The following is a 72,089-nucleotide window of genomic DNA, read 5'->3' on the forward strand; positions in this document are numbered from 1 at the left end:
AATCTCTGTCACCTGTCATGTGTCTAGAGCAACCACTATCTAGGTACCACTTTGATTGACTCGAAGCCTTGAAGGCGGTGTGGGCAACCAGACATGTAACCTTAGGGACCCATTTCATTATCATTTTGGGTTTTGGAGTGTTGTTGGTTTTCCTTTGCTTGAAATTATTATTAACTCTCACATTCGAGTTAGATTTCAGAAGCTCCTTAAGGAAATCCACAATCTTTTTTAGCTAAATTGATATGGTTGACATTAGGTTTGGTAGCTTGAAAAGTTTTAAGATTTTTAAAACTATTTTGATTTAAGCTTTTCCCTTTTGAGTTGGAGGACTCTCCTTTAACAAACTTAGGAGTAATAATCTTATTTTTCAAAGGCATGTTTTTATCATAGCCTAGACCCAATCTATCTCCACACTTTCTTGATCCAGTTAGTAATTTTTCTTGTTTAGGGTCTCCCTGGGCATACCTCCAAGTATCCTTTGAACTCAAGATGGAAGAGACTTCCATTTTTAGTTTCCCATTTTCTGATTTTAGGTTTTCAAGTTGAAATGTTTTGAAATCTAAATCACATTTAGTTTTTTCAAAACAATCAGAAATATGCGACTTTTCTAAAACTAAGTTTTCAAAATCCTCTTTTAATTTTAAAAACTTTTCTTTTCGAAGTTTAAGTTTGACAGCAATCTTACAACTTTCCCTGTATAAGGCATTATAGGCATCCCGAAGATCATCTTCATTTTCAGGGTCACACATATTTTCATATTCTGATGTATCACAACTATCTATGGAAGTGACTCTGGTTAGAGTCATTAAGGCCTTGACCTCACTAGTAGATTCGAGTTCTAAATCATCCGATTTAAAAGAGGCTTCAGAGCAGGACGATTCATCCCATGTGGCCAACATGCATTTCTTCTTTGGTTTGTCCCTCTTTGGACACTTATTCGCCAGATGCTCGTATTCATGGCAGTTGAAGCATTGGCTGTCTTTTAGTGATTTTCAATTTTTTGATTTACCCTTTTTCTTCTTAGAGGGTTTTTAAAAATCAACTCACTTTTTACTTTTGAAAATCTTATAAAACTTATTGGCTAATAAGGTCTTATCATCCTCTGAGTTTTCACAATCAGAATTATTACTATTATCTTAAGAAATACATTTAGATGATTTAAGGGCTATAGACTTACCTTTTAGAGCCTTGAAATTCAACTCGTAGGTTTATAGAGAACCAACAAGCTCTTGGACCTTCATATTATCCATGTCTCTCAGTTCCTGAATGGCTATCACCTTAGAATTGAATCTCTCAGGAAGTGATTGCAGTATCTTTGCACAAACTTTGCTTTTTGGGATGCTATCTCCAAGACCTCACATTGAGTTGACTATGTCATTCAATTTTGTATAGAAGTCCATGAACGATTCACTTTCTTCCATACTTATTTCCTCAAACCTAGTGGTGAGGATCTGAAGTTTTGACTTTTTGACAATAGTCGTACCCTCGTGTGTCATTTCTAAAATATCCCGGGCATGTTTTACAGTATCATAAGATATAATTCTTTTGAACTCATCTGGTGATAGTGCACAAGTGATTACATTTAAAGCTTTGACATTGGCATTGCTCTCATTTTTTCTAAAGAGTAGTCCACATATAATACGATGCTTCTTTAACGGACTTAATTCCATCAGTGCCTAGAACTTCAGACGTAGGTGGGTTCCATCTAGTCACTGTGGCTTCCCACATGCTCTCATCGATGGACCTTAAAAAGAACCTCATCCTAGCTTTCCAATAAGCATAATTGGAGTCATCAAAAGGTGCTGGCCTAGTGATAGAGAAGCTATTAAAATTTGACATATTAGGAGCTCGAGATCGCTTAGTTCAGGAAATTAATCCAATGGAATGATCTATTAGGCTCTGATACCACTTAAAAAGGGTGAGCCCCAAGTCCTAGAGGGGAAGGGGGGTGAATAGGACTATGTCAAATAAAAATAAATGTGGAAAGATAACTCAGATAGTAGAAATCTAAAACAACCTCAGATGCACAAGTATTGAGAGGTTGATACAAACGTTGTTCTAAGGACAAACTTACACTAAAAACCAATGGCTTATGGTAGGACAACCTGAATTCTAGAACATTGATAAGTATCAAAAACTTAAACTGATACAGAGGCAATGGAAATAAATCTAGCTATTACAACAATCACCACAATTACATAAAATAGATACAAGCATTCACACACATAACCAGATACAATCATCCACCACAACACCACGAATTATAGTGGTTTGGGTGTACAACAACTGTTCTAAAACAGCTACCCTACTCCACTCCCAATATCCACAACCCATGAGATATCGACTTTCACTAAGAAAGAAGGTTTTCCAAGGTTCACCTTATAACATTTATAGATGTGTTTTTCAATGGGCTTACACAATAAAAAAAAAAACCCTCACATTGAGTTTTCCTGGCTGATCTCAGTCAAAACCACAAAAAGCACAATACAAAAAATAAAATCAATGCTTATCTAAAGAATGATCTTCGATGTAGCCCGTAGAACTAGCTCTTTGTAGATGAAGATGTTCAATGTTCAATCTCACAGAAGAAGGGGTTCTAGGTCTAGATGAATTTTAAATTAAATCCAACCTTAGGCTACTTGGATTCAATTTCTTGGATCTCACAACGGGTAAAATCAAAATCCCCTTTAATTGAGTAGAATGGAATCAAGAGATCAAGAAATTAAGAAACCAAAAAGCTATTAAAATGATTTATAAATACCTCATAATAATTTCACAATAGTGGGGACTAATCTCTAAGAGTGGTGGCATGAATTGGCTTGGAATGAATGAAAAATTCTAAGAAATGTCCTCAATTTATAAGTTGTAATTTGGTTCCCTCGATTGGTCTAGGGTTCAGCTCGACTGGTCCTAGCAGAACCAATTTTTAAATTTTCTAGTACGATCGGATAAAACAAACCCTCGACTGGTCGAGTGGCTCACTCAACTAGTCAAGTGAATTAAATTAGCGTTGCTGGAGTTCGAGTCGAGCCCTACTCGATTGGTCGAGTAGGTCTCCATGACCGGTCGAGTAAGGTGCTCGACTGGTCGAAGACCAAACAACTTTATCCAATTTTTTAAGTAAAATCCTAGACTGGTCGAGAAAAACTCTGGACTAGTCGAGTCAGTGCCTGGATTAGTCGAACACTGACCATGACTAGTCAAACAAAGCCTAAAATAAGTACTATGACCCGAATTAAACATGCAATGTTAATGACCTAATCCTAAGGTCTTTCCAGGGTCATGTATACCTTAAATGTGAGTAGTGAAATTGAAACATCGGTCACTTCGGTAGATAGTTCACTTTGAAGAACATGAAGCTTGACCTTGTATACTTAAGCTTGTGTCTCGAACTTGTGTCCTCAGCATGTGACTTGAGACTTAAGCTTGATCAAATGTATTTGAGCTTGAACTTGAGCTTTAAGCTTGAACTTGAGCTTGAACTTAAGCTTGAGCATGTGATGCACTCGAACTTGAGCTTGAGATAGTGCACTTGGACTTAAGTACTTGGACTTGGTGAACTTCAACTTGTTCTCATAGTTGAACATGCATAATTGTAACAATCTAAATTTCGATGTAGATAACATGAAGCTCATCTTCGAATGAAGGTGAGCTTTCCATCTATTTGAACTTGAAGGTGAACATTCCATCTATCAAAGCAAGTCAAACATTCTGAAGTGTTTTGGCACAACAAAATTTGACAATACAGAATGCTAGATTTACAACATAGCACTTACAAACATAAACTGGGCCAAACCAGGCCTAGTTCAGGCCTTGGTATAGGGCAATTCTAGGCCTAATTTTATCCGCTTGTTGGACCAAAAATCTGGTGGGCCTGATCACCTAGGTGCAGGCCCAATTCCCATATCAATGGATCCCTGCAAATCTGACACATTTGTAATGATTTGGATAAGGGCTTGAGTGATACCTATCTGATGAATCGGGAATGACCATAGGAAGTCGTTTGCGGAATATCGCACCACAAGACAACCACAGTAACTTGAACTGGAGAAAATATTATGACCCTTCAAGTGATGACTTCTCCCCTTGAGCTTTCCATCCCCAAACTAGACTAAGGACAGTTTTTCTTATAACTACAAATGATGACCCACAAATGGTTAATTATTTGGTAATTCACTTAAATACATACCATATAAGTGATTTGACCATTAGTTAACTCACTTGATTTCATTTCTTAGAAGTGATCTAATCATCTAATTAGCTCTCTTAAACATATGTCTTGGGATTGATTATAATGCTTGGTTAGACAAATGTCTTAGAATTAGTTAGAATACTTGCTTAGTTTACTTAACAAATGTTTAAGAATTTGAGTACTTGACTAGCCACTTAGACAAATGCCTTAGAATTGATTCGAAAACTTGAAAGGTTTGACTTAAATACATGCCCTAGATTAGAATGTTTGATTTATCCGTTTAAGTACATTTTTAAAATTTATTGCTTGACTAGTTACTCAAACTCATTAATTACTTGTTTAGTCGCTGTATTTAATGTCTTCAACACTTCATTCCTATTCAGCATACGATGGTAGTTCCCATACATTGAGAGTTGATTGGCCACATGTTGATAGGTTCTATACACACCCTAAGGCGGTAGACTCATGGGCCGGGGATGGTGATCATGGGACACTATGCTCGAGCCGTCGGCCTACATTGGGTGACGAGCACCCCGTAGTGACCATGAGCTTTATTAAACTGGCTGATTGTAAGTGGACTAATAATGGCTTGGTTAATCATGCATACATGGCATATTTATGATGACAGGTGGATATTTCTGGATGCTGTAGCACGTGCCTCCAAGTTATTAGGGTATCGTTTCGCTAGTTGTCAGACCACCAACTATCAATTTACTTATGTGATGTATGATAGGTAGTTATTATGCAGTACATGGTGTACACACGTGATGTGCTTTGCTAATGGCTAGCCTTTGCATGGGTGATGAGCCCAACTGCCGAACGGATGAGCATCCCCGGGTCGATGATGCATTCACGCATTCATGCATATAATAAAACTGCATTTGCTATGCTTTGTTTGTCTGGATGTTTTTATGTTATTTCTTGTCGAGGATGGCTGTGTGTAATCTTGAGGGAAAATCACACTGAGCTGGCCACTCATTCATCAATGTTTAACCGTACAGAGAATGCTAGTGTAGGTATAGATGAATACGTGGCAGATATCGGGACTGTTACAACCACAACAGAGGAAGAGCTATACGAGGAGGAGCTGCACCAAGAAGCAGCTAAATATTTTGGACTGAACCAGTAAATTTAGTAGTTAATGTTTATTTAGTATATTTGAGACTTGAAGTTTTGTATTTAGGTCCCTTGGTGAGCGGACTAGAATATTGTTCTCATTTTGTATACGCCTTATACTATGTTTGATTTCTACTATTGCACTTTGATTTTATATTGATTGCCACTTAAAGATCTATTAACTCCTGGGTTCTCAGGAAATGAGTTGTATACTCGAGTTTTGAAAACTGGGGCATTACAATAACCGTACAGGTAGCGTAGGTGGTTTAAATAATATCCATGTCAAGAGCAGGGTACAATTATTAGGGATACATGGCTGCATTTTCCAAGAGAAGCTGCGCGATCTGCGACTAAAGTTTATATGCATTTTATTACTTCCCAGGTGTTAAATTGTGTATTTCTTGTAATTGTTAACATAGAATCATTTGTTTTTATAAGTCATTTTGGGCAGCCGCTTGTATATTTTGAATGCATATGAAAATTTCCTTTATGCTTGATTTGTTTCTCTTCCACTAAACTGGTAACTCTGAAAAGGAAAAGAAAGGAAAAGGAAAAACTATATATATGTGGAATTTGGATATCTTTAAAGGTTAACACTTGGGTTTTTAGAAAATGAGTCATACACTCGGGTTTTAAAAACACGAGGCATTACATATTTACACTCTTTTTTTGTGATTAATTTTCTCTTGCTAAGTTTGATATTTTAATTTCAAAGACGTTGTGAAATAAGGTTGTCCTGCCTAAATCTTTTACGTGAAGGTTGTCCTACGAACTATTTGATATCAAGAATTCAATACTCTAAGAAATTGAGTATTATTATTTTATTATTCTGCATTATATCGAAATATTTAGCATAGTCCTATTCCCCCCCCCCCCCCCCCCAGGACATCTATAGCTCGTCCTTTCATGGTTCAATGTCCAAATTCCCATGATTAATGCACCAAAGTCCGAGCTTCCATTTGGTAATGCAAACCTAAACATGATGAAGATAGTCTTGATACCTGAGTGGCAAGGTGATCAGGAAGAGGTTCCTGATGATGATGTTAACATTGATGACATATTTATGGATTTGGAAGGATCTGCTGACATAGATGATTCGGACTTCCAGCCTTCGCAATTCTCTGAGAGGTTGGAGAATTTAGAGAAGGAGGTGGACGCTTTGCATTTATCTCAAGAATCAATATGTCAGACTTAAAAACAACAAATGAAGTACTTGAAAAAGTACTTTCATCGATTCAGTCGGAGTCTGAAGATTAATGATCCTGATATGCCTGCATTGTCCTCCTATGGTTCTGATTGATAAACTTTTCTTATGGTCTGTAATAACTATTATTCTCTCTTTAGATTACATACTCTATTTTAATGGCTTTTCCCTTAGAACATTTGGATAACTGTCTTTATTTGTTTTATATGATGGTATCTCTAAAATTAAATGACTCTCTATCCATATGTTTTATGTTCTATATCCTTGATATTCATGTTACATACTTCATTTAATTTTTTGTTTCTTCCTTTGTCAACTTCTTACAAAAAGGGGGAGAAAATATGGCTAATGGATGGACAATATATGGATAATAATATTGGGCATGAGCACAAGCACAACTCACTTTGATTTTGAATACATATATGAGCGCCTGCACTCAGATGCATGAATCATATGGTTATATTTTTTTTTTGGCATGTGATTGGATTGTATGGATATATATTCTATGTGATAAGTGCTCAGGGGAAGTTATGAATACTTGTTATGAGGTGGAGTATTAAGACACAAGATACGATATCACTGGTGGTGTACAAATGTTCCTTCGAACCATAGATCATTTGAGTATGATGAGTCAGTGAGATGGTGTAATATGTTATGATGAGTTGTATGTTTGTATGATTGTGTTTTGTCACAAAATTGACAAAGGGGGAGATTGTAAGTGCTTATACTCAAGTATAATTAGGATTGTTAAATTTCATAGTCATGAAAGGAACACAAGCACTCATGAAGATACTCTTCAACAACTCATGAAGAACTTTAATAACTCAATTAAGCATCTCAGGGAAGATTCAACATCTCAACGCATAAAAGTACATGGTTCAAATATCAGAACACTATGTATGAGTCAACCATCAGGTGGAATAACCTTAGATTGACCCTAGGTTAGGTGTATGTTACATAGGATTATAATGAACATAATTTCAAGTAAAATACACTCTAGTTAGGCCAACCCGACATCTGGTTCAACTAACCTAACTACCTTCGGCTAACCCAACATAGTTCAGGCAAGTTTACAAATTGAGATAGATTTTCTGCGGAAAGTTTGGATAGCCCAACCTTGGGTTGGGCTAGCCGAACATGTCCGCTTAGCCAACTCAACTATATTTGATCAAGTTTCTAGCGTACAATCATTTCGGATCTCAAAGAGATTTGGCAAGCCAAACCCTGTATTTGGCTTGGGCTAGCTAAATTTTTGAAAGTCTTATCTCGTGAAATCCAAGTGACATTGGAACGCAATCGTTGGAATTCGGCCAGCCGAATTACCAAATCCTTTGGTTATAAATAGAGGCCTTCTCTCATTCATTTCTATAATGAAAATATGTGAGAAACCTCCTCAAAGTAAGAGAGAAAGCCAGGACCTCCTTAAGCTATTTGTGCGGTAATTCTAATCTTCTATTAGCTTATTTTATTCTCTTTCTCAAGTTAGCTTTAATTATTTTTAAGAAAGTTATCTAAACTCTACTTGAGATTGAGATAATAGAATTTGTATCAACAAGGATTTTGTTTATATATATTGAAAATACATTATATATATATTGAAAATACATTAGATCTCTATATTCTTTTTGGGTTGAACTCATACACGACTTCATCAATATCCCAAGCAAGAAGATCGCTGCAATCAAGCTACAGTAACATCTTTGACTCTCTATTTGAAGATAAGTATTGTATTTAAATTCATTACATTTTGGGTTTTTCTGAGATAGCCCAAAAATCTTAGCGGGTTGTTTTGTGGTGATCCCGTAAAAATCACAAAGTGGGTTTTGTTGTGATAGCACATGAAAATCATGAGAACTATATAAAGTTGTTAAGGTGACCCTGTGAAAACCTTGAAATAGTGTAACACCCCGTACTTTTAGTACTCGGGTGTTACCGTATAACCTAATATAGTATGAACGTAAACCTAGCTTACTTGAACACTCACCCTAAATCCATCCATCTTAACCATCTAATCTTAGACTATGATCAACACAATCGTAAGATTGAGATCGATTCGTCCGCTTAACCACCTCAACATGATTAAACTAACCTTGTGCTTAAATGAATAAATAGATAAATAATCCTACACATAGATATAATAATAATAATAAATAAATAAATAAAGATAAATAAATAAATAACAATGTATATGTAATAATGATCTAATATTTAAATAACATAAAAGCATGAGATGGATAGTCCTAATAATCTTCAGGCTAGGACCCACAACATGATAGAATGCACATACGTGTGAAAGTGATGATGAAGTGAAGTAAACTATAATAGAAGTAATAATGAAATTAATATTAATATTAATAAGTGATTAGTAATACGCTATAAGAGTCTTAAAAATGATCCATTAGGACCTTTGGACTGTCGGCGCTCGAATTGGAATTGATCTGACCGTTGAATCGACGTAGTCGGCACTTAAAGGATGAAAATCAAGTTATGGGCCCTGCTTGGACCTTGGATCTTCCCTGTCTCCAGTAAAGGACTATGACAAGGCCTTCCAAGATGAATGGACGGTGTGGATTTCTCCCAAACAGCATGGGGTGCGAGTGCACCTAGTGCACCCGTACTCGCCATGCATCGAGCGTTCCAGCTCGGTCAGCAACCGCTGACCTGATATTTCCAAAGAAGGAAAATCTCCTTCCTTTCACTCCAGCGCCCAGCATGTTTGAACAAGCCAACTACCATCCATCAGTTGAGTTGTGGGCCACCTCCATTGTCCTTCTAGGTGATCCAAATCGTCCATCATGCGAGCAGTATGGGCCCGACCAAAACCAAGGGAGTTTCATGTGTGGTATCGCATGTACAGATGCACATTCAAGGGCGCAAGCGGGCTGTGTAAGACCATGTTTCCAAAAGGAGAAACTGTCTCTGCTGCTGCCCAGTTGGAGGTCTGTATGCGCACGCTTCCTTCGATCTTAGCCGTTTGGCTGTGGAAAAATCTCAACCGTTCACCCCTAGCTACGTGGTTTAGGTTTCCCTCTATACCAGAGAATAGAAAATGGCCGGTCTCACCATACCCACCGTTTTGAGTGGCGGTTTTAACTGGATCAGATCCTAGCCGCTCATCTTCCATCTGAGGGTCGTGAGGGAGTCTGAGTGCTATAAAAATGGAGAGGAAACGCCCTACTCCTTCCATCTCACACAGCAGGAGGAAAAACAGAGAGAGAGAGTAGTCGTTTCCTTCTATCTCTGAACCCACCACCCAAACGCCCATGGAGCTTCGAAATCTCTCCTCTACAAGCTCCATGGCATCCATACGAACCCTCCCACACTCTCAGATTGGAGGAAGGAGCTACGGGAGAGAATCCGCCATGAAAGGATGGGTCATCTTCCTCGTCTGAAGCCGAGTTGAGTTCGGTCAGCTCCAAACCGTATGAAATGTTAGAAGGAAAGAAGAAAGAAAGAGAGAACTAGAGAGAGAGAGGAGAAGGAAAATGGTGGTGGTGGTGACACTGCTGCGATTGCTGCTGCCGTTACCACATCATATAAATAGGTGGGCTGCACCCTGCAGCGAGTGGGCCGCGGTTCGAGTCATGGACACAGTGACTCATGTGCGAGTTGTTAGCCAGGTAACACTCTATCCCCTCCCTTAGTTTCTTTTCCATCTAACAGCACACAGCTGTTGAAGCTATTAACAGCAAGAATCGGAACCGAATTCAAGCCAGATTCCACTAGTAATGTTGGGCCGAGACCCGTCCAGACCTCCCTGAACATCTCCTAACTCAGTGGGCCACACCATCACTTGCGCCAAATGCTGTGGGCCTAAACCTTGTGAAACCCCGCAGCTGGGTCAAGATCAGGCCATGCTATTGGACTGAGATATGAACTCAATCAGGCCTTCAGCTGGCCTGCGAACTGAGCTGAAAATGGGCTTTCAGTTGGGCCACATTGGGTGGGCTGAAATCAAGTCCGATCTAGCCCCAGTTCGGGCCCTGTTGAGGAGAAAACTCGGGCCCAGCCTTTGGGCCACCATTGGATAGTAGCAACTGGGCCGAACTGGGCCTAGTCTAGCAGTTTCTGGGCCTTGATAACACAACACAGGATAGGCCAAACCAGGCCCTGTTAGGGCCTTGTCTATGGGTGGATTGCTGACTTAAATCGGGCCACCTGTTGGACCAAAAATTTGGTTGGCCTGGTCACTCTAATGTGGGCCCAAATAATCTTGCTCATGGGATCCTTCACTAGACCCATTTTAATGTATTATTGTCATTGTTACTATTAGATTATTAAAATTAATAATATTAGCCAATTAGTAGGATATTCATGTTAGAACTAGTTAGTATAAACAAGATTTCAACTATCGTATAATAGTGTTCTAATTATCGCTATTAAAATATTATCATTAATGGTAGGTTAAAATATTTACTATCATCATAACGGTTATTATTATCATACTTAACATTGATAGTGGTTTTTCAATTCTCAATATTACTAACATCGCAGTTAACCACACAACAATTAGTGCTCAATCGTATGATCCAAGTCTAGGACTGAACACTAGGGTGAAAACCTAGATCTACATAAAATGCATTGTGCACTAACATTAGTTATTATAAACAAATTACTGTTAACGATATTAGTGTAGTATCCATCACCTAAAGATATTATCATAAAGACAAAATAGATTACACTATTACATTGTAATGCTTAAGATTACCATGGTCACAAATATTGGTTACATAACTAAAAATTATAACTAACCATATCATGACATAGTGTTTGAGCTACACACATGTCCTAGTCCAACTCCTATAACTAAACTCTAGGATAAAACCCTAATTCCACATTAAAACCCTAATAGATGACCCTGGGCTATGATCTTCAACCCTAGGTAGTAATTAGAACTAAGGCCTCATTGTACAAGTTCATGATTTGTGGTAGGATACAATTCTAAAGGCGCAAGCTCTTAGCGACACTAGAAGACGATTCAACGCATAAGGTGATGATTCTTCCCCTTGAGCTTTCCATCTCCTCATTAGCTTAAGTTATAGTTTTTATTTAAATTCATAATTGATAGCTCCCTTTATAATCACATGTGTTAGCTGGTGGAAATTGAATTGTTGTATTACATGCTTTATGATTATCCTGTATAATTGTTCATGCTTGTGGATTTCTTTTTGTGGATTGCTTATGGACCTTAAACTGGTACATTAGTAGGAAATTCCCACATATGAATGTACACCCATACTTAGGAAGTAATTTGGCTAATTGTGATCGTAATGGACCTTCGACTTAGTGGTTATTGAGTGGTGGTCTAGATGGATCATTGATGTGGGCCTATCATCCAGGGTTGTTTTACCCAATGGTTTTTAAGGATGGTCTTTATCGTATGGTTTTGATATTTGCCCTATGTGGCATATTTTGATACTCGCCCTCCGTGGTTTTGTTTTGATATTTTCCCTCCATGGGTTTGATGTTTTATACAATGCAACCATGCGATGGTAAGCCCTATATATTGTAATATGATTAGCCACTAGTCGACGGGGTACCATTAAACATCCTAAGGTGGTAGTCTCATGAGCCGGGGATGGTGGTCTGGGACCTATGCCCGAGCTGCCGGCCTACGCTGGGCTATAGCTCCCCGTAGTGACCTTTGAGCTTATCTAAATTGGCTGGTTGTAAATGGACTAATAATGACTTGGCTAATCATGTATACATGACATATTACAATGGCTTAGATCATGTTGCCCTGCGATTACACTGCGCGTTGCGCTCATGACTAGTTATTCAATTTATGATGATGACTTGGATCTTCATGCCCCGCGATTACGCCGAGTGTTGCGCTGATGACCAGTCACATTCATGCCTGTCTGGATGTTTTACCCAGGTCGATGATTGCATAGGTGACCCGACTGGATGATGTTTCTCAGGTTCGATGATTGCATTCATGCATCCATGCATCTAATAAGACTGCATTTACTCTGTTTTGGTTGTCTGGATGTTTTATACTATTTCTTACCTAATGCAGCGGTGTATAATCTTGAGGGGAGTTCACACTGAGTTGGCCACTCATCCATCAAATATATAACCGTATAGGTAGCACAGGTGGCCTAGGTGAAGTTTATGTTTATATTGACAAGGAGCAAGCTACATTTGACAGGGATGCATGATTGTGATTACTAAGGGTTGCTACAGAATTTCATATCTCAATTTTTTTGTAATTTATTTTATTTCACGTGTAATGTTATTTTATTTTGCAATTGTAAGAATGAGGACATTGGTTTGTATAAGTCATTATGGGTAGCACTTGTATATCCTAAATGAAATTTAAAATTTCCCTTTATGCTTATTTGTCCACTCTATGCTCATCTGCTTACTCTGATAAAAGAAAATTATTATATCTGACCATCCTTTAAGGTTAATACTCAGGTTTTTGGGACACGGGTCATATACTTAGGTCTTGAAAAGTCGGGGCGTTACAAATAGTGAAAGCCAAAATTACGAGGATAGTAATTTTAGGAGTGGAGTAGGTGTGGGTTTAAGCGCCGAACCACTATAACTCCTTTATGCATTATGGTGATTATTTTAATTCTTTATATGCTTTCCTTGTGATTGATTAACTCTTGTTAAGTTTGATATTTTAATTTCAAAGACATCATGAAATAAGGTTGTCCTGCCTAAATCTTTTAGGTGAAGGTGTTCTACGGACTATTTGATATCAGGAATTCAATACTCTAAGAAATTAAGTATAATTGTTTTATTCCGCATTGTATCGAAATTTTTGTATAGTCCTATTCACCCCCTTCTAAGACTTCTATAGCTTGTACTTTCATCATATATTTTAGATCTGCTCAGTATATTATGTTTTAAGCCTTCAACATATAAAATATTGTTGAAGAGAGGTAAGTTGGGAAGTTGTACTTTACCTTTATCAATAATCTTGCAGTTGTTTCCATCTTCGAATATAACTGAGCCGCCATCGATTTGGTTGATGTTTGATAGTTTAACTTTATCACATGTCATATGTCTAGAACATCCACTATCTAGGTACTATCTTGAATGGCTATTTGCTTTGAAAGTTGTGTAGACAACAAGACACTTAAACTTTGGGACTCATTTCATTACGGTTATAGGTTTAGGAGACTTTATTACCTTTCGTTGTGTTTGGGAGCTAGGATTTCTCCTGTTTCTATTTACTACATTCTTACCTAAGTTGAATTTTAATAGCTCTTTGAGCAAGTCCATAATTTTATTAGATAAAGGAGGATTTCTATTATCTCTCCTTTGATATTTGTGGTAGTTGGCACAATTTTTTACATTAGAGGCTTGAAAGGGTTTTGCATTTTCAAAGCTATTCTTTTTATAGTTTAACTCTTTTAGAGTTTTAGCTTTAGAGTTCGAGGACAATCCTTTTACAAAAGTAGGAGAAGAATCCTTATATTTCGAAGTGTTATTTTTAATATAACTCAGTCCAGATCTGTCACCACAACACCGAGATGAGGTTAATAACTTTTCAAGTTTTTGGTCACATAGGCTATATTTCCAAGTATACTTTGAACTTTGGAGGGAGGAAACTTCAAGTTCTAATATCTCATTTTCATATTTAAGTTTTTGCAATTCAGAAATTTTCAAACTTAAGTCCAACTTAGCTTTTTCAAAACAATCAGAAAAATGATATTTTTCTAAAACAACATTTTCAAGTTCTAATTGTAATTTCAAACAATTTTCTTATTAAATTTTTGGTTTGGCCGCAATCTTACAACTTTCTCTGTATAGGGTATCATATGCAACTTGAATACCATCTTCATTTTCAAAGTTACTTCTAGAAGTTTCATAATTAGATGTTTCACAATCATCTGAAGAAGTGATTCTGACTATAGTCATGAAGGCTTTCAAATCATTTGCATTTTCCTGGTATGATTCTTTAATTTCTGAATTAGTTTCAGATTCTGATGATTCATCCCAAGTAGTTATTATGTCTTTTCTTCTTGATTTATCATTTTAGGACATTTAGAGGCAAGATGCCCATATTCTGAACAGTTGAATCATTGTGTGTTTTTTGTTTTCGATTTCAAATAATTTGAATTTCCTTTTCTTTTGTCAAGTGGTTTTTAAAAATCCATTCTTTTCCTATTTTTGAAAATTCTATAAAATTTCTTTGCCAATTCGCTTAGCTAATGCCTTATGGCCTTACCATACATCTTTTAAGACTCCTATTGGAATGTCTCCCTTTAGACTCGTTTATGGGAAAGCTTGCCACTTACATGAGGAGCTAGAGCATAGAGCCTACTGGGCTATCAAAAATCTGAACTTTAATTTGGACAACGATGGCTCATTGCACAAACTTCAATTGAATGAACTTGAAGAAATCTGGAATGACGCTTATGAGAACTTGAGAATTTATAAGGACAGGATGAAGGTATTCCATGACAGGGAACATCCTTTGGAAAGCATTCATAACCAGTCAAAAGTTCCTTCTGTACAATTCTCGATTACATCTTTTTCTCGGTAAACTTTGACTTATTGGACTGATCCCTTCATTGTTACAATTCTATCCTCATGAGGTCATCGAGATAAAGAATTCGACGAATGGAAATGTTTTCAAAGTGAATCGACATCGTCTAAACCCATTTGTTGAGAAGTTTGATTCAGAGGACATGTCCATGCCTCTAACTGATCATGTGTACTAGGATTGACATCCTAGTCTGATGGAGGTGCAGTTAGCTTTATTGCATTCATAGGATTTAGGATTAGGATAGTTTGATTTCAGTTTGTTTAGTCTTCATGGTAACCCATTTACATGTTAAGAACTTTGGAAAAGTTTCAATTCTCCTTCTTCAAGTATTATCTTCCCATCACTTCCCATTTCTTTTCGTTATCTCATGTGCATTGCATGCTCATATCTTTTTCATTGAGGACACTGTAGGTTTTAGGTTTGGGGTGTGGATTAGGTAAACTAATCAGTGTTTTCTTAGTTTTGAGGAAAAATTATGAAAATTCTTAATTTTTTAAGCTAAAAACATGTTTGGGAAATGATAATTTATGTAATTAAGAATGCTTTGAGTATAATGATAAGATGGAGATTAAGTTTAAAATTGTTGGAGTTTGATCAACCGAGTAAACTATCGTGTTAATCTAAGTCGCAAGCCACATTTAAATTGTTTTCTATGCATAGTACTAGAATTTCTAATTGTTAGTATATATATCATTGAAAGATACTGAGAATTAAGTCTAAGGAATTTTATTCACCTTAAAAAGATGAAAAGAATCAGTTAAAAAAACAGAGAGATCGACAAAAAGATCATGTATGATGAAATGACTGTAAATGAATGAAAAGTCTAAAAAGAATGAATAAATAAAAGGGACTGTCGATATAAAAATAAAAACTATAAAAAGAAAGAAAACGTGATAAGTTCGGAATCAATACTTGATTATTCAATAAAACTTGAGGTGATGAGTGTTGAGACTCAAATAATGCATAATTTCCCCCATTTATATCTTGGATTTATGAACATGAATCACCTTAATGTTCTATTTTACTTATATTTGTGTTACAAGGTGAATTTAAGAGCTTGGACTGAAAAGGGTGCTAAAAGCATAGATTTAATGCTCAAGAATCACCAAGGTAAGGGATGGATCTTAAGAGACCAAGATTGAAGAATTCATATGCCAAATATGCAAGAAAACCAGGTGAGGAATGAAGAGAATCAGAGATTTGAAGTGAAGAATCCTGAAATTGTCCTGAAAAAGCATATTCTAAAACTCTAAAGTCTATTTTGAGAAACTGTGCAGAGTGAAGTTTATTTTAGAAACTTGGGTAAAATTGAGACAGTTTCTATAGTTTTTCAATTTGATACGAAAGTTGGAGTTCCCCACTTATAAATAAGACTTCCCAGGGCATTCATAAGCATCATTCAAGGCATTCCAAAGCAAGATCTAGGATTTTTAAAGAGTTTTATAGTTTTAATTTATTTTTCTTTACAAGCTTTTAGATATTTATTCTTTCTTGTTACTTTCTTTCTCTATTCTAGTTATGTTTTTCTAAGTTCCTAATAACCCAAGCTAGAAGGGAAGTACATTGGTTTAATGTTTTCATAGTTATGATGATTGATTATTTTAATGATCAGAAGAATGGTGTACGCATGTTATCTCTTGTTTAGGTTTAGTTTTTTATCCTAATGTGAGATCCATATGAAATTCGGCCGTTCGCTTACACACGAAATTGAGGATTTTAGACCGTCAGTTTCTGACCAAACTTCACCTAGGGGAAAAGAAAATTTCCCTGCTTATATCAGTATACTCGTGGCCCCGATTAAGCAAGTTCGACCGTTGATCTAACGCGGGTCTTTCACGGCCAATCGATCTATCCAATCGCGCTGAAATCACATCGTAGCATAGATCCATTGTCAGGGAACTTACCCTATGACGTAAGTGAGTAGTGGACCTCCAGATGAGCCCTGTTTGCCCGAAACAGGAACCCTTTGGTTATAAATTAAGTATACCATGGCCCTGAGGCCATTTACATCAGTTATGGGCCTATATAAAGCCCTTAAATCACCCCATTCCCATTTCATACGAATTTTCTAAAATTCCTAAGGGAGAGAGAGAGAGAGAGAGAGAAGGAGAGAAAAGAGGAAGGAAGGAAGAAGGATTCTTGGAGATCTTTGCTGTGATTTTTTTCCACAACTCTACGCACTGATTCACCTCCCCACTTCGCTACACGACCTGTTTCAACTATGATTTGGGTAAGAAATCCAAACCCTAATGTCAAAGTAAGATCTAAAATAGTCATTTGTCAACCTAGCTAACGGATTTCATGATTTAGGTACCCGTCATCCCATTTTCAGTAACATAGGATTCGAACTGAGTCCGAAACGAGTATTCCGATGAAAGGTGCAGACTATAAATGTTTAGGTTATGATTTTCAATACTTTCAATGTTAGCTAATGATTTATGTCTGACTTGATTACTGTCATACTATTTTAGATACACTGTTTTCAATACATATATGTGTGTGAACTATGTTAAATACAAGATGCATTCCATGTGTTTGTTGAAATGTTTAAATGAACACGTAAATGTGATAAGTGCTTGCCGTGATTTCTAATCTATGGTTCATGTTTGTCATATGCTTGATGACCTCTTTTGTATAAGAAATTCCATAGTTCATGTTATAACTAATCTAGTCTATATAATTAGTAATGTGTAGTTTAAGTGTTTGATAAAATGTCTGAACGAAGAATTGTTGATGAATTGTATTTAATAAGGTTATTGAGATAGAATTCTCAATTACCTTATCCATATGTATAGTTTTGTAACATCTCGAAAAAATCCGTACAAAGACCTGAGTATCATCTCAGGCAGAAATCACTAAGGACCGAATCCTTTAGAAAGTAGGCGAAAATTAATTAAGTACTAAACTAAATTGATTAGTAGATTAGCTTGAACTGCTTTCTATATGAACTGTAAGACCCGAAACCATTGGAATCGCTAACCCAACATTACTTAAAAACCTAGGATCAATCTCAAAACACAATTGCTCTCAGGAGCACGTTGAAACTCTGTATTAGACTCGGACCATGCATCGAAAGTCCGATTACTGTGAACATATATGGTTATGACCACCTTGCTGGGCTTGTCAATCATCTCGGGAATCAAGTCCAAATAGTATCCAAAAACGCACAACTTGAGCCTAGAGCGAAGTATGTGAGAAACGCGAATATCTTTAGAAAATAAACTCAAACTTAAGTGAATTGGGTCGTTCGCTCGCGGGCCAATTTTAAGGTTTCAAACCATCAGATTCTAACCTAACTACACCCTTGGATCAAGGAAATTTCCCAACACATGCCAGTGTACTTGTGGCCCTGATCGAGTGACGATGGCTGTTGAACTGAAACTAGTCCTCCACAGTTGATCCATAAATTTGATAGGACTGAAATCTTAACCTGACATAGATCTATTGTCAGGGAACTTTTTTCAGACCATATGGAATGTATGGACCTCCAGATGAGCTCCTTTGGTCCAAAACAGATGACTTTTGGCTATAACCTAAGTATATCATAGCCCTGGAGCCAATGACATCAGTTCTGGGCCTATATAAGGGCCTTAACCCACCCCTCTCTCATTCCATGAGAATTTCCTAACCCTATGAGAGAGAAGAGAGAAAAGAGGAGAGAAGAGTGAGGAGAAGAGAGCGAGAGAGAGTGAGTGAGAGATAGTTGCTGGGATTCGTTCCCACCACTCCATGTGGTGAATCCTCTCTCCCGTGTCACTACGTCGTCGAATCAAAATCTATTTTTGGGTAATAAATCCTAATCCTAATCTGTTCTAGGAATCTGAATAGGGGAACAATGAAATAACTAACTTATTTCATGATTTAAGTAGTCGTTGTGCCGTAGACAAAGGCGTAGTGTACGAACCGAGTTCGTAATCGGCGTATTGACAAAAGGTGCGGACTATAAACATTTAGGTTATGGTTTTCAAGGCTTTCGATGTCAGTTAATGATTTATGACTAACTTGATTACTATCACATGTATTTAGATGCATTGTTTCCCATATATTACACATATATATGAACTATGTTGAATATAATGCATTCCATGTGTTTGTTGAAATGTTTGAGTGAATATGGAATCATGATTTGTGCTTGCCTTGATTATTGGTTGAGAATACATGATTGTTGTATGGGTGGCAACTCCTTATGAAAGGATTTGCTATAATATATGTTATAACAAATTTATTACATGTATGTTGATATGTGTAGTCTAAGTGTTTGATAAAATGCCCGAAAGAGAAAATGCTTGTTGAAATGTATTTAATGAGGGTGTTGAGATAAGATTCTCAATTACCTTATCTATAGTTACAGTTCCCTTCATGTAACCTATCTAACTATTGCGTGACTTATGGACGAAATGCTTATGTATGACAACATGTGTACTATGTGTTTGTTAAAATGCTCAAATGAGATTTATATTTGAATTGGTTGTCACATACTGTTTGACTATCACATATGAATTCCAAATGTGTTTGAGTATGATTGGGGCTAATACATAGTCCAGGCAATCGGTAACGGTTTATAATCAATGGTCGAACTAGTTCACCACAATGGATACGTTTAATGAATCTGAGTCATACGGTGATTATCGACAGTGGTTAGGCCACGAGGAGTGCGTATGCGCTCCATGTCGATTAATTCATCATGCGCTTATACCAGTCAAACTTGTCAAGTAACCCAATTGGCCTAATGTACGTTCACCATATATGGATGCTACTGCTTGAATCTAAGGTACCACTTACCAGTGAAAAGCCCGTTTAACCTTGGTACCCCGATCCACTAAGACTCATAAGTTGGGCATGGTGGTATGGTACACCACGGTCGAGCTGTCGGCCTACGCTGGGGTGACAAGCCTCCCATAATGACCAATGAGTAACCTAAAACTCGTGAGCTGAATAGGTGGTATGAGATACTGTATTCGAGTTGTCGGCCTACGCTAAGGTGACGAGCCTTTCCCGTAGTGAACTTGACTAGAAACTAGGCCTATATCGAGGTGACGAGCCTCCTGTAGCGACCTGAACTTGTCTGTCCACTGCTTTTAAATCAGGGGTGACGTTGCCCTATAACTTGCCTATTGTATGTGATTAACTAGGATTGACGACCCTATAAGGATCATCATTTGGGTACATGATATAAATAGAGGTACCTTAGCTTCCTGAACCTGCTGTATGAATAAAGCTAATTAAGTATTGGCTAACACGATCATGCACCGCATTGCATGTGCTTTGGTGAGAAAGTGCATGTTTTTGGAGTGGTGTATGTTGTGATAGTAAGATGATGTTGCTGAGGGAGTGCAGGCGAGGGCATGCATCATTACAACATATCATTCCTGCATTAATAAGAGTACTTAGGATGGTGTTTTAAAACACCAATTAAACTCTGTTATAGCTACAGGTGATGACAGGGCTTACGAGATGGAGCCCGACTTCTATGGCAACGAGGAGTTCTCCTACATGCAACTCTTTAACGGGTCTATGTAGACCTAGAGTTGCGTCACCGAGTTTACAGGGATACGAATTAGTTGGACGTCACACTTGTTATTTTGAATATTTTGGAACAAACATGTATATATTCAGCTTGGTGGCATGGTCATACTCCGGGGGTTTATAACCACTCATATACTTTATATATCTACCACAGTCTTCCGCTTGCTTAATTCAATCATCTCTGGAGTATGATGTGCTGATTTAGTGTAAACCGATTCATGTTTAATGTACTAATATGGACAACATTTAATCATCATTATCTATGTTGCATAAGTGATGCGTCGAAACTCGGGAGTTGAGCATTCGCTCGACCTTCGATTTTTAGAGCCTTACAAGTTCATATCAGAGCATGATTTGGATTAAACTGGACCTAAGTTATGGACACACGACACATTCTGATGTACTTTGACTTAAGAGGGGGCAATAAAATGTAGAAACGAGCATAAGATTCCAAGTTTCGCCGACGGGTGAAACTGACCATAGAAACGGGACCCGTATACATCTGTGATCATGTGAGGTGATGCTAATTCATTTTTAGACTGTCAATCAATGGGTTTAGATGATAATTTAGCATATTCCACACTTAAATGATCGAAAAGCGTGAATATGTGTGAGAAGGACGCCAAAAACATCTCAAACGGACTTGGGGACCCAACCGGCACAAATCGGTGGTACCTAAGGTGGGTCCTACACATTTCTAGCACCCCAGGAGTGGGATGCCATCTCTCCTAGGGTGAGCCATCTCCCAGAGGTCCAGTGGACCGCTATGGCATCGCCCCTACCACAAGACCTTGCGGGCCACGTTCAGCGGGCCAGGTGGGCTGATCATTGTACACACACGTGGGGCCCACAAAATCATGTGGGACCCCTCATATCTCCCCTTTTCACTTCATTTCACCCCCACCTATCCTCTAAACCCTTTCAACGCCTCTAAAACTTTGATTTTTCATCTCAAATTCCCCCTCCAATCTCATATTCTTCCTTTTCTTATACCCACCTCTACCATTCTCTCAAACCCATCTTCTACAACCACCTATCTCCCTTAATCACTCTCATTTGAGCACACCAAGCCATCTTTGTGTCTTATACACCTCCTAATCCACCAACCCATTCCATCTTTCAAGCTCCCTTGACTTCATGGCTCTTTTTGAGCTCGTGGCTGCGATTTTCTCCCTCTCCACACTTCTTTCCCTCATGGGAAAGAAGAGGGCTTCCACAGATGAAGCTGGGCCTAGCCACCTAACCCATCCGAGGAAGAAATTAGGTGTCGAAGCCAGTATAAGCGTCGACTGAGAGCTAAGGACGAAGCGGGATCTCGATCCCCAAATTCCTCTCGAAAGAGCTCTACTGGCGGACATGAGACATGGTAGGTTTCAAGGCCATAGAGTTATCTTAAAGCACACATGGACGAGAAACTGTTTGGGCTTTATTTAATGATGGATCTCTTGTTGGACGCTGGGTGGGGTCTCATATTTAAGGGTAAGTCAAACGTAAATGAGAGCACTGTCCGAGCCTTTTACGCCCACATACGAGATCCGCTGCTAAAGCCTTTGCAGTTCTCTATCCTCATGGGAAGGCAGGAAGCCATTGTCAATATAGACTTGATAGCCTGAATCATTGGGATTTCACGAGGAGCAGTTCATGCTAGCGAGAAGAATCTCAAGAGTATGTGTGAAAGAGATTGTCACACGTGATTTCTTTGTGGCCGACTGATCCACTGAAATCGAGGCAACTGCCTTCTACTGACCAAGATGACTCATAACACCCGCCTACTCCACCACATATTCACACACAATGTGTATCTTAGGTGGAGCAATAGCTCTGAATGCACACATTTGATGGTGGACTTCCTATATAGAGCTGGGCAGAGAGACAAGCTATGCCTGCCTACATTTGTCCCTACTATAGATAGTTCAGACCGCACGCTCCCCTAAGACAGACATTTCACTCCCATTCGGTCGACTCATATGTAAGCTTGCTCATGAATTCAGCTACAGACTTGGCATAGATAACCTAGCGCCGATCCATTTTATCAATGACACTATGCTTAACAACATGGGTATTGGGCCACAACAATGTCAAGCCCGACTTGATGGGCATGATGATAAGACGGGAAGTGAAGAGGAAGAAAGATGAAGAAGAGGACGGAAATGAAATAGAGGAAGGGAGCGAGGAAGAGGGAGAGCGGGATGAAGAAGAAGAGGAGGCCCAAGACTCTGATGAGAGCTCTCCACCTGCTACACATGAGCACCACCATGACCAGGCTACTTTAGAAGCCCGCTTGGCTCAGATCGAGGAGGGCCAAGTCGCCATGCAACAGGAGGTCAGAGAGACCCGGGCCGAACTTGAAGAGAATAGGGCCTTCATGAAAAAAAAATTTAAGAAGGTGTCTCACACCTTGAAGGCTCTCTTGTGCTGTCTGCATAACAAGGGTGCTCCTCCACCATCACCAGATTCAGACAACTAGTCCTATGTTGTAGTCGTCTTTAGGTCTTCTTTGCTTTCTTGTTTTTTATGTTATACCCTTAATAGGCTTGGTAGTATGGTAGAGTGGTTGGTATGTTTTAGTGCTTAAAAACTTTGTTTAGATTAACTCACATGCATCTTCTGTCATGATCCATGTAAAACTACATCTCATGTATTATGACAATTTTGGTTAAATGAAATGCATGTAGTTCCTTTTGTTATGAACTGTGTAGAATGCTTGAGAAATTGAGTGTTGTTATGCTGAATCTCACACACGTTGCACCCTATGTTGTATATAGGGAATGCCACCTAAGGCCACTCAGAGTACGGTACGTCTTACACTTGGCAAATCGAGTAATGGGCCACCTCACCTAAGCGATAGCCATATGGACCCCAATTTAGGCCCAAATCACGAGACTATGCTGGATTCTTAGCCTACCACTGGCCCCACTAATGGGCCAACACCTAGGGCACTACCGGTTCCGGAACAAGATCGTGCGTCCTCGTCGACACCCCACATGCATCAGGATCCTCCTCCTAATAGATTGGAGCAGATGATGCTCCTTATGCAGCAACAACAGCAGATTTGGACCACCATCGCTAGGGCCCTTGACCAGAACATGAATGCGGTTCCACCTGCACCACCTGTGTACCCTACTGGGAATCTGAGTGCCAGCGGCTTATTCGAGTGATCCCAGTGCTTCCGACCTCCCACCTTTGCGGGTACTCACAGACCTGAGGAGGTCGAATATTGGCTTGACTGCATCTTTAAGATGTTGAAGCCGCTACACTGCACTAAGGCAGAGCAGGTTGAGTTGGTCACATATATGTTTGAGAAGGAAGCCAGTCTCTCATCTTATGGACAATGGCTTTTGAGTATATATGGACATGGGAAGCCTTTGAGAACTGCTTCCATGAGAAGTACGTTCCCCTCACGTACCGTAATGAGAAGGAGAGTGACTTCCTTCACCTCCATCAGGGAGGAATAACTTTGGCCGAATATGAAAATAGGTTCATGGAGTTGGCTAGATACGCTCCCTTGATATTAGCAGATGAGCCAATGCAAATGCAACAATTTTCTGAGAGTTTGTGGCCTGAGATACATACGAAGATGTGTTGCCCTAGCATTTCCAACTATGTTGAGCTAGTGAACATATCTCTGCGAGCTGAGCAGGACGGGGACAGACTATCCCGTGCATTCGTGCCCGTGGGTCCGATGCTTCGACCAGATTTGTCGAGCAAACCATTCCTTGGCAAGAGACAACGTCCAGATTCACCTCTCAGACTTATGACTCCACCGACTCAGTTGAGGTGAGCAGACTTATAGTGCACTTACTGTAAGAGGTCAGGCCACACCGATACTTACTGCTTCACCAAGATGAGGGACAACGGCTTTGCGCCTCCTCAGAAGATCAACCATCAGTTACCTCAGGCCATCTCAGCTCCACCTCTATGTTCAGCACCACCTGCACCTCGACTTAGGCCACCTCCATGGCCTATGACACCACAACCGAACCATCCACAATAGGCTCGGGTGCACTCACTTGTAGCCGAGGCATCCAAGACAGCAACTGCAACACCTCTGGCTTTCGAAGTCATGACACGTATCCAAGGTACACCAGTCTTCTTATTGGTGGACACTGGGTCCACTATTTTGATCATATCATGCGCAACGGTCAAGCGACTAGTGTTGAAAACTACTCTTATGGTTGGGGTGAGATTCCTTACCGCCACAGGGACCTTCTCAAACTCCACCAAGACTTATAGAGGTTGCTCGATAGACTTAGGGAGCAGAACAGTACTAGTTGACCTGATGGTCACCCTATTATGCCATTATGATGTCATTCTCGGTATGGATTGGCTCACTGAGATGAAGGTAGAGACTGATTGCGATACTAGAGTGGTGACAGCCAATGGACCTAAGGGCACGACCTTTGCTTTTCCAATTTAGGTCAGTTGGTACTACCGTATTAGTTATTATGCTACCTTGCTAGAGAATGTTTATGGTCCGACACTTAGGAACACGCCAGTAGTTCAGGATTTCACAGACATGTTCAAAAAGATACCTGGATTACCTCTTCAGCGTGAGATCAATTTTACCAATGACCTAGCACCAGGTGCGACACCTATATCTTTGCCGACATATCGCATGCCTCTCTATGAGATGGAGGAACTGAGGAGAAAGATCGATAATCTGTTGCATGCAGGCTTCATATGACCGAGTGTGTTTCCTTGGGGAGTGTCTATGTTGTTTGTGAAGAGGAAGGATGGATCACTGCGATTGTGTATTGATTATCGCAGGTTGAACCTAGTGACGGTGAAGAACAAGTATCTTTTGCCTAAAATAAATGATCTGTTCGATCAGTTGAAAGGGGCACAATGTCACGCCCCAAACCCGAGGACGGACAGCTTCCGTGATGCCCCGAATTCGGCACTCTACTTCCATAAACCAAGTCCCGAGTTCGGCGCACCACAAGGAAGATTTTTGACTGAATTTTTTATTTATTTATATACATAGTAATACCTGAGCACGAAGATCCATGATCAAACTACCAAGCAACACTCTCCATCATAAGTCACGATGGTTATAAGTATAATGCTTTACAAAAGATACGTAACGTCAACATTGCCAAATCGAAGAATAGATGCAACGCATCGAGAAAGCTAAGTCTTCCAAGCTACTCCAACCCTGAAAAAAAATAGAAAATAGGAGGCTTAGGCAAAAAGCCTAGTGAGTACACACGTGTGTGCAGTGTGTCCTACATGCAGGCAAGATAAATATGCTACAAGGAAATCATACCACAGCCAAACCATATTACATGCATCCGTAATCACATCATCATCATCATATTGTCATGCCATAATTATACAATATCGAAAATACTGACAAGTCCATGAGTCATACAGTATCAGAGTACGCAATATAAATCAGTATGTAAATGAGGTGTTATAAAGAGCCAAATATCAGATGTCGAGAATGCAATGCAATATGTGGTGCGAATGAAATGACTGTGCTGGAGTGAAGTCGGGATGGTAGTACATAGTATCGCAGACTATGGGGTCTATCACAAGGGACTTCTATCCAAAATAGTCCCATACCTAATTTGGATAGTCAGACTCAATGTGGTAAACTCCTGATCTCAGGTTAGTCGAACGCCCCAACCGAAATCCTGGCCATTGCGAAGGTACACACAACAAATAGTTGCGCACCACCAGCCCGAGTGAATAGTGAATGAATGAATGAATGAGTATGCAACTCCTGCTCAATAAGTCCACATATCAGTACAGTTCATCTCTGGGATCATCACCGGGGTTTAGTACACTCCAAATGGCACTGTCTCTCTCCCAGCAGCACAGTCCAAGTGAGCGTAAGAAACCTCACTATCCGCCTGGCCAATAGTCTGCCAATACCTATCCGGCACGTCGATAGCGGACCCATTTATGAGCTGGTCAAACTCAGCCTAGTAATGCCCCCTACCCTCGGGCGGATAAGGCCACACCCCCTCCCAACCGACCACGACACAGTGGGAGACGCGGCCTCCTGGTATTCGGCACTCGGGCGCTCATGTATCCACTCGGTCTCGACGTTGGGGCGTCTCCTAGCCTCGGAGGTTTAGGGATTTTCACCTAGGGACATCTATGGCGCCCGTATGCTAGAACTAAATATTTCCGGTGTCCCATCTAGCCATCTACGATATGCCTGTGGAGGCTACGGCCCTGATGTCGCTAGGGCACATAATGCAAGATGCATGAGTCATACAATACAGTCATGTATCAATCCTGCGCATACCGTGCACTCATGTGAGATAACCTCTGCCTATCAGGGAGTCTCATAACAATCTGTCCAACGACATATGCAATGGTCAACCACATCTCATAACAAACATGCAGATGATGCGTATGGGCATGTATGATAATGTTGTGCTGTCACATACTCATAATCAGTATCAATAACCGGCCTCAACAATCGGCTTCGACAATGTGGACATTTAACCAACATTGTCTCCAAGGAATGGCCCACATAAATATCAATACATACATCATGGTGAAATCACACCACATCGGTCCTCACATACATTGCTTCGGGTCTCACACAAGGGCCGCACATTCATCGCATTGGGCCTCACTCATGGGCCGCATATACATCACATTGGGTCGTATCATATGTGCACTACACATCGCAATGGGCCTTGGCTCATGGGCCATGAATACACCACATCAGGCTGCACGACCCATGGGCTTCAAATACTCAAGAGGTGAGCCCTACACATGGGCCTCAAATACATCACAATGAGCCATAACCCATGGGCCTAAAATATATCTCAATGAGCCACGCCCATGAGTCTCAAATACATCACATTGGGCTTCGCCCATGGGCCTCGAATACATTGCAAGTGGCCTCAAATCTGTTTCACAGGTAGACCACATACCTGGGCCTAATACACATCACTATGGGCCGCATCACACGGGCCGAAAATACATCACAATGAGCTTCATCATATGGACCGGAAATATATCTCAATGGGCCTTGCCCATAGGCCACGAATACATGGCTACACCAATTATGATAAGTCTTATACTACAACCACTTCACACGTCACATAGATAATGACTCATATTCGGTGTCACCTGGTTAAGGGCCGAGAGCCACATTTCATCATACCATTTATAGTTTAAAGATCACATTGTATAAAAAATCCAGGATCTTGATAGCATTAGCTTGGGTAATATAACCCTAAATCATATTCGGTTTAGTGTACAACTTGGTCATGTGTGATTCAAGTGGTGGTATCTATGTCGATAAGTACAAACCTACGTTGTTGAATAGTCATCAATGCCACTTGATTTCATAAGGTTAGGTGGCCTTGTACGTACTTCATATTCACACAGTTAGATGACTACATATACTACATGTTCTCCACCATTGCCTATGATTAGGTGGCTATACATACATCAAATACCCACATGATCAATGGGCCAAACAGGTAATATCACACCCTCACACCACTAGAGTTTATATATTTGTTATAATTAAACATGTTTTTAAGGGTTTAAACACAAGTATCATGATCCTATTACTTAGGGCCGCACTCTAACCAAAGTGTCAAGTGATCAAGGGATGTCCACAATCAGCCCATTTAAAGGATTAATCATCATTACTTCGAAAATTATAATACCAGTTCGTCATACATTCCACACATGGAAATTACAAACTCTTATCGAAGAGGGCCCAATGGTTAGCCCAAACAAGGCTATCACTGATGGGCCCACATGGCGTTCACTCAAAATGGGCCTTAACATTCTTGGGCTCACATATCAATGGAATTCATAATGGGTCCTATGCAGTAGAGTCCATGGGGATTTCTCATGAGGTTGAGTTGTGTGTGACCCACCTACGACTTAAGTCTGCTTTGATTTTAGTCTAAGTCCTAAAATGATATGAGGAAGTGGATGGTCTGCATGGATTAAATAGATACACCATGATGGCCTTAGGTTGGATTCAATAGTTAAGTCCTTATTCTCACAGCCTTGTATTGTGTGGTCCAATTCAGGTTGGATTGACTGATCTTTAGGACAATGCCCTAGAGGGGACCCGATACATGGGCTAGATGGGTTGAATATTTAATGCATCATCAGGATGCCCCATAACAATTTTTTTTTTTTGTGATGAGAGTTCAATTTACATTATTTCATAATGAACGGCTATCTAATCATTGGATGGGCCTGAGTCTTGGTAACATACCGTCAAAGGGGTTGATAAAATAAATAAACGATGAGGATCTTGAATATAAATCATGTCATAACCATGGTGGATTAAGTGGCATAACACCTACATCAAAGTGAGTCATACCACACACAAGTTGAGAGGGTTACCCTATCTTAAATATTCATAATTATTTGTTGGGCCCGCAGAGGTATGGTTCATAAATCCAGCCCATCCATTATGTGTCCCACTTGGTTGAGAGGTCAGACCAAGTTTCAGATACATCCAAATTTCAGGTGGACCTAACACATGATTTTACATGCTCGAGCTTCGAGTTGTACGAATGGTTCAAGGAGATCAAAGTTACATGTGTGCTACAGTGATGTATTTATTATACCTACACCGTTCATTTATTTTATTACAGATCATTTTAGAAAATTATTCAAAAATGAATCATAACAAAAAATTATCTGGACCTCTCCTCAATTAGCAATTAGGATAATGATTTCACCGTTAAACCATTCATCGGGCCCACCATAACATTTATTTCCCACCCAATCTGTTCATAAGGTCACAAAGACCTGAATTAAGGGGAAAAACAAATTTCATACTGCTCCAAAATTTCTGACCAAAAAAGGGTTCCAATGGTTTACGTTCAATCCTGCCACTTTTGTAGTGTGGCCCACTTGATAGTTAGATCTATCTTATTTTATTTTATTATTTTTTTTTTCAAGCCTTAAGACAAACTTGTCAAATGGATGGACGGTTTGGATATAACACATACCTCATGATCAGATTGATCCAAATATTTTCTTTTCTATTTTGTAATTATTATTTATTATTAATATTTTTTTTATGGTGTGGGCCGCCTGAGTTCTGTGTACGGCTGAAATTTGGAAGTGGCCCATTTTTAAACGGGACCCATCAAATGCATGGTACTGATGTTCGACATGCATCAACGTGGGGCCTGTGATGGGGCCCACTTTCCTCCAGCGTCAGCAGCAGACGCTGCTTGACGGCATATATATATATATATTTTTGTTTGTTTTCAAATATGGGGCCCACAACAGGACGATCCAGTCCAACTGTTGTGTGTGTCCCTCGTGGTTGATGGGTCAGTCCAAGTTTCAGATGCATCCAAATTTCAGGTGGGGTCCAAAAAGTGCTTTTATATGTTTTAGCCATGTCTGCACATTATTTTAGATGGTGTGGGCCACCTAAGTTCTTTGTACGGTTAATTTTTGGCATGACCCATTTTTAAGAGGGGACCCATCAAATTCACGGTGCTGATGTTCGACATACATCAAGTTAGGGCTTGTGGTGGGGCCACCTCTTTCCAGCGTCAACAGAGACGCTGCATGCAGCGTCAGATAGTTGTTTTGTTTGGTTTTGTTTTTTTTTTCTTTTATTTTTTTTTGTTCTCATATATGGGGCCCACAACAGGACGATCCAGTCCATCTGTTGTGTGTGTTCCACGTGGTGGAGCGTCCAATCCAAGTTTCAAATGCATAAAAATTTCAATTGGGCCCCAGCAAGTACTTTCATATGTTTTAGTATGTCTTCACATGATTTTTGATGGTGTGGCCTACCAGAGAAATGGATTGGCTTCATTTTTTGGTTCAACGCCTAAAATGATCTGAAAAATTGAATGGACAGCGTGGATTTAATACATACATCATGGGTGGGGCCCATTGTGGACCCACACCTCTTCCCTTCTTTTTCTTTCAAATGGCGAGCGCCTGCCTTCTTTTTTTTTTCTTTGGTGTGTATGCACGTGTGCATGTGTGAGTGTGTGGCTAACCAAATTGCCATACTTGAACAGTTTGGATGACTACAAAATTCTGGTGGGGCCCACTATCAATGGGTCCCACATAAAGCCTATAATAAATTATTATTTATTATTATTATTTTTTTTTCCATGCATCCATACCATTAATCACATCCTTATCATCATATCATCACAAGTATTAATTATTATTATTTATATGTACTCTCTTATGTATCCACACCATTGATCACATCATTATTCTCAAATCATTTCCACTAATAATCATACAAATAATTAAAAAAAAACAAACAAACCAAGAGTGGAGTGGGTGTACTCACCTTGATGAATTAGATGCATGGTTGAGATGTATGGAAGGGATGGAATTGATGGTTGAGATGGATGAAAGGTATGGGATTGATGGAGTTGATGGCCCACCAAGATCACTCATCTCTCTCTCTCTCTCTCTCTCTCTCTCTCTCTTTCTTATGGAAAAATGGTGAAATGCTAAGGGATGGAGGGGTATTTATAAAAAAAAAGGATAAAATTTTGGTTAAGTTAAGCTAATGTGATTAATATTAGCTTAGGCTAGGATTATGGTACTTAATTCATGCTTTGCAATTAATGGTGGATTAAAGGAGCATGGGATGGCATGGTGTGGTGATGTCATGCATAGTGTATGGCATGGAGAAAGGTTGACTTTTATGCACATGAGAGAGAAGAGGTATGGGTATGTGACATCACACACATGGGTAGAGATTCTCTCACCCATGTGTGGCATGTACATGTGTGCTTGACATGTGTTGTGTACATGTGTGGAATAAAATACATGGTGCCATGCGCACATGATACACTTATTATTCTTCACGGCGTATCTCACTAACGGAGTATCATACCGACACATGGGTGGTACTTCCACGATCGCGGCGATGGGGCGATCGATATGAGATAGGTTTCAAGGTCTTGGGGTTCCAGTCAGTTAGGTGTGTACTATGAATGATCAATCCATGTCTAGCTAAGGGCTTCAATCATCATAAGCATGGAAAATAGTACCAAATGGACCAGGTGTTACACACAATATTTTTCAAAGATCGAATTATAGTTGGATATAAATAATTGCGTGTCAGGGATGAAGATGTGCAGAGGACAGCGTTCAGAACCAGTTTTGGGCACTACGAGTTCCTTGTGATGTTGTTTGGACTCACAAATGCACCCGCCGTATTCATGGACTTGATGAACCGGGTGTTTCAGCCATATCTGTACCAATTCATCATCGTATTTATAGATGACATCCTGATATACTCTAAGAGTCGGGAAGATCATGAGGAGCACCTGTGAGTAGTCTTTGATACGCTCAGGAAGAGCCAATTGTTTGCCTAGTACGAGAAGTGTGACTTCTAGAAAGAAGAGGTTAAGTTTTCGGGACATGTGGTGTCTAAGGAAGGAATAACTATGGACCTTGATAAGGTGACCGCAGTTCAGGAGTAGGAGCAGCCTGGTTCAGTTATTGAAGTGAGGAGTTTCCTCGGCCTAGTAGGTTATTATCGTCGAATCATTATGGACTTTTCCAAGATAGCCAGACCGTTGTCTCAGCTCACTCGGAAGGATCTCAAGTTTTCCTGGAATAAGAAGGTAAAAAGCAGCCTTTTAGGAACTAAAGGACAAGTTGACATCCACACCCATGCTAGTATTGCCAGAGCAAGGGGTCAAATATATGATATACACTGACACATCTGGTGTTGGTTTGGGTTGTGTTCTGATGCGGAAGGACATGGTGATCGCCTATTTATCACGACAGTTGAGGAAACACGAAGAAAACTACCCTACACACGACCTAGAATCAGCGGCCGTCATCTTTGCATTAAAGCTCTAAAGACATTACCTCTACAGAGAGGTGTTCATGCTCTTTTGTAACCACAAGAGCCTCAGATACATATTCATGCAGAGAGACCAAATTATGAGGCAGCGACAATGGATGAAAACTTTGAAAGACTTTAAGTTTGAGGTCTCCTACCATCCTGTCAAGGCTAACCTTGTGGCAGACACGTTGAGCTGCAAGAAGATGATAGCATTTGCAGCTCTGCTAATAATAGAGGAATGGGATATAGTAGAGTTCGTGCGAGACTTTGAGCAGAAACTTATGGTGGTGGAGCCATTCGAGAGCATCGCACACATTCGTGTACGACCACTTATCGATGACCAGATCATTGAGGCTTAGAAGCAAGATGAAGGATTGGTGGAAATGAGAAAGCCGACTAGTGATGATGAAGAATCTGAATGGAGAGTTGGTTTGGATGGGGGTTTACGTTATCAAGGCCGCCTATGCATCCCAAATCTTCATTACTTGAGAAGGAAGTTCTTGAAGCTGCTCATAATTTGAAGATGGCGATGCATCCTGGTAATATGAAGATGTATCAAGATATGAAGTGTTCGTACTGGTGGGACAACATGAAGGCCCATATAGTACACTTTGTGTCCCGTTATCTCACATGCTAGTAGGTTAAGGCTGAGCATCACTGACCTCCTGGATTGCTTCAGCTCATGCCTATAGCTGAATGGAAATGGATTTCATCTCTATGGATTTCATTTCAGGGTTGCCAAAGATGAGGAAGGGGCATGACTCTATTTGGGTGATTGTGGATCGATTGACGAAATCGACTCATTTCCTCCTAATTAGAGTATCAAACTCAGCAGATGATTTGACCAGGTTGTACATCAAGGAGATTGTGTCTGCATGGAGTGCCTATGGAGATCGTGTCAGACCGAGACACGTGATTCAAATCTATCTTCTAGACTTATATCCAGGAAATAATGGGTGTGAAACTGAAGTTCAGGACCGTGTTCCACCCACATACTGATGGGCAGATGGAACAGGTGAATCAGGTGTTGAAAGATATGCTGTGAGCTTTTGTGCTTGATTTCAAGGATAGTTGGGATGACTGTCTTCCTTATGTTGAGTTCACTTATAACAATAGCTTTCAGGCAAGTATTAGCATGGTCCCCTACAAAGCACTGTATGGGAGTCTGTGAGAGCACCGCATTGCTGGGCAGAGGTTGGCGAGAAGAGTTTGATTGGCCCAGAGTTAGTGCAGGAGACCTCAAAAAAGATCGACATTATTAGGCGTCGACTTCTAGCAGCACAGAGCAGACAGAAGAGTTACGCCAATACGAGGTGGCGACTACTAGAGTTCGAGGTCGGGGACCATGTATTCCTGAAGGTTTTCCCAATGAAGGGAGTGTTCTAGTTTGGAAAGAAAGGGAAACTCATGCCGAGATTCATTGGCCCATTCCAGATACTAGACCGAGTGGATGTGGTAGCGTACCGCCTTGTTTTGCCCACACCACTCACAGGCATGCACAACGTATTTTACATAACAATGCTGAAGAAATATGTTTCAGACCCTTCCCAAATTATCAAATGGGAGTAGGTACAATTGAGTGAAGATGTATAGTTGAGTGAAGATGCTACTTATGTACTACGACCGACGCGTATCCTAGATAGGAAGGAACAGGTGCTGCATAGTAAGGTTATCCCGCTTGTGAAGGTACTATGGATCCATCACATTAGGAAGAGGCTACTTGGGAAACATAAGTCGAGGTCCACAAGAACTACCCTCAGATCCTCGAGGAATATGAAAAGGTACTAATTTAATGGATGAAAATTTTCTTTAAGGGGGTAGATTGTAACGTCTCGAAAAAATTCGTACAAAGACCCGAGTATCACCTCATGTAGAAATCACTAAGGACCGAATCCTTTAGAAATTAGATGAAATTAATTAAGTAGTAAACTGAATTAATTAGTAGATTAGCTTGAACTACTTTCTATATGAACTGTAAGACCCAAAACCATTAGAATCGCTAACCCAACATTACCTAGAAACCTAGGATCAATCTTAAAACCCAGTTGCTCTCGGGAGCACGTTGAAACTCTGTAGTAGACCTGGATTGCACGTCAAAAGTCCGATTATTGCAAAACTATACGGTTATGACCACCTTACTAGGCTTGACAACCATCTCAGGAATCAAGTCCAACTAGTATCCAGAAACGTACAACTTAAGCCCAGAGCGAAGTATGTGAGAAACGCAAATATCTTTAGAAAATAAACTCAAACTTAAGTGAATTGGGCCGTTTGCTTGTAGGTCAAATTTAAGGTTTCAGACCGTAAGATTCTGACCCAACTACACCCTGGGATAAGGGAAATTTCCTAACACATGTCAGTGTACTTGTGGCCCCGATCGAGTGACGATGGTCGTTGAACTGAAACTGGTCCTCCACAGTCGATCCATAAATTTAATTAGATCAAAATCTTAACCTGACATAGATGCATTGTTAGGAAACTTTCTCTAGACCGTATACAAGGTATGAACCTCTAGATGAGCTCCGTTGGTCCGAAACAGATGACTTTTGGCTATAACCTAAGTATACTATGGCCCTAGGGCCATTGACATCAGTTTTAGGCCTATATAAGGGCCTTAACCCACCCCTCTCTTATTCCATACGAATTTCCTAACCCTAGGAGAGAGAAAAGTGGAGAGAAGAGTGAGGAGAAGAGAGAGAGTGAGTGAGAGATAGTTGCTGGGATTTGTTCCCACCACTCCACATGCCGAATCCTCTCTCCCGTGTCGCTACGCCATCGAATCAAAATCCATTTTTGGATAAAAAATCCTAACCCTAATCTGTTTTAGGAATCTGAATAGGAGAAACAGTGAAATAGTTAACCTATTTCATGATTTAGGTAACCGTTGTGCCGTAGACAAAGGCGTAGTGTACGAACCAAGTTCGTAATTGGCGTATCGATGAAAGGTGAGGACTATAAATGATTAGGTTATGGCTTTTAAGTCTTTCAATGTCAGTTAATGATTTATGACTAACTTGATTGTTGTCACATGTATTTAGATGAGATGTTTCCCGTATATTACACATATATATGAACTATGTTGAATATAATGCATTCCATGTGTTTGTTGAAATGTTTAAGTGAATATGGAATCATGATTTGTGCTTGTCACGATTATTGATTACGAATACATGATTGTTGTATGGGTGACGACTCCTTGTGAAAGGATTTGCTATAATATATGTTGTAACAAATTTATTACATGTATGTTGATATATGTAGTCTAAGTGTTTATTAAAATGCTTGAATGAGAAAATGCTTATTGAAATGTATTTAATGAGGGTGTTGAGATAGGATTCTTAATTACCTTATCTATAGTTATAGATCCCTTCATGTAACCTATCTAGCTACTACGTGACTTATGGATGAAATGTCTATGTATGACAACATGTGTACTATGTGTTTGTTAAAATGCTTAAATGAGATTTATATTTGAATTGGTTGTCACATGCTGTTTGACTATCACATATGAATTCCTAATGTGTTTGAGTATGATTGGGGCTAATACGTAGTCCAGACAATCGGTAATGGTTTACGATTGGTGGCCGAACTAGTTTGCTACAGCGGATATGTTCGATGAATCCGAGTTGTACGGTGATTATTGACAGTGGTTGGGCCACGAGGAGTGCGTCTGCACTCCATGTCGATTAATTCAACGTGCGCTTGTACCAGTCAAACTTGCCAAGTAACCTAATTGGCCTAATGTACGTTCACCATATATGGACCCTACTACTTGAATCTAAGGTACCACTTACCAGTGAAAAGCCCGTTTAACCTTGGTACCCTGATCCGCTAAGATTCATGAGCTGAGCATGATGGTATGAGACATCGTCGTTGAGCTGTCGGCCTATGCTCGGGTAACGAGCCTCCCATAGTGACTAGTGAGCAACCCAAAACTCGTGAGCTGAATACGGTAATATTGGACACTGTATTCGAGCTATCGGCCTACGCTAAGGTGACGAGCCTTCCCCGTAGTGATCTCCAGTATAAACTAGGCCTACGCTGAGGTGACGAGCCTCCCATAGTGACCTAAACTTTCCTGTCCACTGTTTTTAAATTAGGGGTGACGTTGCCCTATAACTTGCTTATCGTATGTGATTAACTAGGATTGACGACCCTATATGGATCATCGTTTGGGCACATGATGTAAAGGGAGGTACCTTAGTTTACCTGATGTATGAATAAACCTAATTAGGTATTGGCTAACACGATCATGCACCGCATTGCATGTGCTTTGGCAAGGAAGTGCACATGTCCGGACTGGTGCATGCCGCGATCGTGAGATGATGTCACTGACGGAGTGTAGGCGAGGGCATGCATCATTATAGCATATCATTCCTGTATTAATAAGAGTACTTAGGATATGAGTGTTGTACTGCCTTATGATTACTGCTTGATTGAACTGATAACATGTTTACCTTTGCCTTATAGTATCACTGAGTTGAGCACTCACTCCCACTCTAGGACGGTGTTTTAAAATGCTAACTAGACTCTGTTGTAGCTATAGGTGATGGCGGGGCTTACAAGATGGAGCCCGACTTCTATGGCGATGAGGAGTTCTCCTACATGCAACTCTGTGGCGGGTCTATGTAGACCTAGAGTTGCGTCACCAGGATTATAAGGATACGAATTAGTTGGACGTCACACTTGTCATTTTGTATATTTTGGAACAAACATGTATTTATTCAGCCTGGTGGCATGGTCATACTCTAGGGGTTTATAACCACTCATATACTTTATATATCTACCACAGTCTTCCGCTTGCTTAATTCAATCACCTCTGGAGTATGATGTGCTGATTTAGTGTAATCCCATTCATGTTTAATGTACTAATACGCACAACATTTAATCATCATTATCTATGTTGTATAAGTGATGATCGGAACTTGGGAGTTGAGCATTCGCTCAACCCCCGATTTTCAAGGCGTTATAAGCTTCCTTCACGAAATCTCAATTTCGTCTACATGATTTATAGATGAAATGCAAATGTTTGGTAACCTGTTCAATGTGTTTGACGAAATGCTTAAATGAGGAATTTATTTATATTGTTTATTAAATGATGATATGATTTATCACATGTGCCTACCTATTACATTTGAGTAAGATTGAGGCCACAATGTAGTCTAGGCAATCGGTAACAGTACCCGTTCAGGTGGCCGAATTAGTCTCGCCACATTGAGTAAACTCAACGAATCCAAGTTGCATGACGACTGTCACAGTGGTTAGGCCACAAGGGGTGCTTATGCACTCCATGTCGATTAAATCAATGTGTGCTCATACCAATCGAACTTGCCAAATAAACTGATTGGCCTTTTGTGCGTTTACCATGTATGGACATCACTGCTTGAATCTAAGGTACCACTTACCAACATAAAAGCTCGTTTCAACCATGGTACCACGATCCGCAAGGACTCATGAGTTGGGCATGGTGGTATGGGACACTATGGTCGAGCTGTCGGCCTATGCTGGGGTGATGAGCCTCCCCATAGTGACAAGTGAGCAACCCAAACTCGTGAGCTGAACCTGGTGGTATGGGACACTGTTTTTGAGCTGTCGGCCTACGTTAAGGTGACGAGCCTCCCGTTGTGACCATGACTATAAACTTTAAATTTTCCTATCCACTGCTTTTCATTAGGGGTGATGCCCTATAACTTGCCTATCGTATGTGGTTAACTAGGATTGACGACCCCTAGAGTGAATCGTTCGTTTGGGTTAATGATATAAAGGGAGGTACCTTAGCTTCCTGAACCTGATGTATGAATAAACTTAATTAAGTACTCAGCTAACACGATCATGCATCGCATTGCATGTGCTTTGGCGAGGAAGGGGCACTTTAGGGAGGTTGTCATGCGCGAATTTAGTTGTCGGAGTAGCTTGTGAGGGAGCTTTGTGCGAGGGTATACATCATTACTGCATATTATTCCTTCATTAACAAGAGTAGTTAGGAAGTGATTCTTGTATTGCTTTATCATTACTGCTTGATTGACTTGATAACATGTTAACCTTTACCTTATAGTACCACTGAGTTGATCATTCACTCCCACCCTGGGACAGTGTTTTAAAACAGCAACCAGACACTGTTGTAGATGTAGGTGATGGCTAAATCTATGCAGCTGAGTTGGACTTCATAGATGAGGAGGAAGAATTCTCCTATGTTCAGCTATCAAGTGGGTCTACGTAGACCTTGTACTGATTCGTCGGGATTACAGGGATATCTGGATTAGTTTGACATTTCACATTTTGATATTTTGTATATTTGGAAACAACACTTGTATATATTCAACCTGGTTACATGTTCATACTTTGGAGTTGATAAACCACTTTCATATTTAAATACATATACTTAAGACTTCCGCTTGCTTAATTGAATTACATCTGGAGTATGATATGCTATTTTGGTATAATCTCACTCATGTTTAACTCATTAATATGAACAAAATCCGAACATCATCATCCATGTTGCATAAGTGATGTGCTGGATCTTGGGAGTAGAGCTTTGCTCGACCCTCGAAATCTAGGGCGTTACAAGTTGGTATCAGAGCATGATTTTCATTAAATTGGACTTGGGTTATAAGTAACACGACGCACTCTAGACGCACTCTAAACGCACTCTAACTTAGGAAGGGGGGGATGAAATATAGAAATGATCATAGGATTCCAAAGTTTCACCGATAGGTGAGATTGACTGTTGTAGTGTAGCCTGTACACGTCCGAGATCATGAGAGATGATCTAAGTTGGTGAATCCCAAACTTAAAACACTCCAAAAGGTATAAATACATGTGTATTAGACTGAGAAAGTGCATCTTACAGGCATAGGAGCCCAAACCGTAAAATCTAGTGGGGCCCGGGGGTCCCTCGCATGTATAGAGCACCCCGGGAGGGGTTGACCACCGCCCCAGGGTAGAGAGCGCTGCCCGGACGGCGGTGCACTGCCCGCCTCCCCAGCGGACCATGGTGGCCCCACGGTAGCAGCGGTGTGCCGCCCACTGGCCATGCATGTGGGGCCCTTCCATGTGTGAGGCCACCCTCTAAACCCTTCTCTTGCTCCCCTTTCCACATTTCACCCAAATTTTACCCCTCCAACACCCCCAAACCTTCTAAAACCCGATTTCTCTTTCAAATCCCATCTCCCATTCACTCCAAACTTTCAAATCTTCTATCTTCTTCATCCTTACATTACTATTCCTCAAAAACTACCATTTTCATCTCTCCATCTTCCCTATTTCCACCTATTTGAGCACAAAAATCCTCTCTTTGTGTCTCATACTTCCCATATCCTCAAATCCAGTTCATTCTCTAAGATTTTCCACTTCCATGACTCTCTTTGAACTTGTCACTGCTATTTTCTCCATCTCGACGCTCCTTTCCCTTATGGGAAAGAAGAGAGCGGCCTTGAATGAGGCCGGGCCTAGTCGCCTAACCCGTTCAAGGAAGAAGATGAGTGCCGAGGCTAATGCAAGTGTCGAGCGAAAGCGAAGATCGAAACAGGATCTCGATCCTCAGATCCCCATTGAAAGATCTCTACCATCGGGCGCCGAACTTGGTAAGTTCCGTGATTGCAAAGTTGTATTTAAGGCTCATGTTGATGAAAAGCTTTTTAGGTTGTATCCAGTAATTGATCTACTCTTGGAAAATGGGTAGGGTCCTATATTCGAGGGAAATACTCATGTAAGTAAAGGCACCGTACAAGCCTTTTATGCCCACATATGGAACCCACTACTGGAGCCTCTTTAGTTTACTATCCCTTTGGGGAGGCAAGAAGCCATAGTCAATGTGGATGTTATGGCTCGTATCATGGGAATTGAACGTGGAGTTGTACATGCTAGTGAGAAAAACCTTGCTACTGAACAAGAGAGAAATAGCCACACACATTTCCTTTGTGGCCACCTTGAGTGGTGGAGGCGAGGAAATAACATTGCATCGACCAAAATGACAAATGATTTCCGCCTGCTCCACCACATATACACATACAATGTGTATCCTAGGTGGAGTAACCACACAGAATGTACTCGATTGATGGTGGATTTCTTGTATAGAGCTGGTCAGGGAGACAAGCTGTGCTTGCCTACTCTCGACTTATCTCAGATTATCGGTACTGCATGATCTGTATAGGGAGATGCCTCACTCCCTTTCGGTCGACTTATTTGTAAGATCACTCAAAATTTTTGCTTTAGACTCCATATGGATAACCACGCCCCGATCCATATCATCAGTGACACGACACTTAACAATATGGGCATAGGCCTCAGGCAATGACAAGCAAGGCTTGATGAGTTCGGGGATGAAATTGAAGAAGAGAGTGAAGAGGAAGAAGCTAGTGAGGATGAGGAAGGCAATGATGAAGAAGGCGGTGAAGAGGAAGGCAGTGAGGAAGAAGAATAGAAAGAAGAGGAGGAGGCCTAAGATTCAGATGGGGGACCTCCTGCTACACATAAGACCGCCATGATCGGGCCACCTTAGAAGCCTGCATGGCCAAGATTGAAGAGAACCAGGCCGAGTTGAAGCAAAAGCTTGAAGAGAATCAGGCCTATCTAAAATAGAAATTCAAGAAGATATCACGCACCTTAAAAGCCCTCCTTGTTATATGCAGGATAAAGGGGCACCTCTGCCTTCATTAGAGTCGAAAGACTAGTTATATGTTTATAGTTGTTTCCTTACTCCTTTTGTAATAGCCTTATTCAGACTTAGTTTGAATGTTAGGTTAGTAAGTGCCAAGGCTTTCGTTAGATTAGCTCACATGCATTCTCTGTCATAATTCATGTAATGTTACATCATATGTATTTTCACAAATTTTGGTTAAATGAAATGCGTGAAACTCTTTTGTTTAGAAATGTATAGAATGTGTGGAAATATGGATGATGTTATCCTGATCCTGTAAATGTTCCACCCTATATTGTGTATAGGGAATGCCACCTAAAACTACTCAGAATATGGCATGTCTCCCACTTGGTGGGACGAATGACGGGGCCTCTCACCCGAGTGGTAGCCAGATGGACCCTAGTTTGGGTCCAAATAGTGATACAATGGCACACAGCCAGCCACTGGTCCCACAAATGGGCCAACACTAGGTGCACCACCGGTTATGGGACAGAACCGCGTATCCTCATTGACGCCACACATGCCTCAGGCGACCTCTCCACCTGATCGGTTGGAATAGATAATGCTCCTAATGCAACAACAACAGCAAGTTTTGGCTACAATAGCGGGGGCAATTACCCAGAACATTAATGTGGCTCCGCCTATGCCACCTGTGCAGCTTGCTGGAGCTATGAACACCAGTGGCCTTTTCGAGTGCTTTCAGTGCTTCCGCCCTCCCACTTTTGCGGGTACTTACAGACCCAAAGAGGCTAAGTATTGGTTAGATCGTATATCAAAGATGTTGAAACCATTGCACTGTACTGAGGCAGAACAAGTTGAGCTGGTTACTTATATGTTCAAAAAGGAGGCTAGTCTTTGGTGGGACAGCTTCCTACGAACCGTTCCCGCAGGATACGTGTGGACGTGGATGCATTCGAAGTTCGTTTCCATTGAAAGTATTTTTCCCTCACTTACCGTAATGAAAAGAGGGTGAGTTTCTTTACCTCTGACAGGGAGGAATGACTGTGTCAGAATATAAAAACAGATTTTCGGAGGTAGCCAGATACGCTGCTTTGATTCTAGCAGATGAGCTGATGAGGATGAGATGCTTTTCAGAGGGTCTGCGACTTAATATCCGCACTAAGATGTGTTGCGCTAGCATTTCCAATTATGCTGAGCTAGTGAACATATCCCTACAAGCTGAGCAGGATGGAGACAGAGTGTGTCGTACACGTATATCAATGGGCCTGAGGCCTCGGCCTGAATTGACGAACCGACCATTTCTCAGCAAGAGGCCACGTACAAGTTCGCCTCCCAAGCTAATGGCTCCACCAACTGAGCAAAGGCAATTAGATCTGTAGTGCATCTACTATAACAAGACGGGCCATAATGAGCCCTTTTATTTTACTAAGATGAGGGACAATGGTTTTACGCCGCCTCAGAAGATTAACCGCCAGCCACCACAAGTTATATCAGCTCCACCTCTACGATCGACACCGCCAGTACAGCCATTTTTTTGACCACCTGTACCTCAAAATAGGCCGCCTCAACGACCTTTGGCAGCACAACCAAATCGTTCACAACAAGCTTGGGTACATGCACTTGCAGCTGAAGCATCTGACTCAGCAACTGCAGTACCATTAGCCTTTGAAGTCACTGCCCACATTTAAGGTACACCTATGTTTCTGTTGGTGGACACCGGGTCCACTATTTCGATAATATCATACTCTGCAGTCAAGTGACTAGGGTTGGATATTACCCTTGTGATTAGGATGAGAGTCCTTACTGCAACAGGGACCTTCTCCGACACTACTAAGCTTTGTAAGGTTTGCCCGATAAACTTAGGGAGTAGAATGGTGCACATTGACCTAATTGTCACCTTGCTATATCATTATGATGTCATCCTCGGTATGGATTAGCTCACCGAGATGAAGGCAGAAATTGACTACGAAACTAGATTGGTGATAGCCCGTGGGCCTGAAAATATAACATTCACTTTTCTAGTTCAGGTCAGTTGGCCCTACCGCATTAGTTGTTATGCCTCCCTAATAGAAAATGTTATGGTCCATCACTTGGAGACGTGCCTATAGTCTAGGATTTCATGGACGTGTTAAGAACGATCCCTGGGCTACCTCCTCAACGCGAGATCGATTTTACCATCGACCTAGTGCCGGGTGTGACACCTATCTGTTTATCGACGTACTGCATGCCTCTGTGTGAAATGGAGGAATTGAGGAGATAGATTGATGATTTGTTGGATTTAAACTTTATACGATCGAGCGTATCTCCTTGGGGAGCACCTATGTTATTTATAAAGAAGAAAGATCACTGCGGTTGTGTATTGATTATCGCAGGCTAAACAATATCACAGTGAAGAAGAAATATCCTCTGCCTAGGATAGATGACCTATTCGACCAGTTGAAAGGGGCACAGTATTTCTCTAAAATCGACTATAGTCCGGGTATCATCAGTTGCACATTAGGAATGAAGACATGCAAAAAATGACATTCAGAACCAATTTTGGGCACTACGAGTTCCTTATGATGCCATTTGGGCTTACAAATGCACCGGTTGTGTTCATGGACCTCATGAGCCGTGTGTTTCGACCGTATCTGCACCGATTCGTCATCGTGTTTATAGATGACATTTTGATATACTCAAAGAGTCGGGAGGATCACGAAGAACACCTGTGAGCAGCCTTCAATACTCTCAAGAAGAATCAGTTATGTGCTCAGTACTGGAAATGCAACTTCTGGAAGGAAGAAGTCAAGTTTCTCACGCACGTGGTGTCCAAGGAAGGAATTGACGTGGACCTGGCCAAGGTGACCGCAGTGCAGGACTAGGAGTAGCCCGGTTCTGTTACAGAAGTGAGGAGTTTCCTCGAACTCGAAGGTTACGATTGTCGATTCATTAAAGATTTTTTCAAGATGGCCAGACCGTTGTCTCAACTCACTCAAAAAGATCTTAAGCTTGCTTGAAACGAGAAAGCAGAAGCAGCTTTTTAGGAATTAAAGGACAAGCTAACGTCCGCACCCGTGCTAGTATTGCCAGAGCAATGGGTCAAATATACTATTTACACTGACGCCTCTTATATTGGTTTTGGTTGTGTACTTATGCAAAAAGATAGAGTGATTGCCTATGTATTACGAAAGTTGAGGAAACACGAAGAATACTACCCCACACACGACCTGAAGTTGGCGGCAGTCATCTTCGCATTAAATCTCCGGAGACAACCTCTATAGAGAGGAGTTCAAGCTCTTTTGTGACCACAAGAGCCTCAAGTACATCTTTACTCAAAGAGACCTGAACATGAGGCAGCGATGTTGGATGAAAACCTTGAAAGACTTTAAGTTTGAGGTCTCCTACCATCCTGGCAAGGCCAACCTGGTGGCCGATGCATTGAGCCACAAGAAGACAATAGAATTTGCAGCTCCGCTGATGATAAAAGTGTGGAATATGGTAGAGTTTGTACGAGATTTCGAACAGAAACTGATAGTGGAAGAGCCATTTGAGAGTGTTGCACACATCCACAAACAGCCACTTAATGATGGCCGAATCATAGTGGCACAGACAGAAGATGAACTGTTGGTGAAGATGAGAGAACGAGTAAGTGATAGTGGAGAATCCGAATCGAGTGTTGGTTCGGATGGGGGTTTATGATATCGTGGCCACCTATGCGTCCTGAATCTCCATGACTTGAGAAGAGAAGTCCTAGATGCCTCTCACAATTCAAGGATGGCGATGCATCCGGGCAGCACAAAGATGTATAGAGACATGAAGTGTTCGTATTGGTGGGACAACACGAAGCCACAGATAACAAACTTCATCTCCCATTTTCTCACATGCCAGCAGGTCAAGGCTGAGCATCGCCGAGCCCCTGGCTTACTTTAACCCATGCCCATAGCTGAATGGAAATGGGATTTTATATCTATGGATTTCATTTCCGGGTTACCGAAGACGAGGAAGGGGCATGACTCCATTTGGTTGATTGTGGACCAATTGATGAAATCAGCTCATTTCCTTCCAATTAGAGTTTCAAACTCAGTAGACGATCTAGCCAAGCTGTACATCAAGGAAATAGTACAATTGCATGGAATTCCTATGGAAATTATGTCAGATCGAGACACACGATTCATGTCCATTTTTTGGACTCGAATCCAAGAAGCAATGGGAGTGAAATTGAAGTTCAGTACCGCGTTCCACCCACAGACTGATGGGCAGACGGAATGAGTAAATCAGATATTAGAAGATATGTTGCGAGTGTGTACTTGATTTCAAGGACAGTTGGGACGACTGTCTCTCTTATGTCGAGTTTGCTTATAACAACAGCTTCCACACGAACATTGGCATGGCTCCTTACGAAGCCTTGTATGGATGCCCATGTCGAGCTCCACATTGTTGGGCAGAAGTTAGCGAGAAGAGTTTGGTTGGCACAGACTTGGTTCAAGCAATCTCAGAAAAGATCGATATTATCAGGCGTCGACTCCTTACAACTCAAAGTAGACAGAAGAGTTACGTCGATATAAGACGGAGACAACTAAAATTTGAGGTTGGGGACCATGTATTCTTGAAAGTTTCCCCAATAAAGGGAGTCCTTCGATTTGGCAAAAAGGGGAAACTCACGCCAAGGTTCATTGGCCCATTCCAGATTCTAGACCGAGTGGGTGTGGTAGCATACCGCCTTGCTTTGCCTACACCAATCGCAGGCGTGCACAATATATTTTACGTATCGATGTTAAAGAAATATCTTCCTGACCCTACCCACATTATCAAATGGGAGCAAGTATAGTTAAGTGAAGACGTTACCTAGTACAGCGACCCACACATTTTTTTGAATGAAAGGAACAAGTGCTACGCAGCAAAGTGATCCCACTCGTGAAGGTATTGGGAGATCACCACACTGAGGAAGAGGCTACTTGGAAAACGGAAGCCAAGGTCCATAAGAACTACCCTCAGATCCTCAAGGAGTATGAAATGGTACTAATTTCGAGGATGAAATTTTTCTTTAAGGGGGATAGATTGTAATGTTTCGAAAAAATCCGTACAAAGATCCAAACACCACCTCAGGTAGAAATCCCTAAGGACCATATTCAGTAGAGATTTAGGTGAAAATTAATTAAGTACTCACTAAATTAATCGGTGGATTTAACTCCAACCACTATTTTTACAAATGGCAGACCCAAAACCGTCAAAATCGCTAACTCAACACTACTTAAAAATCTAGGAAAAATCTCAAAATCCTATTGCTCTCGGGAGCACATTGAAACTTTGTATCAGACCTGGACCGCACGTCGAAAGTCCAATGACCGCGAAAATATAGGGTTATGACTGTCTTACTGGGCTTGACAACCATCGCAGGAATCGAGCCCAGATTATGTCCAGAAATGCATAACTTAAGCTCTGAGTAAACAGTGTGAGAAATGTGAATATCTTTAGAAAACGAAATGAAACTTAAGTAAATTGGGTCGTTCTCTTACACATGAAATTGAGGATTTCAAACCGTCAGTTTCTGACCAAACTTCACCTAGGGGAAAAGAAAATTTCCCTACTCATATCCGTATACTCGTGGCCCTGATCAAGTAAGTTCAACCATTGATCTGACGTGGGTCTTTCACGACCGATCAGCCTATCCAATTACGTTGAAATCATATCCTGGCATAGATCTATTGTCAGGGAACTTATCCTACGACGTAAGTGAGTAGTGGACCTCCATATGAGCCTCGTTTGCCCGAAACAAGCACCCTTTGGTTATAAATTAAGTATACCATGACCCTGGGGCCATTTGCATCAGTTCTGGGCCTATATAAAGCCTTTAAATCACCCAATTCCCATTCCATACGAATTTTTAAAAAACCCTAAGGGAGAGAGAGAAAAGGAGAGAAAAGATGAAGGAAGAAGGATTCTTGGAGATCTTTGTTGGGATTCTTTCCCACAACTCCACGCACTAATTCACCTCCCCACTTCATTACACAACCCATTTCAACTACAATTTGGGTAAGAAATCCAAACCCTAATGCCATAGTTAAGATCTAGAATAATTGTTTATCAACATAACTAATGAATTTTGTGATTTAGGTACCCGTCATCCCATTTTCGAGAACATAGGATTCGAACTGAGTCTGAAACGAGTATTCCGATGAAAGGTGTGGACTATAAACATTTAGGTTATGGTTTTTAATGCTTTCAATCTCAGCTAATGATTTATGTCTGACTTGATTGCTACCATACTGTTTTAGATACGCCATTTTCAATACAATATATATATGTGTGTGTGTGTGTGTGAACTATGTTGAATACAAGATGCATTCCAAGTATTTGTTGAAATGTTTGAATGAACATGTAAATGTGATAAGTGCTTGCCGTGATTTCTAATCTATGGTTCATGTTTGTCATATGCTTGATGACCTCTTTTGTGTAAGAAAATTCGTAGTTCATGTCGTAACTAATCTAGTCTATGTAGTTAGTAATGTGTAGTCTAAGTGTTTGATAAAATGTCTGAATGAGAAATTATTGATGAATTGTATTTAATAAGGGTATTGAGATAGGATTCTCAATTACCTTATCCATATGTATAGTTTCCTTTACGAAATCTCAATTTCTTCTACATGATTTATGGATGAAATGCAAATGTTTGGTAACCTGTTCAATGTGTTTAACGAAATGCTTAAATGAGGAATTTATTTGTATTTTTTATTAAATGTTGATATGATTTATCACATGTCTTACCTATTACATTTGAGTAAGATTGGGGCTACAATGTAGTCCAGGCAATCTGTAACAGTTCCTGTTCAGGTGGCCGAATTAGTCTCGCCACATTGGGTAAACTCAATGAATTTGAGTTGCATGATGACTGTCGACAGTGGTTAGGCCACAAGGGGTGCTTATGCGCTCCATGTCGATTAAGTCAACGTGTGCATATACTAATCGAACTTGCTAAATAAACCGATTGCCCGATTGTGCATTTACCATGTATGGACATCACTGCTTGAATCTAAGGTACTACTTACCAACGTAAAAACCCATTTCAACCATGGTACCACGAACCATAAAGACTCATGAGCCGGGCATGGTGGCATGGGACACCGTGGTCGAGTTGTCGGCCTACGCTGGGGTGACGAGCCTCCCCGCATTGACTAGTGAACAACCCAAACTCATGAGTCAGACCTGGTGATATGGGACACCGTATTTGAGCTGTCGGCCTACGTTGAGGTGACGAACCTTCCATTGTGACTGCGAGTATCAACTTCAAATTTGCCTATCCACTGCTTTTCATCAGGGGTGATGCCCTACTACTTGCCTATCGTATGTCGTTAACTAGATTGACGACCCTAGAACGGATCTTTCGTTTGGGTTAATGATATAAAGGGAGGTACCTTACACTACCAAAAAATCAGGTAAAGGCTACGGACTTTGAAAGCTTTTGGCTACGGATATAAACCGTAGCTATATTACTACAGTTTTAATCCGTAGCTAAAGGCTACAACCTCCTTCGCCTCATTACTAGAGGCTAACACTTTGTAGAGGCTCTATAGGGTTCACTACAGTGCGTATGTTTTATCTAAGCCGTCCATCCATTTTGATACTTCGTTTCAGGCATGTATGTAAAAAAGGAGGTAGATCGAAGGCTCAAGTTGACCACATCATAGGAAATAGTAGAGATTAAGCGCCTACCATTGATTTGTGGTGTGGTACACTTGGGATTTCGATCTACCTCATTTTTTGGATGATGCAATAAAAATAGCTCTCAAAATGAATGGACGGTGTGGATAGACCACATACATCACAATGGGGCCCACGGAGCGCCTAATAGGACCGTCTGTTTCCCCTCAGTCCCGCGCCCGAAAAAATCCCTCCACGCCCAAAAAGATCCCGCGCCCAAATAAAAAAAAACCCTACCCTTTTCCCACTCTCTCTCTCTCTCTCTCTCTCTCTCTCTGTCTTGTTGAATCCTTCGTCTTCCAGTAACCCACATCCCACATCCCTTAGCTTCTCTCATCTTCCCGTAATTGCAAACCTCTTCAAAGCACTAGATTCTCTCTATCTCTCTCCCTAAGAACTTTCATTGATTTGGGCTTTTTTTTTCTCTCTTTGACCCTAAAACGATTTGGGTTTTTCTTTTTGATCTGAAACCATATCTGATTTTTATTTTTTTATTTTTTATTCTTCTGATTTTTTGTTTTATTGTTGTAATTTTAAAAAATTTGTCCGTGTATTTATTGTCTATCTAAGAATTACCTTTGATTTGGTTTTTCTTTTCAATCCTGCATTAACCTGTTTTCTTTATATGCATTTTGAATTTTTTGAAGCTTTGTTTTGAAAGGTATTTTTTTTTCCTGAAGCTTTTTGTGTTGCTATGTTCAATATATGATGGCAAGAAAGGCTCTGCTGTCACTATTCGCTCTTTGTAGGTGTCAGGGCTTTGGCACTTCATTTTTGCTTGTCTATGGCTTACTTTGTGGTAGTTAGTTTTGATAGCATCTTTCATGGCCTGTTTGCATGGAAGGTATTCAAACATGTTTGGATTTATTTGTTAACTGACGTTTCCTGGCAGTGTGCTGCCTGGAGTTAACTGACGTCTCCAACATCATCTTCACCACTCTAAGTGCGGCCAACAGCCCCCACCCATCACCTCTTCCCTGGCCATTTCTGGTAAACAATGGAACCAATGATCTAGATAGTCTGGGTTTTTATAGATGTATGCCATTTATACAATGGATGCAGATATAGAATAGTCTTGTCATTCATCATTTGTTGTGAATGTTTAAGGTGTGCAGAACATGTGTTTGATGAAATGTCTCTGTTTTAACAATTTTCAATTTATATTTTCACATTAGTGGGCTCACTTATTGAATGGTGCATTCAGTAAATGACAGACAAATGATAGACCATTAATATTCGTTAATGAATGTACCTACATGATTAAAAGACTCGAAGATTTTGATTGACTCATTCAGCCCTGAGTCGATTTGAGACTCACCCGAATTGGGCCTGAATCGGCCAGACTTGCCCAAGTCAGGGGTGACTTGGGGTGGATGACTCATGGTGTCGAACCAAATCGGGTTCCAGCGAGTCTGGGCTGACTCGTTGAAGTCCCACCAAACTTGGACGAGTCTTAGAACCATGCACGCCTACTAATTGAGTGATCCAAAACATGAAATTGGTGGGCCATCTCTTGGTTTTGCCATAATAGCCTAATTGCATTATGGACAGAATTTTCTAAATTGTGGGATTGACAGATTAATTTTGAATTATCAGTGTGGGCAATGATGGGCTCTTCAAGATATTGATATCAAAGGACGAATGGTTTGGGATCTATGAAAGTATGTCTGATTGGATGTTGAAGATAGTTCACACCAAATCTGGATGTAATTCTCTCAGTCTCATGATCTGAGTCTATCCTACCGAGTGAATGATTTAGTGTGTAAGCTATTATCCAATCAGCCTGCAGGCTAGTTGATCTAAACCATGCTATTGACGGGCCAACTTATGGATTTGCCATCAAGTAACTATGGGGTTCATAGCTTGCTTTTGGACTTTACAATGGTGAATTCCTAATTAGGGATTTACATTGTTGAAACCCTAATTAGGGATTTATATGTATGATTTCCTATTCTGTCAGTGAATGATGATGCTTGATGATTTTCATTGCAACCGTCCAATAACTGTTCACCAATCTGAAAGTCATAAAATCAAATAAAAAGTATCTTTTTTTCTTTATTATGTATCAACTGGGACCCATACCATATTTTGTCCAGTTCATCCATCACACTTTGCCAGAGTATCAAAAGTTCTCCTGATGTCATAATTTTATCCTTATCAGAGGCATGATATCTGAGAAGGTTGTTCCAAGTTCATTTAACAGCCGTCTTCTTCTTATTTATTTATTTATTTATTTAGTAATATAAATTCTGCTTTATATTGTGTTTAAAGAAGGAGAATTTCTGCAATTACTTCATATTTCTTATTTGTCAACTCCTACACTTCTCCCACTATCTTGTATTAAAAAAATTTCAATCTCATACTACATTATTTTGATAGCAGAGAAAGTTTTAATATCTCAGGTGTTTATTTTCCATTTATTCTTAATCTACTCCTGCATCGTTGGGTGAAGTTAGTCATTGTTTTTATTTTTCTACTCTCTTAGTTCACTATGTGCATCCAATCAGGTAAGTTTTGGTCTATCATTTGTCTGTAATTTACTGAATGCACCATTCATGGACAAATCATTTTATCCCCAAAAGCATCTGTTGCAATATGTTTTGGGTTGATTTTTGTTTCCACCACTATTTTAAATCTGTCGTTTATAGCAATTGCTTGAAGGCTTTTCTTTTTTGGCTACAAATAGAATCAATCAGATACTTTTATGGGTTATATGCTGCGGAATTCATGAATTAAGCTAAATTAAGTAGTTTGATTTGGTATTCTGTTACAATTTTAACCTCAGGAACATAAATGGGCTAATCTAAATTCTATTTATTTTCAGTCAAAACTATTCCTTGCTTCAAGCATTATGTTTGTACAAGTTCCTAGTTATGCACCAAGGGCCTGTTTGGATGACATTCATTTTTCATTTTAAAGTAAAAATAAAATTCTCCCATTTGGTCTTTTGTTTGGATAATATCCAGGAAAACAGTTCAATCGTTATTCTCCTTGACAATCAGTTTGAGGTCCTTGGAAATACAGCAGGAGCCCTTGCACATGCCAATACATGGTCCATGTGTAATAAGTCCATTATGAGGATCTTGGTGGGACAATACTATACACTTTTTTTTTATTGATTTTTCTGAAATGCAAGTATATGATGTGCAGAGATACAGAGAGTGCAAATGTAATAGTGACTATTGTACATGACAGACTAAGATTTTGGGACATACGGTATGGATAAATGCTTGGTTCACTAGTCTTTTCAAATGAAAGATCACTTTGCTCTGTTTTTATTTTGATATAATTTCATGCTTATTGATCAACAAGATGTGACTTGGTGACCAAGTTTTGTGAAATTTGTGAAACTACGTGCCATATTTGGCTTTTCAGGTTTCTGTTGGCGATGGCAATGGATTATCAACAACTGTAAGATGGCAACTGTAAGTTGTGAACTTCCAACAACATAAGCAATGGTCAATATGCTTGTCAACTTTTTCCTTAGTGGCTTCAGTGAATTGGATGGTCATGATCTTATCAATGATAATTTCATCGGGTTCTTGGTCTAGATTCTCAACTTCCAATATCTGGTCATATACTGCCATTCTTGTGATCAATATGTATTCTAGATGTTTATTTGCATCCTCTGGCTGTGATACAGACTTGCTGAAGAGTTTTGAATAATTTCTTTTTAAAAATAATCATTTATTCGATTCACCGCACCGATCTTTAGCTGCAAATGATCTTAATTACTGTCCTTTGAAACCGAATCCAAGAGAATCAGTTGACAGAAGCATTTCAAAGCATCTGAGTTTTCTTGATTTCCATTCTTGTAAACAGAATTTCGAAAACCATTTGCCAGCAATTAGTGGCTTCTATGTTAATAGTTTGATTTTAGCTATAACGAATTTCTATTCTGGACAGTACTGTTTTCTGAAACATCTACAATCACTGATCCTTTGCATGGTAATTTGAATATTTTTATTGCTTCTCCTTTTATTGTTTGTATTTTATTTTTGGGTGAAAGTTTTGATAGATCATTTGGGAGGATATACTGACTTGGAAGGGTTAAAGACTTTAACACCCTCACTCAGATGAATATGCGGGCTGTTTTCGTATTTGTCCTTGACAGCCTATTTTCAAGCCATAGAATGAAGGTCTGGAACTTAGGATTTAGCAACTGTGTTCCTGATCTTGAACCAGCAGGAATTGATCTTCTTTCTAAAATGCTCTGCTTGGAACCGAGTTGCATGAAAAGCTATTGTCTATGCTCCAAAACTCATGGGAAATGAGAGCTATTGTCTTTGCTCCAAAACTCATGGGAAATGAGAGCTTTGGTGTGGAGTAGAAATGAGAAGATAGTGATGCCAACAACATGTGGGTCCAATGCTGCAAAAATGTGGGAAATGCTTTTATCATATTTGTTGTTTATGTTCATAGGTTATGGTTCACCTAGTGAATAAATTCTAACCTGCTAAGTGCATGGGTTATGGTCTACATGCAATCTGTGAGTTATTTACTACATTTAAAAAAGTAGGTGTTTTGGGCAGAGGTTTGTGGGGTATGTCCTAAATCTGGGTTTCTTAAGGGCTTTTTGGGGCAGAAATTTGTGGAGAGCTCCACCTCAAGATTTGCTTGAAGGACTTGCAGGAAGATTTCATGGGCGGGGCTGAGATTCTTGTTTCGGATCTTGTTGTCTTTTTCCGTGAGACGGTGCTTGAGAAGTTAGTCAGGACTGTAATGAGCAAGTCCCTTAACAAGCACAATCGTCTCTACATGGAGGCCCATCCCTTGGAAGATGGGTGTATCGGCCCTAGGGATGACCCAAAAGCCCGCTCAAAGATCCTATCTGAAGAGTTCAGGTGGGACAAGGATCTTGCCAAGAAGATCTGGTGTTTTGGACCCAAAACTACTGGCCCAAATATGGTTGTTGACATGTGCAAGGGAGTTCAATACCTGAATGAAATCAAGGATTCTGTTGTGGCTGGGTTCCAATGGGCATCAAAGGAAGGAGCATTGGCTGAAGAAAACATGCAGGGTATATGCTTTAAGGTCTGTGACATTGTTCTTTATGCTGATGCAATCCACAGGGGCAGTGGACAGATCATCCTGACAGCAAGAAGGGTCATATATGCCTCCCAACTGACTACAAAACCCAGGCTTTTGGAGCCTGTTTATTTGGTGGAGATACAAGCACCTGAACAAGCGCTCGGTGGCATCTATGGTGTCCTGAACCAAAAGCGTGGTCATGTCTTTGAGGAAATGCAGAGGCCTGGCACGCCGCTCTACAACATCAAGGCATACCTACCTGTCATTGAGTCGTTTGGGTTCTGGGGGACTTTGAGGGCAACAAAATCTAGACAGGCCTTCCCACAGTGCGTGTTTGATCACTGGGACATGATGTCGTCTGATCCAATGGAGGCAGGATCGCAGGCGGGGCAGTTGGTGGCTGATATCCGAAAGAGGAAGGGTCTGAAGGAGCAGATGACACCTTTTTCTGAATTCGAGGACAAGCTCTGAGGCGTCTGATTGGCAATGGAGAGATTCAAGTAGTAGGTAAGTTGGTGTCCATTTTGTCTTCTTTTTTTTTTGTTTTGTTTTTTAGTTTTTGTTCTTGTTTGGTTCAGACGCTGCCAGTCTCTGTTGGCTAAGTGGCTATTTTTTATCCAGAGTTTCGTCTGTCTACATGTTCTAAGGGGATGAGGATATATACTCTGTTTTACCTAACTTTTTAAATTATTATTATTTTTTTTAATTTGTGATTCTGTTTTGAAAAGGATTCCCGAAGCTAACTCCAAATACTTGGGACAAGTCTGAGGTGATGATGATGTTGAATTGGATATTATTGCTGATATGAAAATGCATACGCTGCTGATCAAATTAGCTGGGACAGTGATTTGACTTTTTTTAAAAAGTAAAAAATAAAAAAAATAATGATGACAACTCTACCATGATGCTGGTGACGACCCATGTAAATGCTGTATATTTCTTTTTCAAATTCCTTCAGCATAGTTGATGGCATATAATATAACGTTTCTGCTTTTATAGAATCTTGAGTCTCAGGTTTACATCATTATGACTAAATTACTTCTCCTAGTTGTTTACAGATAGCACGGGCATTTGGGGCTTCTGAAATTATTGTTGTTGATGTTCAAGATGATAAACTTTGCAATGCAAAGATGCTAGGAGCAACTCACACAATAAATGCAGCAAAAGAAAATGTCGTTGACAAGATAAAGGTGCTCTTCTGTATCGAACCATTTTATTTAAAGCTTAAAACTAGATTAAGAAAGGTCCTTATAAAGGATGTGGTCCTTTTCACATGGCTGAAAGAGTTTTGAATGATTAACTTCTTTTACAATCATCAACCTGTTTATTTACTGGATTAAACTATTGAAATTTTGAGTACAATAGTTGCTCTATTATCATGATTGATCCGAAGGGTTCTCCCTCCTGTTTTATGTTGAAGTCAAGAGTTTCTTATGTCCACATACACCTTTACATGTGCCCACATGGACCTATTAGGCAAATCTATTGGACATTCACATTAATGCCATGCATCAGGTGGGCCCAAGCATGTAAATTATGTGGTCCAAAAATCAGGCCCATCCACTCATCAGCTGGGCAATGTGTATGTTGATTGTTGAATGTGGACCATTTTGTAAATTCATTCCTTTCAGAATTTCTGATGAAAAATTTTCAACTTTCTGGATTACAAGTTTTAGACCTATTGGCTCGCCACCTACGATGATGGTGTATGCTTTATATGAAATTTGAAATATTTCTGGATTACTAGTTTTTGCTATTATTTATTCATGTTCTTGTTTTTCTATTTTTGCAGCTCAATTGGTTTTCTTCAAAAATGGTGAAGGGAAAGTGATATGTATCCTTGTCGTGGTGGCGGTATGTTCACTCATTAGCGTTATCTTTTGTGTTACATCTCTCAAGTTAATATAAGGTGTCTCAAATTGATTGTGAAATTCACATGTTAAATCAAATGATCAAGTTAAAAAATTGATTTGGCTAGATTGTTCGGTTCATGCTCAAGTGCTCAACTGCAACTGAATATTCTGTATTGAGATATCATTGATAGGCGTCACACGTATCGATGATATTCAGGAATATTTGTAAATGAGAAGTGCAATATTTTGAGATATATCAATGTATGGCTACAACACTGAGTATGTCTAATATCCCCTTAAAAAAAAAAAAAAGAACAATTGTCTGTATTGGAAAATGCTTTTTTATCTTCATTGATATATAGAGGACGCGGTCCTCTTTGGGAGTTTGTTAGTTAGTTTTCTTCTATCATACTTCCAGGAGTGACCCATTACTGACGGATTTTTCTCTAGGTTTTCTTCACATTGAGCCCACCTGATGTACATGTCAGACTTCCCATGCAAGTGGTAGGCTAGTACTGTGGCCTTGTATGAGGTGCATGGGGGCTTAACAAGCTACTTTATTAGTTACTTCTTTTTTCTTTTCTTTGAAAGTTGCCAATTACATGCACTTTCATCTCTCTTCATATTTTTCAGTTTTACCACTCTTGATTCCCTTTCCATTTTCAAATTTTCATTACTTGACTAATGCTATGGTATTTGATTCTTATAATAAGGTATGTATGAATCATCTGTAGGTGTTTTTGAACTTGTTGTACTTCTATGGAATGTGTGGTGTAGTGAATGATTGCTTGCTTCAACAGTACTTTAGCAATGTATGAACGCTGTTTGGAGCATTAATTCAGTTTACATCAGGGGAATTTTATGTTTTCCTTGCATTTAGTTTTCATCATTCTTCAATTGACTGATTCTTTGTTTTTATGTTGCAGAGTCCTCTAGTGGTGGTTCGCCCTTGAATATAATTACAGAAGACGTGTGGGAGAAGTTATCGGTATAGCTGTCGGATGTGCAAGTGGACTATTGATACTCGCATCCAATTTCTATCTATGGTGGATGAAGGAATCACCTGGCCATATGCAAGTGCACACAAACTCACCAAGATTTGTACTTTCAACATAATTGTAATTGTAATTGAATTGAATGAATGAATGATTGTAATTGATTCATTATTGAATGAATAGTTGTAATTGATTCATTGACTAAGTGAATGAATGATTGTAATTGATTGAATGAACGAATGAATGATTATGCAGGTGGTAATTGAATGAATGAATGGTTATAATTTCATTTAAATGTAGGCAATAGCTACAGATATTGACCGTAGCTGGTAATCTTACAACCGTAGCTGTACGAAAATTGCTCTACCTTTAGCTACAGATATAATCCGTAGCTGTAAATACCTTAGCTCTACGGAAACTACAGCTACATTGTTTCTATGGCTACGGTTAAAATCCGTAGCCATAGCTTTTAGACCTATGGCTACGGTACCAATGGCTACGGTCGTGCTACGGACTTTAACCGTAGCCATAGGCCTTTAGCTACGGTTTTTATCCGTAGCCTTTACCCTGTTTTTTGGTAGTGTTATCTTCCCGAACTTGCTGTATGAATAAGCTTAATTAAGTACTCGGCTAATGCAATCATGCACCGCATTGCATGTGCTTTGGCGAGGAAGGTGCACTTTAGGGAGGTTGTCATGCGTGAGTTTGGTTGTCGGAGTCGCTTGTGAGGGAACTTTGTGCGAGGGCATACATAATTATTGTATACCATTCCTGCATTAACAATAGTAGTTAAGAAGTGATTGTTGTACTGCTTTATTATTACTTCTTGATTGACTTGATAACATGTTAACCTTTGCCTTACAGTACCACTAAGTTGATCACTCACTCCCACCTTGGGACGGTGTTTTAAAACGCCAATGTTTTAAAATACCAACTAAACTCTATTGTAGATGTAGCTGATGACGAAATCTATGCAGCTGAGTTGGACTTTATAGATGAGGAGGAGGAATTCTCCTATGTTTAGCTATTAAGTGGGTCTACGCAGACCTTGTACTAATTCGTCGGGATTATAGGGATATATGGATTAGTTTGACACTTCACATTTTGATATTTTGTATATTTGGAAACAACACTTGTATATATTTAACCTGGTTACATGTTCAAACTCCGAAGTTGGTAAACCACTTTCATATTTAAATACATATACTTAAGACTTCTGCTTGCTTAATTTAATTACATCTAGAGTGTGATATGTTGTTTTGGTATAATCCCACTCATGTTTAACTCATTAATATGGACAAAATCTGAACATCATTATCTATGTTGCATAAGTGATGTGTAGGATCTCGGGAGTAGAGCTTTGCTCGACCCTCGAAATCTAGGGCATTACATAGAAGTTTAAATTTCGATGTCATCGAATACCAGTTCGATTCATTGATCATTTCAGATGATATTTCTTGAAGGCTTGCTAGACACTTCTTTGTCCAATTTAGATGTCATCGAGGCTTCCTCGATGTCATCAAAGTTTGAATTTCGATGTCATTAAGGATAGCTCAATTCATCGAACATTTCAGTTTGATTTTCCTTTCATGCTTGCTGAACACAGACTTGTCGATTTCATCAAGACTTTTTCGATGTCATCGAAGTTTGAATTTCAATGATATCGAGTCCATCTTGATTCCTTTAATATTTCAATTGATTTTCTTTTGAAGCTTGCTAGACACAGATTTGTCCATATTCGATGTCATCAGAGTTTGAATTTTGATGTCATCGAAGCTCATTTGATTAATTGAGAAATGTCAGAATATTTTCCAAGAAGATTTGTTGGACAATGCTCTAAGTTCTTCAATTTCATCAACTAGCCTTCGATGTCATCGATTACTGATGTTCGATGTCATCGAAGATATGTTTAATTCATCGAATCTTCTGTCCAAATACTTTGTGGTTGCTGGACACCAAAAGTCTTATTTCGATGTCATCGAAGCCTGCTCGATGGCATCGAACTTGAGTGTTCGATGTCATCGACTTAAGCTCGATGTCATCGAACTAAGCAGAAAACTTAGAAACTTTTCCTGATAAGAATTAAGTTTTTAGACTTTTAACTCCTATGTTGTTTTAAGGCTTTTAAGGATTTATTTACATGGGTGTTTAGGGTCATGGGATGTGAGGCTTAATTTACTTGTGACAAGCTCACAAGACACATCTGGTTAAGGCAATGACTTGAACAATCTTCTTATGGGGCTCACTTAACTCATCAACTCAACTTACATGTTAATTGACAAACCAGGGCACTTTCAATCTCCTCCTCTATTAATTACGTGACAAAACACAAAACACCTAGAACGATACCTAGAACAACATCCTAAATTGTGTGTACATGAACTTTACATAATTTTACAAATGATTTATTTGAGTTCACACACAAAATGAAGTCTTTATGTAGCTGCATCCCCTATCTCCTTGCAGTTGCTCCCCTATCACCTGTATCACCATGCATATAAACCATACACAATTGTTCTCATGGTGGGATTTGTTCTCCCCCTTTTTGTCAGTCATTAGCAAAGGTTAGAATATACCAATCGCAAACATTTGACTAAAGTTGAATTTTAAAATACTGGGAGAATCAAGACAATAGGAGGGCCATTTAGGGATGCCTCATAACATAAAGGTGACAGACTTCACTCTATAATATGAAACCATATTTTCAAAATGAAAAATATAGATATCAGAGTATAAAGTATTCCATAAGAGACATAATAAGCACATATGCATTTGAAAATAGAGCATTGAAATCATCATTTAACAATCGGAATGAAACCCTACCACAAGCATAACCAGAAAAGTAATTACCATTCTATAATCATTCAGCATTCAATCCAAATAGGCATAAAATATGCAATATTTAGCATCTTGCAGACATGATTCATTCTCATAAACAACTTAATTTTAAGCTTAGAAATATCACCATTCATTAAAGCGCAGAAACTGCCCAAGCTTGGAAGAGAACAATTGTTTAAACCATCCAAAAAAAAAAATCATCTAGCCCATCCATGGGCACATTTACCCCAAAGAAATTTTCCAATCATTTTACCCATCCATGGGCAATATCAGACTACCATGTGCGAGACTTCTGATTTGAGAAGTTATTTTTACTTCACTATGGGCTTGTCTGGGCATGTTGGGTAACTGAATCACATTTCCTTGTTTCATTAATTCCTTTGTTTTCTAATTCAGTTGAGCCACTTAAATTAATAGTTCCTCCATTCTCTTTGTCATTCTAGGTGGAGACAGATGTTTCTTACCTCTTGGCATGAACCTTGGCAGGCTCTTGACATTCTACATTGTTCTTCCAATTGGTTTATATTTACCAGTAAAGTTTAAACCAGAATTGAGTTGAGTCCTGCCAATGGTAAGGCATTCAAATTTATATTGGCCTGAGTCTCTACACGAGTGACAAATAGGAGTAGCCCTTGTGTTACTTCCTAATGCAGTAGTTTTCTTAATCATTGGTGCTACAAAAGCGGGACTTGGTTTGAAATTTTCATATCCCAATCCTCTCTTGTCTTTTTGTGGTCTCCCCATCCCTATGAGTTTTTCTAGTTTTTCACTATTTTGGGAGAATTTGTAACTAAACTCAACAGATTTTTTTTTAAAGATTTTTCCGTATAAAAAATAAGTGTGTGATTTTCATTCTTAAGATGCATGTTTTCATCTTTCAATATTTCAATCTGTTTATTTAGTTTCACTGACTCAGATTTGAGAAATGAATTGATTCTTTCCAACCTATCATTTTCTGAGTGGTTTTGTTGAAGGTCATTAATCAAGTGTGTATTAATCTCTAAGGTTTTATCTAGATCCATTTGTAGAAATTTATTCTTATTTTCATTAATACCAAGTCTTTTAAGGATATTGATGCTATGAATGTAGAGTTGATCATAGGCATCATGTATATTATCCTTTTCTTCCTCTTCTTCTTCTTCTTTCTCATCATTTGATGGATATGTCTCCTTGACTCGTGATTCATCAATTTCCTCAGTTATCTTAGGAATATCAGAGGATGTGGAGGTCATAAGTATTTTTAAGGATTTTTTGTCTCCATCACTTTCTGATTCATTGAATTTTGAGTTTGATTCTTCAGTGTCATCCCAGGTGGCTGCTATAGCCTTTTCCTTAGTCTTCTTGTTGGGGCATTCAGTGGACAAATGCCCAAATTTTCAACAAGTGTAACACTGAGGCTCTTTGGACTTCTTGATAGATTTACCTATATGATGCTTGTTGTCCAACTATTTCCCTTTGAATAGTTGACCACTATTTTTGTGGAAGAATTTTTTGAACCGTTGAGCCAAGAGGGCCACTTCTTCATCTTCATTTTCCCTTTCACTTTCCTCTTCCTCATTGGTGGAAATATGTTTTGAGGTTTTAAGGGCATTATTTTTAGATTTGGGAGTTTGTTTGAAGTATAGTTCAAATGTTTGTAGGGAACCTACTAGTACTTCTACTTTCATTTCGTCCATGTTCCTACATTCTTTAATGGTTGTTACTTTTGAATTGAAACGTTCTGGTAAAAATCTCAGAATTTTCCAATAGATTTTTAGGACCGGAACTTTCTCTCCTAATCCACCCATGAATGTCTAATGCTCCTCCATTCCATGAATGTTCAGCTTTGTAAAAAATTCCATGAATGTCCAATGCTCCTCCATTCTAAGATGTTCAAATTGTGAAGTTAGAAGCTGCAGCTTAGATCTTTTCACTGTGTTGGTTCCCTCATGGGTTGTTTCCAACAAATCCCATGCTTCTTTAAAAGTGCCACACATGCTAATTTGATTAAAGACTTCTTGGGACATAACACAGTAAATAGCATTCATTGCTTTCACTTCAGCAATTTGTTTCTCTTTGTCATATGTAGTCCACATTTCTTTGGATTTAGGTTTGGAGATAGTCGTGCCATTTTCAAGTACCACTTGATTGGTTGGGGGTAAGTATCCATTTTTAATGATGTCCCAAACATCATGATCTAAAGATCTCAGAAAGTAGTTCATCCTAGCCTTCTAGGAAGCATAATTTGAACCATCAAATACAGGAGATCTAGTTACAGATGAGCCCTCTCCTTTGGCCATGATTCCAACTTCAGTGAAGATCACTCTCTAGGCGGTTAAGCCCTTAAGAAAGACCCGCTTTGATACTTCAGCCAAGATCACTCTCTAGACCTCATTTTCTTCTTGATGTGGGGTGTTTATCTGAGGTGTGGACCCCACATTGATGTATGATGAAACCCACTCCATCCATCCTTGATGGGATGCCCATAGGGTAGGCCCAAGAGGGCTAGACGGTCCAAGTTTTTGGATCGTCTAACAGTCCTATATGGAGGAAAAACATATATATCAACTTGATTTTTGGAATGGTAGGCCACTTTTGTGGACCCCACCTTGCTGCACATTCATGGGTGCATGTTAGCCACCCATTTTCCTCTTATTTAGACAGGACTAGGCACACTCCATTGGGTGTACAAATCAGGGATAACAACAATTCCAGCAACATTTTATTTTCTATGCCTTGTTATCCAGAATTTTTATTTGATGTTGTGTGTGTTCTTAACTTCTCCTTTCATCTCTATTATGGCCCACTTAGCTGAGACTCACCTCAGATGCATGTGAGAAATCCAGGCTGTCCATCTGTGGGACGCCATCAACTGCACCAGCAGCCCACCTACTAGACGTCCCAACTGGGCCAACGTCCAGAACGGGTTGACCGTCCAACCCTTGTGAGGCCTACCTTAATGTTGTTTATGACCCACACCATCCTCCATTTGTGTGGCCCACCCCCTGGTGGGACGTCCACAAGTGGGGCCCACCTTGAGTTAATAGGTCAGCCGTCTAGGCCCCTTGGGACGCCCCAGGTAGTTCGGTGTTGCTGGACTTGCAGTCCAGCAGCAGGCCCACCTTAGTTCTTATGTTGTAAGTATGCCTTCCATCTTGTGGGCCCCACTATGACATGTATAGGTCACCATGGAGTATCTATTTTATTTTGATTTATCATCTGCTGGACCCCAGCAGGCCCAGGAAGTTGGGTAGGCTGAATGTCCAGCAAGACCTTAAAGAAATTTCTGCATATAGCTAGATGTTGTGAAGATGTGAGGCCCACCAGTTTGAGAGTGTTGTGTACACACACACCATGATTGTATTTTCTGAGAATATTGGGCCCCTTTGGTGCCTTGTGAGGCCCACCATTTATCTGATTGATTAGGGACCATCGGTCCAGATTTTTGGATGTCCAGCTTTAAGCCCAGTTTTGTGTATGGACTGCTTACCTATTGTGTTGGACCTTGTGGGCTGATATGTTGCATGTAGTTGGATCCTTGTTGCCCATCTATCTTGCCCAATCTTTGGCTGAATTGTAAGACCCATCTTGGTGAATCTTGGATATGCCTTACCTATGTATTTGGGCATATGAGCTGCCAATGAGGCCCATCATAATGCATGCATTCGTTGGCCATGGTACTTGAGCCATGGTTTGCCCCATTGAGCCCACGTTGATGTATGTAGGCTCTGGGCCGTATCTTGAGGCCCATCATGTGGTATGAGATGTTATGGATTGCTGCCCATTTTCTTTTCATAGTTGTATCCGGGCCATGGGCCTTATTTTAACTAAATTCCTTATTGGGCTGCCTTCTAGGGAACAATGGTGGTTAAATGTCCATATTGTGAACCTCTCTAAGCCCTTTGTTAGGCCCATTCTCATCTATTGGTTCCATAGTATTATTTACTTAGACTTTGTGGGCTACCCCAAACCGTTGGGCCTCCACTATTGGTTATGCTTCTACCATACCATGTAAATCATCTATGTACCTAGACCCAACCTTGTTAAGAGGAGAGTACTTCATCACCGCATGTTATGCTTAGTTATCTTCATTATTGATTCCCATGTGCATCATATCTATGCTTGGTTGAGGAGTGATTGATTATGGTATGTGCCATTGGGCTGGTTGTTTATGGGACTCCTTGAGTGATGGAGTTGCCTCACATGAGCACGCTAGATGCGTAGGACTGATGCATGGTTAATTGGTATGATTCATGCATCTCGCATTTGGATGACATGGTTATTATTCGCCCTAGCATCATCAGGGCCGTAGCGTCCATAGGCACATCATTGATGGCCAGATTTAGACACTAGAAATGCTTAGTTCTAGCACTGTGGGCACGTAGGATGTCCTTGGGTAAAAGTTCCAGAACCTTTTTGGTACCAGGAGGTACTCCAACGTCTAGACCAAGTGAAAACATGAGCACTGGTGCCGAATTCTATTAGGTCATGTCTCCCACTGTGTCGTGGTTAGTTGAAAGGGGGTGTGGCCTTACTACCCGAGTGAGGGGGCTGTAAGCTAGGCTGAGTTTGACCAGCTCGCAAATGTGTCCGTTATCGATGAGCTAGGTAGATTGACAGACTATTGGTCAGGCGGGTAGTGAGGTCTCTTCCACTCGCTGGGCTACTCGGCTAGGGAGGCAGCAGTCAGTGTGGAGTGTATTTGACCCCAGTGATTTTCCAGAGAGGAACTGTACTAATATGTGGACTTGATATGAGGACTTGCATGATCACATTGCATATTGCATATGGCATTTAGCTATATAGGCCCTGCAACGCATAGCCCTAGTATGGCTGATAGCATTCATGCTTAGTGTAGCATAGCCTTGGGATGGCTGATGGCACTCCTGCCTTGTATTGCATAGCCTTGGTATGGTTGATGGCATTCATGCCTTGTATTGTATAGCCTTGTTATGACTGGTGGTATTCATGGTCTTGCCAGCATATTCCGCATACTTTGATATTACATACTTGACACCTATCCTGCACACACTTACACCACCCTCTAAGCTTTCTATAAGCTTTTGCACAATTGATGTGTGTAGGTGACACTAGGCAGTAGCTGAGTAGGAGCAGGAGCATGCTACGGAGCTTTTGGAGTTTTATTATAGTCATTATATCTTTCCCTTTATGTGCCTTATATTGTAAAAGTCCTGTGGTTATTATTTGTGGGTTATGATCTTGGTTATGTTGATTATGAAATAGATTTATGTTATAGAAATCCTCCTTGTAGGATCCCATGATCAGAACCTAGTATATGGGTGCCAAGAGCCGAGAATGGGGTACTATGGAGGCTGTTGGTGCTGGATTCGGCGATCGAGAATTTTGTGAGCCCGATTTCTGAGTTTGGGGCGTGACAGGAGGTTTCCATTTGGTTACAATGGCTTGTCACATGCTTTCATCGAAAGATTTTTAAAAAATCCTCATTCTGGCATTCTAATATGCATAGTTAGAGTCATCAAAAGGTGGTGGCCTAATAATAGACAAGTTATCAAAATTTGACACAATGAAAGCTCGAGATCATTTAACTCAAGGAAATTAATCCTAAGAAAAATTAACAACTTAGCTCTGATACCACTTGAAAAGGGTGAGCTTAACAGTCCTATGGGGGAGGGGGGGGGATAAATAGGACTATGCCAAATAAAAACTAAATTGCTGAAATAATAAATAAATCAAAAAACTCAATCGTACTAGTATTGAAAAATTGATTCAAACTAGTTCATAGGACAACCTACACCCAAAACAAAGTTAAACAAAGTTTAGACAGGACAACTGTATTTCACGAACAATCGCAAGGATCAAGATCTCAAAATAAGTAAGAGACAATAAAGCTATCTATTACAAACATTCACTACTTTTGTATAAATAAAATTATAACCATTCTTCACAAATGTCAAAAGTAAACATTCACCACAACACCAAGAGTTATATTGGTTCGGTGTGTACAACAACTGTTCTCAAACAGCCACACCCACTCCACTCCCAAGAATCACTATCCACGTGATATTGGCTTTCACTAAAAATAAGGTTTTTATAGGATCACCTTAAAACCTGATACAGTTCTTATTTTAAAGGGCTATCACAAACAAAAAACCCCTCACTGAGATTTTCTGGTTATCTCAGAAAAAATCAATAAATGAGATTTTATGGCTATTTCAATAAAACCAAAAACAAAATATAAAATATACTTATCTTCACCTTGAAGACGTATCCCTTGATGTATCCTGTAGAACCGCTTTTCTTGAAGTATATTGTTCAATGTCCAATCACATAAACAAGGGTTATAGGTTCTAGATTGATTTTAAATTGATTCAAACCAAGGGCTATTTGTTTAAATTCCTCGAGATCTCAAAGAAGAGTATCTACTCTCTTTATAAAATAAGATTCATAAAACAAGAGATCTAGGAATTGAAACAAAAGCTATTAAAGAAATATTAAAAATACCATGCAATAGCTTGACAATGATGGGGACTTCTCTCTCTCTCTCTCTCTCTCTCTCTCTCTCTCTCTCGATGAAGGCTTTTACTAGCTTGGATTGGTAATTTCGGATTAAGAGAAGGCCTCTATTTAAGGTTGAAAAGTTGTTGCTTCGACTCGTCTAAGGTCTTCTTCGACTCGTCTAATGTCACACCCCAAATCTGGGGACGGACAGCTTCCATGATGCTCCGAATCCGACACTAAACTTCCATATACTAAGTCCCGAGTTTGGCGCACCACAAGGAAGATTGTTGATTGATTTTTTTTTCAAATAATAATAGTTGAGCATGATAATCCATATGTTGGAGTATAAATTTTGGTTAAAGAAAGAAGATTCAAGGAGAAGAATTGGAGAAAGAAATAGAGCATAGAAGTGAAGACAAGATGACTTGTGCGGGTCATGAGTTGCGAGGGATCCAAGTTGCGTGGGTCCGCGTAACTCGCCGTAATTGCGCCGGGCCGCGTTACCCTTCGTAGGATATGTTGAGTCGGTGATGCGAAGTGGGGTCCATGACATAGGATTCGAGGGCTTACACATGAGGAAGTTTATAAATACCCCTACCCCCTCATTTGCAGGATCGAATGTTCGAAGGACCAGTGCCTCTGACAGGTATTGGTGTAACGCCCTGAATTTCGGGGGTCGAGCAAGGCCCTACTCACAAGATCTAGCACATCACTTATGCAATATGGATAATGATGTTCAGATTCCATCCATATTAATGAGTTAAACATGAGTGAGATTATACTAAAATAGCATATCATACTCCAGATGTAATTTAATTAAGCAAGCGGAAGTCTTAAGTACATGTATTTAAAGATGAAAGTGTTTCGTAAACTCCGAAGTATAAGTATATAACCAGGCTAAATATATACAAGTGTTGTTTCAAAATATACAAAATATCAAAATGTACAATGTCCAACTAATCCATATGTCCCTGAAATCCCGTTGAATCAACACGAGGTCTACATAGACCTGCCTGAGAGCTGGTAGTAGGAGAACTTCTCCCCCTCGTCCATGTAGTCCTGCTACGTCACATGGATCTCGTCATCATCTACAACTAAACCATAGTCTGGTTGGTGTTTTAAAACACCATCCCAGGGTGAGAGTGAGTGATCAACTCAGTGGTACTATAGGGCAAAGGTTAACATGTTATCAAGTCAATCAAGCAGTAATGATAAAGCAAGACAACAATCACCTCCTAACTACTCTTGTTAATGTAGGGATGGTATGCAGGTAATGATGTATGCCCTCACACAAAGCTCCCTTACAAGCAACTCTGACAACCAAATTTGTGCATGACAACCGCCCTAAAGTGCACCTTCCTTGCCAAAAGCACATCCTAACTAAAGCAATGTGATGCATGGCCATGTTAGCCGGGTACTTAATTAGTTTATTCATGCAGCAGGTTCGGGAAGCTAAGGTACCTCCCTTTTTATCATTGACCCTAAACAAAAGATCCATCTAGGGTCATCACTTCTAATTAATCACATACGATAGGATGTGAATGTGATGCATGGCCATGTTAGCCAGGTACTTAATTAGTTTATTCATGCAGCAGGTTCGGGAAGCTAAGGTACCTCCCTTTTTATCATTGACCATAAACAAAGGATCCATCTAGGGTCATCACTTCTAATTAATCACATACGATAGGCAAGTTGTTGGGCATCACCCCTAATGAAAATAGTGGATAGGCAAATTCAAAGTTTATACTCGCAGTCACTACGGGGTGGCTAATCACCTCGACATAGGTTGACAGCTCAAACACAGTGTCCCATACAACCATGTCCGGCTCATGAGTCTGGGTTGCTCACTGGTCACTATGGGGAGGCTTGTCACCATAGCGTAGGTGACAACTTGACCACGGTGTCCCATACACCATGCCCGGCTTATGAGTCTTAGCGGATCATGGTACCATGGTTGAAACGGGTCTTTACAATGGTAAGTGGTACCTTAGATTCAAGCAGTGATGTCCATACATGGTAAACACATAATAGGCCAATCAATTTGTTTGGCAAGTTTGATTGGTATGAGTGCATGTTGACTTCATCGACATAGAGCGCATAAGCACCCCTTGTGGCCTAACCACTGTCGACGACTGTCATACGACTCGAATTCGTCGAGTTTACCTAATGTGGTGAGACTAATTCAGCCACCTGTACATGGACTGTTACCGATTGCCTGGGCTACGTTGTAGTCCCAATCTTACTCAGATGTAACATATAAATAGATGTGGTAATCATATCAGCATTTAACAAACAATCTAGGCGAAATACTCATTTAGGCATTTCATCAAACACACTGAACATGTTGTCAAACACTTATCTTTCATCCATAAATTACATAGCAGCAATTATGGTTACGTTAAAGAAATTATACATATGAACAAGGAAATTTAAAATCCTATCCTAATACTCTTAATAAATACAATTCATCAACAATTTCTCATTCAGACAATTCATCAAACACTTAGACTACATTTTATCAAATACATAGACTAGATTAGTTACAATATGTAATTTAGCGAATCCTTACATAGAGAGGTAAGCATACACATGACAACGAGGAATCCTAGATGATAAGAAACAAATCAGGTTTACATGCTTATTCAAACATTTCAACAAACACATGAGATACATATTTTTGCCTAACAAAGTGCACACACGTATATTGTATCGAAAATGACGTATCTAAGACTATATGGCAGCAATCAAGTCAGACATAAATCATTAGCTGACATTGAAAGCATTGAAAACCATAACCCAAGCATTTATAGTCCGCACTTTTCATCGAAATACTCGATTCGGACTCGGTTCCAACTATACGGTCCCGAAAATGGAACATCAGGCACCTAGATGATGTAAAGAGTTGTCTAGTTCGATAGATACACAATCTGGATCTTTACAACAATATTAGGGTTAGGTTTTCTTACCCAAATTGTAGCCGAAATAGATCGTAAAGCGAGATGGGGAGGGAATCAGCACGTGGAGTAATAGGAGAGAACCACAACAATGATCTCCAAAAATTTCTCCTCTCCTACTCTTTTCTCTTCTTTTCTCTCTTCTCTCTCTAAGGGTTTGGAGAAATTCGTATGAAATGGAGATGAGGTGGTTTAAGGGCTTTATATAGGCCCAGAAATGATGTAAATGACCCCAAGGCCTCGGTATACCTATTTTTATTTAAAGGGTGATTGTTTTTGACAAACAGGACACATAGGGAGGCCCATATCTCACATACGTCATAGGGTAAGCTTTCCAATAGTGGATCTATGCCAGGATGTGCTTTTAGTGTGATTGGATAGGCCGATCGACCGTGGAGGACCTGTGTCAAATCAACAGTTGTGCTTTCTCGATTGGGGCCGCAAGTATACGAATATGTGTAGGGAAATTTCCTTTTCCCATGGGTGAAGTTCGGTCAGAAACTGACGGTCCTAAATTCTCAATTTCGCACGTGAGTGAATGGTCCAATTTACATAAGTTTCAATACTTTTTATAAAGATATTCGTGTTTCTCACACACTTCACTCGGGGCTCAAGTTGTACATTTATGGACACTATATGGGCTTGATTCACACGATAGTTGTCAAGCCCAGTAGGACGATCAAAACCCTATAGTTTCGCAGCCATCGAATTCTCGACGTTCAGTCCAAGTCTGATACGGAGTTTCAAAGTATTCTCGAGAGCAACAGGCTCTTGAGATTTCTCCTAGGTCTTTATGTAGTGTTAAGTCAATGATATTAATGGTTTTAGGTCTTCTCATTTATGAACATGGCAGCCCAAGCTTAATCCATCGATTATTCAATTTTAATACTTAATTAAATTCTACCTTACTTACAACAGGATGCGATCCTTAGGTATTTCTACCTGAAGTGGTACTCGGGCCATTGTATGAATTTTTCTGAGACATTACAATTGGAGATGGAGAGAAGAAGAGGGAGTGCAGAGTGCAGAAGGCCGGGCCGCGCCACTCCTTGTGAGTTGTGACAGCCTGCGTAACTCCTCAGCCCGTACAACTCTTGGAGGAGTTGTGCGAGTACTCTTTGAGGCAACATTATGTTACATTTTCTAAAGTCCTTAGGTCATTCCAGGTGTTTCAAAGTGATCCAGACACTCCTTTACCATGTCAATGAGGGACTAAGTGCACAGAAATCCCACACAACTCATCTCCCCTGGAGACATGATTGATATGAACCGAAATGCTACCGAAATTTATATTTGAACCTATTTAATACTTGCACTTTTGCATTTTTTAGAAATTTTAAGTTGGAATCAGAGGATCAAAAGGATGTAAATAACTCAGAATGAATAAATATGATTCTTATTCTCTTAGTCCTTTCTATTTATCATTATTGGTGAGATAAATCCCCAAACGAAATGCTTTTTGTTTATGATCGAAACACCGTAATCACAATATTAAGTAACAGTCTCCATTATAAATCCTGATGGTTACAAGTACAATGCTTTTCCAATAAGTACACAGCGTCAATATTGCCAAATCACAAAATAAATACAATGCATTGAGAAAGCTTTGTCCTCCAAGTTACTCCTGCCTTGAAAAAAATGAGAAATAGGAAGCTTAGGCAAAAAGCCTAGTAAGTACACTCGTGTGTGTGTAGTGTACAAGCATACAGTAACAATCAAATATCAGAGTACACAAGTTGAAGCATAGTGACCAAGTAATGCTACATAAAGCCAAGAAGGCATAATGCAATGCAAGAGATGATATGCAAAAGTACTCCAGGTGTATGCATGCATGCAAATCCTCCTCTAAAAGTCAACATCACAATACAGTTATCATCACTAGGAATCATCGGGGCCTAGTATCCAGAACAAGTTTGAAACTTATTGAATAGAGGCCTCACATACCCACCCTTTTAGTGGGGGGCCTATAGCCATGCCAATACCTACCTGGCACGCTGGTAGCAGACCCATTTCAGGGGCTGGTCAAACCCAACCACATTCGCTCCAACTCTTCAGCTAGGCATGACCAAACCTCTTCTCACCCGACCGCGTCGACAGGAGTCAGGCCTGCTATGGTTTTCAGTACTAGGTGACCCATGGCATCCGCCCAGTCTCAACGATGAGGCTCGAGGGCACCACTCAAGGTTTATGGAATTTCACCCAGGGGTATGGGACCCAGTATAAGAAACTCAAATTTTCGATGTCCACAAATACTAACCACGATGCCGCTGTGGTGGTCTCATTAGTATAACCACGATGTTACTGTGGTGTTCAATCCATCTCATGAGGATGCTATGCAAAATATAATGATAATCCATATGCAGTATAATTGCACTCAAGAAATGCTATGCATGTAAGCCACATATGCATACGAGGCAATCCTAATACCAATCAAGCTCCTTTGCCAATCACATCCGATCTGCAATATCAGCATCGGCATAAACATAAATTATAATGTAGCATCAAGTGAGCTTTAGGGACTTCAACCTAGGGACCGTGCTCGATATATTCGCTTAGGGACTTCAACCCAGGGACTGTACCCGTGGTCTCATGGACCAGACAACATTCACACATACTCCATCATATGCACCCTACACCAACATCCTCTACCACATACTCCATCATGTGCACCCTACACCAACATCCTCTACCACATGCATATGATCTCCGCATGATCAAACTATGTACACCGTGCACTCCTCATCCATAATGCATGTACATGTATCCGTGCGTGCAGATGCAATATGCACAAATATCATCAGACCAAAAAAAAATGATCACAATACCAACATGGGAAAATAGTATTCAAATGTGCACTCTCCCTCATGATCATGGGGCTATACGAGTGTCCACACTTCCACGTCACAAGTGTGCACTAACCACACAATAGAACAACTAGGATCAATCCATCACTTGGCACCAATCACATGGCTGAAACCTCATACAGTGTCACCACAACAGACTGTATATCAAACATGTGCATGGAATGAGCACATACCATAACACGTATCAAATCCACATATAAAGATCCATAACTATTGAACATAAGCTAACATTATAACATACAATCATTGCATCAAACTACAAGTATCATATCACACAATCATCACACATATGTCTTCACCACATACATAATTCGATTTCAATCTAACATCTCAACATGTCTAGCTATCATTTCAAGTGGACTAAGGCCCAGTTCGTTGCCACACTTGAATGGGCCGGTTAGTGGGTCGCTACATCCTAATCTTCTGGTTTATTGGGTGGTCCACTTGATTACCACAAACGGTTCATTTGAGGACTCAATCA

The 72,089-nt window shown here is 40.0% G+C and overlaps 1 protein-coding gene across 1 annotated transcript; it reads left to right on the top strand.

Annotated features, from left to right (window-relative positions):
- The first annotated feature begins 41,547 nt into the window (after nt 1-41,547).
- LOC131224936 (elongation factor 2-like) lies at nt 41,548-56,630 on the top strand. The gene is made up of 10 exons (XM_058220373.1): nt 41,548-41,799; nt 41,969-42,074; nt 44,419-44,561; nt 51,990-52,025; nt 52,437-52,524; nt 53,185-54,152; nt 54,694-54,835; nt 55,438-55,499; nt 56,233-56,310; nt 56,425-56,630. The coding sequence occupies exons 1-6, from the start codon at nt 41,548-41,550 to the stop codon at nt 54,114-54,116; spliced, it is 1,557 nt and encodes a 518-aa protein (XP_058076356.1). The 3' UTR covers nt 54,117-54,152; nt 54,694-54,835; nt 55,438-55,499; nt 56,233-56,310; nt 56,425-56,630.
- Nucleotides 56,631-72,089: the final 15,459 nt, after the last annotated feature.

The sequence above is a fragment of the Magnolia sinica genome, chromosome 14 (assembly GCF_029962835.1).
Source record: "Magnolia sinica isolate HGM2019 chromosome 14, MsV1, whole genome shotgun sequence".
Classification (NCBI taxonomy): Eukaryota; Viridiplantae; Streptophyta; class Magnoliopsida; order Magnoliales; family Magnoliaceae; genus Magnolia; species Magnolia sinica.

What these genes read in the sequence shown, in the direction of transcription:
- LOC131224936 (XM_058220373.1), top strand. Translation starts at nt 41,548, where the DNA reads ATGCAACAACAACAGCAAGTTTTGGCTACAATAGCGGGGGCAATTACC. An exon ending in GATGAGATGCTTTTCAGAGG is followed by an intron (nt 42,075 to 44,418) that starts GTCTGCGACTTA and finishes GGAATATGGTAG; the next exon opens with AGTTTGTACGAGATTTCGAA. An exon ending in TTTCTATTCTGGACAGTACT is followed by an intron (nt 52,525 to 53,184) that starts GTTTTCTGAAAC and finishes GGGTTTCTTAAG; the next exon opens with GGCTTTTTGGGGCAGAAATT.